Source organism: Leptonotus elevatus, chromosome 3, assembly GCF_054856555.1.
Source record: "Leptonotus elevatus isolate MCC_2025b chromosome 3, RoL_Lele_1.0, whole genome shotgun sequence".
In the NCBI taxonomy this organism is placed as follows: domain Eukaryota; kingdom Metazoa; phylum Chordata; class Actinopteri; order Syngnathiformes; family Syngnathidae; genus Leptonotus; species Leptonotus elevatus.
The window spans coordinates 28,222,476-28,294,564 of record NC_141241.1 but is presented as its reverse complement, the minus strand read 5'-3'; the positions used below and the strand labels follow the sequence as shown (position 1 = coordinate 28,294,564).

At 39.2% G+C, this 72,089-nt stretch overlaps 1 protein-coding gene across 4 annotated transcripts; it reads left to right on the top strand.

Annotated features, from left to right (window-relative positions):
- The first annotated feature begins 38,184 nt into the window (after positions 1-38,184).
- On the top strand, positions 38,185-71,105 carry bnc1 (basonuclin zinc finger protein 1). 4 transcript variants are annotated; one of them, XM_086071954.1, is made up of 6 exons: positions 38,185-38,457; positions 46,902-47,004; positions 51,821-52,056; positions 59,938-61,678; positions 61,760-61,988; positions 64,278-71,105. In XM_086071954.1, the coding sequence occupies exons 1-6, from the start codon at positions 38,443-38,445 to the stop codon at positions 65,065-65,067; spliced, it is 3,114 nt and encodes a 1,037-aa protein (XP_085928080.1). In that variant the 5' UTR covers positions 38,185-38,442; the 3' UTR covers positions 65,068-71,105. The 4 variants fall into 4 exon arrangements, with proteins under 4 accessions (XP_085928080.1, XP_085928081.1, XP_085928079.1 ...); XM_086071955.1 differs by having other exon boundaries at positions 51,906-52,056; positions 59,938-61,988; XM_086071953.1 differs by having other exon boundaries at positions 59,938-61,988.
- The last annotated feature ends 984 nt before the right edge of the window (positions 71,106-72,089 follow it).

Genomic DNA, 72,089 nt, shown 5'->3' with positions numbered 1-72,089 from the left:
GGATCAGTCGGCGTGGGATCATTGCTGCTTGTCACGGTCACCACCGGAGTTCTGTCTGTCATTTTGATTTTGTATATTTTCAGTTTGTCATTTAGTTAGCATTAACCAGTACCCTGGTTAGTGTTTTCTGTAAAATAAAGCACGCCAGTCTCGCTCGCACTCCTGCTGTGGTTCTCCTGCCTCCCTGCATTTTGGGTCTTCCACTTCACACGCCGACAGACACCACGCCGCCCCGTGACCACACCGTAACAGACGTAAGTCGAAATTTGGGTTACATTGGCCGCGTAGGAACGGAACTCAGCAGTAACTGGAGGACTCCCTGTACAATACTATAATCAAAACCGTACCCCAGTGAAAAGCTCAACAGCGCTCCCAAATTTGGCCACAAGAAGTTATCTTTAAAAGAACCTCCAAGAGATTTTATCCAATAATCTATTAGGTTGGTTTCCAGTGAAGGATGGACTCAGCCACCGCTACCCTTTCTCACTGACTCGGTTCATAACTTTCATGAATAGAATTGCTAAGCACAGCCGAGGTATATAGGAGTCCGGTTTGGTGGTGTCAGTTTTGCATCTCTGCTTTTTGCAGCCCCTCACTAACATGAACACTTATTTACGAGCCAATCTTAGCCATTGCTGCTACATTGCTAGCATGTCTTATTTTTATTGCAGTGTTGCAAAACACTCAATTTTATCAGGTTATCAGGTGTTCCCTCGTGGCTGCAGTGTTTGCCCGCATGCACAGCAAATGATTTGACATACTTCTTAGGTCATGCCTTTTGCCACAATGGGAATCTTTAAAATAATAATTAGCCATCCATCCATCCATCCATTTACTACTGCTTATCCAGGGTCGGGTCGCGGGCTTTAGGAGGGAAACCCAGACTTTCCTCATAGTCTCTCCAGTGTGTCCTGGGTCGTCCCCGGGGCCTCCCACCGGTGGGACATGCCCGTAACACCTCTCCAGAGAGGCGTCCAGGAGGCATCCGAACCAGATGCCCGAGTCACCTCAACTGGCTCCTCTCAACGTGGAGGAGTAGCGGCTCGACCCTAAGTCCCTCTCGGATGACCGAGCTTCTCACCCTAGCTCTAAGGGAAAGCCCGGACACCCTGCAGAGGAAACTTATTTTGGCCGCTTGTATCCAGGATCTTGTTCTTTCGGTCACGACTCACAGCTCGTGACCATAGGTGAGGGTAAGAACGTAGATTAACCGGTAAATCGAGAGCTTTGCCTTTTGGTTCAGCTCCTTCTTCACCACAACGGACCGATACAGAGTCCGCATCACTGCACACACTGCACGGATCCGCCTGTCGATCTCCTGCTCCATCCTGCCCTCACTTGTGAACAAGACCCCAAGATACTTGAACTCCTCCACTTGGGGCGGGATCTCATCCCCATCCCGGAGAGGGCACGCCACCCTTTTCCATGGTCTCAGATTTGGAGGTGCTGATCTTCATCCCAACCACTTCACACTCGACTGCGAACCGCTCCAGTGATAGTTGGAGATCACGGCTTGATGAAGCCAACAGCACCACATCATCTGCAAAAAGCAGATGTGCTATACTGAGGCCACCAAACCGGAACCCCTCAACGCTTCGGATGCGCCTAGAAATTCTGTCCATAAAATTTATGAACAGTCGATGACAGAGGGCAGCCTCACTGAGAACGAATCAGACTTACTGCCGGCAATGCGGACCACACTTTGACACCGGTCGTACAGGCCGAACAGCCTGTATTACGTATCTGGCCCGTATAATAATTAGCCTACAAGAAAATTAGAGGCATAACGTGGAGGATGTCAGGTCATACAGACAGTAGCCTATTAGCATATATGACTAAAAGTGTTTTGTTTTGGGGGGGTTTAAACATCAAAGTCCCACTTTATTTCATCAACTTGTCATTATATATCCACTATATGATCTATATGGACTGTTGTGGCAAATTGGACTATATTTATACTTTATTACTTGCTATGGTCCAACAAGCAACAACTTAAAATCTTTGTTTATATTATGTGTTAATTTTCCTTGGGTCCCCTCAAATACTGCTTTTGTATTTGTCATTTTTCTACTTTTACTTTGTTGTTTGTTCCTGTGTCTTTGTTGTAATGGTGAATATTGCTGATGTGACAATCTAATGCAATCAAACATAATTGAACGCTAAGTTCTATAACTAAATCTGCCTTTCACTCAAACACAAATTTAACTACAGAAAACAATGCACGCAAGCAAATGCCCCAAAAAATTCCAACTGAACTCAACCAAATGGACTGAAAATTCCCACAGGCCAAAGGGCAACACATGCCCACAACTATTGTAAACAAGGGCACTGCACGACAATATCCCTCCTAAAAACAGTAGTTAAATACTCACAAGAATCTTAAACATACGCATGCAATTTGGCAATGCAGATTGATGAGAAGAAAATACTCTTGATCATAACACAGACACACTCAATTATGCTGTGCTTTTTTATGACATCTGTTAGTTGTACCCATGAACGCCAATCGCTATAATAACTTCTACACCTGTTTTCTCGGTTTCTCTCTCTGATGGCTACCAGTTGGGATCTGCTGTACCAATTAGCACCTTGAATATGTGTAGCAAAACATGTCCTACCTTCCTGACACTTTCAGTGACCATGACTGTTAAAAATACATTTAGAAATCCTACATCTATGGCAGGAAAGGGTGGAAATCATCCGGAAAGACATTACCTGATGTGTTTTGTCACCTCTTCCAGCTCCCTGAACAAGCACTTGTATTGCTGCTTTTGCTCCAGGGCCTTGAAGTGTCGTAGCGCATCTGTTGTGGCTGCTCGATCCTTGCTAACTTCTCTTTATGACATGTGAAACTAGCCAGACTCGTTCTGGTTTACACATGAAACGCTCGGGCCACTCAACCCTGAGAGTAAACTGTCAGTCAGACAGCAGAGGACCTTGAAGCGCAGAGCCGCTTCATGAATACAACTGTGCTGCACGGACTAATACAGGAATCCCTCCTATACCGCCGTTCACCTACCGGAATTTATTATTCCTGCTATATTGCAGATTTTTCCGTTACCAATACACAAAATGTATGTCATTTTTCATTTCGGGAATGATTGCTATTGTATATCCAGGGGTGCATATATAAGTGGCACTCATATTAAATTGTGCATCAGATTCAAGTTTGTCACTGCGCATTTGCGGACCAATTTTGTTTCTTTTTTTCTTCTTTTTTTAGAAGACGTGCACTTGTACATACATACTTTATTTATCAAAGGTGGGCTGGCACCACCACTTTTATAAATGGGGGGGGGGGGGGGGGCGCTTCAGGGTATCCAAAGATTATGCCAAATAATTTGTTGCATAATAAATTAATTTCAATCGGAGTCTCTAAATGTTGAAATATATTTAAGTACATATTAGGCATGCAGAAGATTTTTGCTTAGAATGTTCGGTTTATTAACAATGTACCAAAACATTCAAAGTCTATGAAATAATTAACATCAGTGTTTAACATGAATGAAATTTTAACACATACACTTGTTTAGTTTAATTCGTTTAGTGAACAAGTCACATTTTGTCCCTTTATTTCGTTTTCCACGCACCCTATGAAAAAAAAAAGTTTCTCATACTACTACTTTATTTACAGCCACATAATGTTATTAATGTTATTAAATCCCCCAATTCTAGACTGAAAACGTTAGGGCCTATATATACACTAAGTGTTAAGTATTCTTCAAGCTGTTTTGTGTGTGATGTTTAAATATCTTACTTTCATATTTATGCATTTAATTTGGAAGGCAACTCCGTAGTTCTGTTTCCTGTTTCACCTCTCTGTTCGTCATTCAGCTCATGCATTTATATTTAGTTTGTGCAAAACAACGTTAACTTATTGATGTCTGTCCAAAACAATCTAACTGAACATACTGTAAACGTTATTTTAAACAGTCTCACTTCTCTCGGCTCTTAGTGAGGTGGATTTCAACATTTTGTGATAAATAGCGTCAGCTACTGTGCAGGAGGGGCATAAAATAACAATTAGTTGCCGTCTGATTGATAAAAATGCTGGCAGGCTGCATTGCAAGACGTGCGGCGCCACTGCGCCGGTGCCATGATATATAAATCATTTGGCACCTACGGGGTCCAATCACATTTGAGCAGGGGCACGTGCCACCCCAGCTTCCTCTGGCTCCGCCAGTGGCTGGCACCTTTTGCTGTCAAAAAGTTGACATAACAAATATTAGGCAGCGGAGCCAATGAATTGTGCTAACTACTTGGTAGTACACCGTGAAGGGGTTCCTAAATTATGTGACACAAAAAGCTGCTATTGTGGGTTTCATGAAGTATTTAGGCAAGGAGTTGGCAACATCTGGCCTGTGGGCCAAAATTGGCGCGCTGCCAATTATATCCGGCTCGTCAGATGTCATTAGTCTGGTTTACATGGAGCCATGTATTCCGATTAGAATGCATCCGAACAGCCAAACGGAATTGAAATGCTCTATATAAACACCTCAATCGGAATGAAAAGGCTGAATCCGAATTGAATTTCATTCGGAATCACAGGGTTGGTATATTCCTTTCGTCAATCCGAACGAGCGTCATGTATACACTTCATTCCGAATGGCGAGGTTGCGTCTGGCATGCGCATGCTCTGTCTTGACGTAAATACATCTTGTTGTCATCGTTTCCACCCACTAATATGGCGGCGTCTCCCCAGAGCTTGTCTGTGAGGGGAGAACTTGTCTTTAAGCACTTGAAACTTGTTTTTTTATCAAGATGTTGCTTCAATGAAAGTGTTAACACTATCACCAGGGCCGGCCCTAGGTGATTTGGTGCCCTAGGCAAAAGTGTAGATTGTAGCCCCCTTCAGACAACTACAAGTAATACAAATAAATAGCATAAGTTTAGTGCAATTTGTGCTGACATTATTAACTACAAAATGTATTCAAGCTATGTACAATACATTTGTGTAAGATACATATAAAAAGTAAGAAAAATAATGAGGTCAATGATGGACGCCAATTTTGTTAACAAGTGATGGGAAACTTAACGCTATTTTAATGTTTATTTTTATAGACAATTCTGATTGATTGACATACATGTGTCTACCCTAGGCCCGTTTTTCCTCCTCCTTTCGCCACTTTCTTAATGCAGTACCTGAGGGCTTGGACCTTTTCATTGTAAAGGTTTTTGATGTATAGACAACAACATAAGCGAGCCATCCATCTATCAATAGCGCAAACACTCTGAGATGATGCGTGACCCCTCCCCCTACCTTTTACTATAAACAGCAGCAGCAGGTCAGATTCAGGGTGCCAGGTCATGATCTCATATTTATTAGGACTAGAAGTCATAAAAAAATAATTATTATATAAAATATATATGCGGTATAATATAACATATATAAATAATGTAATGTAATAATGTAAAATAAATAAAATATATATGCTCTATAACATTTTGTAGAATCCTCGGTTGAAATAAAGGTGGTCTCTCTAACTGATGGTTCACAACTTTTATTAAACCTTCCTTTGTGTCAACACACTGTAAGAGCTACAATACAAATATACAAAAATTACCATTAATAACTCAAACGGTATGTTTTGGTATTCTTTTACCGTATTTAAGCCATATACTAGGGTGACCATATTCGCATTTCCAAAAAAGAGGACACTTGCTCCAGCCTTGAAATTGTGGTACCAGTCGCAGTTACACAGTGTACTTCACCTCCTATTAGTCACGTAATGCCAACCGGACATTTTCATGAATTTATAAAACCCACAGACGCCCCAACAGGACATAAGAAAATGGTCCCAGAGGAGGACACATTTGGTCACCCTACCATATACTATAAATGAATTGCCTTAAATTATTACCTTTTATAGCCTTGACAATCTCTTGAGTACAATTTATATTGTAAATAAACATTTTAACCCTGCCTGTTGCCTTTATAAATAACTTAAAACAAAAATAAATCATACAGAAATACAGAATCTTGAGCAATAGCATTACTAAATATTTACCAAGGAGCGTTAGCACACTCCAGTGGACGAAAACGTTAAAGTTTTACTATGCAGTAAATTACACAATGAACATGAAATATAGCAACATTAGCTAAACAATAAAACATTGCTTCAATACGAATAATCAACTAGATTATAATAGCATAACAAAACAACGCAATTCTGCAATGCAAAAATAATAGCAGGGTCATTTACATATTAAATTTTTAGAAAACCTGAGGGGGATATTTTTTTTGCAATTTGGTGCCCCCTCCACTAGATGGCGCCCTAGGCGACTGCCTAGTTTGCCTATGCCCTGGCACAACAACTGTGCTAAATGACGAATGAACTCCATAACATCTTTATAAATCACGTGATGGATGTACGTGCGTCCCGCGGCTGCCACGGGCTGATCTGATTAAATGGGGGAGCATATAAACAGCAGATCGGAATGGATCACATCACATGTAAACAGGTGACCAGAGATCTTCATTCGGAATGATTTCAATTGGAATGACTAAAAAGTCTCCATGTAAACCCTGCTAATGATGAAAAATAAAACCCCGAATCATTGAGATGTCAAAATAGTCACAGTATTAAAAGTTCCTTTCTATCGCCAGGGTCTTGTTTTACTGCAGAATAATAAGCCTTTCTGTTTATTTTAATTTTATTTTAAGCCTATGTTGCACTGCAAGCGACATCCTGTGTCATCCACACCAAGCTCCTGGTGGTGAAATTCACAATGGTACCGTAGTTTATGGGAAAACAAAAATAAAGGCAGCAGCCTGTGGTGGGTACCTTTACCACCACCATTCAGTGTTAGTATTGATTTAATTTACCTTAAATTAATTACCAAATTATGTAACATTTTCAGTTAACATTAAGTCATTAGTTTTATTTGGACACATATTTTCTAAGGGATGCGCATTTTAGTTGACATTTGTCTGAATATTTACTTCACTTTATTTTTTGGTTTGAGGGCGACAACCAGGCTATAGGGTTGGAAGAGTGTGGAGGACCTGGCACCAATCACCATTCAGAACTGTAATGACTGTTTTGGGGCATTTCTTTATGCTAATTTAGTTGAAATACACTTTAGCTTTCACTTGTCATTTGGTGCTGATATATTTATTTTTGCATTTTTATTCTTACTGAATTAAGTTGGTAATTTTGCTAAATTTGTAGTCATATGTCCCTCTTGTGTTCATTTAGGTTAGCCCACCCCTATTTATGCAGCCTGATTTGTTTGTCAGGAGGTCAGTCCAGTTTTAGTTTCGTTGCTGTTAAGTTGACCTCTTTTAAGTTGGGCCCAGGACTTTGTATATCAGTTGACGTTGAACTTTTGTTAAACCTTTTTCAGATTTCATTACATGGATTTTTTTGTGTCCAAAGTTGAAATACCTGTGTGCCTCCTTGCTCGTGTTTGGTCCACCACACAGGTCCATGGTTGCTTGTAAAACCAAGTGGTTGTTCTTCCCTTTTTACTGACTTGTGGCACAAATTAATTGTATTTTTTTTAATGGCAAAATAGACTAGGAAACAAGTACAAAACTAACAGTGACATGTTACAGCACACTGTGATTACATGCCTGTACAGGGTATGCCATTATTTTGATACTTAATCGGCGTAAACTTTTTTTTTTCAGGGAATCAGATGCCATTTATATATTTGCACTAATAATGTTTATACACGCTGCCTAATTGAATGAAGGACAACATTCAGTGCAGTGGAGTGTTGCTTTAATATCACTGATTAATAGAAATAAATCCTAGATTTTACGCTGCCCGTGAGTTCATTTTGATTCCTCAAACGTCACGTCATGCTGGAAGTTTGGTCACATTACTGTTTGTTTTGCTCCAGACTTTCTCTCGTCACAAGCACGTGAACTTCATGTTAAACTCCTGTCTTCTCTCATCGATCACCACTTATGGGCCTGTGGGGTGATGTGGCTCAGTGGTAGAGTGGCCGTCTTCCATCCGTGAGGTTGTGGGTTCAATCCTAACCATATTTAAGTGTCCTTGAGCAAGACACTGAACCTCGATTTGCTCTACATAGCAGCAGCCAACCACTGGCTTAAAGTACTGTTGCACAGGATACCAGTACCGTACCTTGATGTTTTGGCGTTAAAAACGGCTCGGTATCATTTTTTCTTAGTACCGGTAATCACCGGTAATTTAAAAAAATTATACGAGACAGCCCACCAACTCTGTTTTAAAGGCTACTCGTACACGCATGGCCGCCTGTCTACCGATATGTGGAAAAACGCCTTAAGTAAGCGACACGCCTCTTTCAGTGTGTGTGCAAGAGAGCGCAGGAAGATGGCTTGATGCACTAAAGCGCTCGCTGGACGTGCACTCCTCGTTGAGAAGCATGAAGCGCTAATTAAGCGTATTAAAGCTTATTAAGTGTAGCACTCGCTGGCCGTCCACTCCTCGTTGAGAAGTATGACGCGCTAATTAAGGCTTCACGGGAGCGCGCAAGCAGAGTAGAAGACACGCGACAGCATTGGCATTGGCTACGCATGTTTTCAATAAACACACGAAGAACACACGTGTGAGTTTTCCTTTTTCAGTTTTAGAAACGTTTTGTAACAAGAGCAAATGTTTTTCGCGGCTAAGCAGAAGAAAAAGCAGCATTCATTCCTGTAGTGGACTCAAGGTGCGTTAAATGAAAAGGCACACAGTAGGAAATCACGGTTATGCATAGAAAAAGCTCAGACGACTGACAGAGCACCAGACACAGGTTGTGACACATTTTTGACACTTCCCTTAAAAATAAATGGAGTGTGAATTATTTGGTCCCAGTTTGTAGTATTTGATTATGCATTCGACTAATTGGGAGCGGAATGTCTCTGCATGCACGCACACTCAAGCAACGTTACATTGAGTCATTGGAGTGCCACTGTATTGCCAATATTTAAAACGGATGACATAAAATACAGTCAAATACAATACTTCAAAAATATGGCATGCAATGTGAAAGCACTTACAGTATAAACATAAATGTATACAGTATGTACATACATTAACATGTATACATCACAATATTTTGAATTAATAATAAATAAAAAATAATTTGAAATTATTTTGTCAGTTTTAATTTAGCTGCTTTTGCTGATGTGTTAGAGTTTTGTCAAGGTACCGTTTCAGTACCTGTATCGAGGTATTTTATGCGGGTATAGTATCAAAATTTTTGTATCGTGACAACACTAGTGTGTAGTGTGAATTTCGTCAACGAAAACTAAACAAAAATAATTTCGTCAACACATATTTTTTACCGGACTAAAACTAGAGAAGACTAGACTAAAACCCTCATTAATAAACAATAACTGTGACTAAATCAGTATGCATTTTCGTCAACTAATGAAGACAAGATAAAAATGTACTTCACTTCATAAAAACTGGACTAAAATCTGTGGACATTTTAGTTAATGACGAGACATAAATCATTTGATTTTGTCAAATCTTGTCTCTGCTAATCTGTTATGTGACATACAGTGCCACACCCCCTTTCAAATCTGCAGCTAGAAAGTGCAGCATGCACAAACACATGGGACAGACAGGAGGTGGATTCACGGTGAACGGTTACAAAAAAAGTAAATTATAGCTACAATTTAACGTTAATCCAACAGCTATAACGTTCCAACAATGATGTTAATCCGACCACTAACTAATGCTGGCTAATTTACTAACTTGTAGCATGGAGCCAGAATTGTGTGTGATGTTGTTTATCATAAAAAAGGTGATGTGAAATAGTTTTTGATCTGGAATGTACAACATTATCTGCTGGCAAAAATAATAATAATACAGGGGTAAAATGATTGTCCTGACTAAAATTAGACTAAAACGTTGACAGTTTTTGTCGACTAAAATGATGTTTTCTTGGACTAAAATAAAGACTAAAATGCTCAATTTATAGTTGACTAAAAATTGACTAAATAAAAACAGGATGAGGTGGACTGACTATGATAAAAACTGACAAGCGTGATTGAAATTGGACTAAAACTGAGACTAAATTTAAAAATGGCGGATACAATTAACACTACTGGTGTGTGAATGGGTGGATGTGAGGCTATGTAAAGCGAGCTGGTGAACTCAGTAACAGGGTAGTTCTCACTCGGCACGCTGGCGTGACGACCATGACCTTTCCTTGCCGGGCCTGGGGTTCGGGGGTGCCGCCCGCCCCTCGGTGTTTCTCTTCTCTCCTAGACTAAATACAACTTTTAGATTGACACAAGACAATAAAGATAAAAAAATAGCAAGAAAAATACATACAATCTTTGCTATGGAGTTTTTTTTGTTCTGCAAATAAATAAACAAAATGAAAGAAACTGAATTGGGTAAAAAGGTGTCATAAACATTCACAATAGAATCCACACAGCCATGGTGATGCTGGATGAAGATCCATAACCGTAAGAAACACATTGGAAATAATAATATTAATAATAACAATAATGATTGGGCCTATTGATCGCCTGATATTTGCCTCTACAGTGACAACGCAATTTCCCTAGTTCATTAGTAAAGACAATAAAATTAGTTTAATGATTTTTTTATGCTTACCTTTGTGTCAGACCACTTTTTTCCCTGCACACACCAGTTGAGATCGTGTGGTATTTATAAGGGAAGTTGCGTGCAGGTGAGCGTATGGATGTGCGCTGATGGTTTTATAAATCTCTTTTTGTTTCTCCGTACATGAAGTTTGGGTTTTATTCATACATACTTTTATGTGCAGGTTCTCACGTACACTTTTTTAAATGAGGCCCCAGGTGTCTACTGTCAACTCAAATAGACCAAGATCCAAAAACTCAAATCCAATGTCCAGTTTCGAAGGACAATAAACAAGGCAGAATGGATTTAGAAAGCAGATCAGGTGGCAAGCACAGATCGGGAGAATAGGTTGGTCCAAATACAGGTTCAGGAATTTTTTGGGGGCAAGTACTCACTGCTAAGGCAGGTGACAACCTGGCACTGAGGTGATGGACAGAGCTGTTTATATTGAGGAGGTCACAGGTAAGAACAATGAGGCTACTAACAAGGTTTGTCATGCTCAGACACAAGAAATGGCTCACAGGGACTGTGTCTTCAAAATAAAAGGGTGAAAAATGAGCAGAACATGACAAAGAGTCAAATACTTTTTATTTTTAAACATGGTTTCTCCATATTACTGATGTTCACGTACAGTGAGCCCCCACTCATTCTGGACTCTCCCAAATTAATGAGGGCTCACTGTACATTATTGGTGTATAATTTCAACTGCGACTGAAATGCACAAACATCACTGCAAGAGGTCATTCTTCATTTTGCCCTCTTGTGCATGCTTGCATAATGACAACAACTGTCATACTTTGACACAGATGTATACATTTTTGTTTGTTCATGTATTTTCAATGATGTGCTTAAGTCACCGTTGATCATCCCAGAGCACTGAAGTAAAAATTCCTCTTTAACCCTGACATACTTATCTCCAACACAAACTGTACCACTTCATCAGGGCCCAATTGTTAAAATATAATCTGGATCAGAATTATTTGGATTTTGAAATCTCTGCTCTCTGCTCAAAATGTTTATATTTGCAGAAAAGAAGGCATATTTATGTGTGCTACATAATTGCTATTCTCTATTCTATGATGAGGTCAATGATGCACTGATAACAATGAAGGAATACCTCAGACTTTCTCTCAGGACAAGAGAGTGACTGGACATGCAGTAAGGAACAATTATTATTTTTTTATGTCTGTATACATGCTCAGGTTTCAACTAGAAGTAATTGAATAATTTGATCTTTATATCTTTTGAGAAGATTATTTTATTTCTACTTTAAGTAGTGTGAAATAGTCTAATTTCAACTCTATTGTTTGAAAATCACTTAAATATAGGATATCTGCTGCATGAAAAAAAATTATATTTATTTGACCAGTTAGAATTCAATATATATATATATATATATATATATATATATATATATATATATATATATATATATATATATATATATATATATATATATAACATTTCTTAATTTCAAAATTATCCCGATCCTGCTAAAAAGTTTTGAACAACAGAAAATGAGTGTTTCATCCAATTAAAACCAAAATTAAATTATGTGATCTAATGCGCTTTCAGAATCAGTTTTTGAACAAACTGGGCCCAGGGGTGTGTAGCAAGTTGAGACAGAAAGAGGAGGGGCTATTAAAAAAATGGAAGGTGGAATTGTTGCATTGCATCTCTCTAAATATATCCCTGTGGCCCTCACTGTTCTTGAGTGGAAGGTGGAGGGAGGGAGCCCTCCAATATCAGGAGGGGTGAGTGTGGTCTGCAGGGATGATTGGTTTGCAGGGGGCATAGCAGTGTCTATAATCCAGTTAGGGGTAAAAGGAAAAAGGGCAGCCAGTGGTTGGGTGGGGTGTTTAGCCTCCAGCATATCAGCAGGCGAGTTTACAAGTCGTTGAACCCCTCTTCTTCACCTCCCACTCCTTATGACCTGTTGGGAAGATTACAGAGGAGAGAATATCTGAGGTCAAGATAAACAACAGCCTGAGAGCTGTAACATATAGCCTTTTGGACTGCTATTTCAATATTTTACCACATCTTAAAAGGAATGATGGAATCTGTTTGATCCTGTTTGGTTAAGTCTACTTACATCGCCACTATGAACACAGTTAAGCTGTTTGGAGAGATACCTACAGGGGGCAGCGCTGTTGATAGCGGCATCTTGTTGAGGGCTTTTAAAATTGTTGTGAAATCGAGCTCCCTAAATGCACTGATGTACTTCAAAAGTGACATCAAAATACTTTGATTCAAGACATATATCTTTCAAAGTTTGTAATATTTGATGTAATTGCCTTTAGCATTCACGTAAACAACACAGATGTGACCAAAGCTGTGCAATGCTGCTCTTTGATCCCAGTTTCATTGCTTTGATCTGTCTCAGAGTAAAACATGTTTTTTTTTTCTTGAAGGGGGAGACAAGCCAACGCAGCAGTGAAATGGCCCTGGCAGCATTAGCAAAGCCAGTAACCAGTCCAACAAATTAACTAAACATATTACACGTCTTACATTTTTTTGCAGCATACCCCTTGAGCCACCAAAAAAAAAGAAGAAAAAAAACGGAACTGCTGCTCTTTTAATAACGTATTTATAGGTAGCCCTGCTACACCACTATCTAGACATTAAAGTCAGGGTTGAAGTGGGTTATTCTGTTGCATATGATTTGTTTACTTTATTTGTACAAAAACAAGCCTAGAGAAGAGCCCCCGAGCTAATAAATCTCACCTCCAGGAGACCACTGATAACAAGAGTTGGGTTTTTAAGACTGGCATATTGGCAAAAAAATTGCACTTAATAGGCTGTGAAGGCAATTACTGCTGGGAGAAGACAGGAGAAATGCTGGGGAGCAAGCGGTGCAGGATAAAATGCATATTGATGGTAAGGATCAAAAGGAGACTCTTTGAAGTGCTTCAGTGGAGTCAGCATATGACGGGAGAGTAGGAGACAGGTTCTTCTTGACCATATTGCTGTTAGGTGAGGTGAAAAGTGGTTGTGAATATGCTTCTTAAAAGGAAATCACTGCTGAAATCTGTGGACAGCAAAATCTCATCTCTCTCATCCATCCAATCCAATCCACTTTATTTCTATAACACATTTTATGAACAAGCGTTTCCAAAGTGCTGCACATTGACATCCACACAGTATCATACACAGAAAATCCAGGAAAACCAACTATAAAAATAAAAATAATAAAATACTAAAATACAATAAGTAAAATAAAAAAATACATTACAAATCATTAAAAAAAAAAAAAAAACTTTTTTTGGGCTCTTTTTTATTTCGTGTTTTTTTCTATAGCACATTTTATAAACAAGCGTTTCCAAAGTGCTGCACATTGATACCCTTGTTCAACCATCAGAACATTTTAATTTTCTTTATGTGACCAAATGCATTTGAGACATAACATCTATGATAAGTTATCTATCCACTTTTCACAGACCACACCGAATGGCAAATAATCATTTAATTCACACAAAATTATTAAATCAAATTTCCCACTACGGTAATATGACCTCATTTAAACAAGAAAATATCACAAGGAGCATCAATTAAGAACCAAACTTTGCCTGATGATGCCTCAGAAGAATAATTGTAAGATCAATTTGATCTTCAAAGTTGAGGCTGATTTCATCTATTGAGAGGGCAAACTTCCTAAACCTGTAAAAACAAATTAAAGTCAACATTTTTTTCCTAATGTACTATTTGCTATGGACATTTGAAAAATGCAAGGACCAAAACTTTAACCCTGGAACACTAAAATTGCTGTAAGTTTGTCAATTTTTGAGGTACGCCCATGTATTATATATTAAGCGTGGAAGGGAATTAAGCGTGGCATTCAAAAATATGAATATCCCAATTTAGAATTTGTTTGACAAATTACACCTTTTTGCCAAAGCCGGTCACAAATAATAAAATTAAACCCCAAAAATTCTCCCAAAACACTGATAAACATTCTATAGACATTGTTGTGACTCATTTGTTGTTCCCCCTTATTTTGAAATCATTGCAGTTCTGTTTCCTGTGTTTACCCCTGCCTTTATCTTTGTTTTCAGGGCTGAGTGTAGTCAAGTGTGCTGAGTTCCCCACACAGCTGTTTTCCATCATCAATCACCCTCAGTATTTAAGCTGTGGTCTGACTTCCACTTCTTTTCTGGCGTCTTTTGCCGCTTGTTTTTTCTGTTATTGAGGGCTCCACTTGCTGTATCTCCTTACCACTCTTGCCTCATTGAGGAAAAAGTATCGGTCAGATCCTTGGCTTACTTTGAAGGTGAAGCGTTTGGAGTCTGCTTTGGAGGAGATGAGGGCTTCTTCGATGAGAGACCAGTTCCTTTCCACCAATGGTGTGGTGTTGCCCGGTGCCTGCCCAGGATGATGATGCCGTCTCTATTGGGGCGTCTGGGTCATATTTTCGGGACTCAGGGATTGGGTGCGCTTCTGCGGCTTTGGACCAGTGGTTCGTTTGCCTCTGACCCACCCTCTCTGTCCTCTCAGCTTGGTTCGTATGGAGTGGACTTGGTGCATGCTGTTCTGCTTAGCGTTTTCTGGTGTTTACGGTTGGATTCGTCTGACCTCACCCAGCCGTCCCCTGATTGTGGCCTCTTCTTGGCCATCCCTACTCTCCTTTCTCGGTCTTGGCACTCTCTGGCGGAACTTCAGTCCTGCTGGGGTGACACGGGGATTTTCTCACGGCTCACGGCCGTGCTCTGGCCGCCATGCGGGGTGTTGCAGCTGCCGATCTGAACTGTATTCCTACAGTGGAGCCCGCTGTGGCATCCCTCATTGTGTCTCCTGAGGAGACCCTTAGACAGGCTGCGAGGTCGCCTCGCCCTCAATATCACATTACGGATGACCTGCTCACTAGGTCATATAACGCAGGGGCGCTTGCTGCGCGCCTAGGTAACTCTCTGTATCATCTTCTGCTTGCACTCTCAGCAGCTTTGCAGGACTCCGATGTGGAGAAATATTTTGTAGCATGGCATTGAGATATTTTGTCCTCTTATCCCCACTATGATAGTAAAAACCCAGAAAATGGTCCCAATGATGTGATATAAACGCACGCACACACACACACACGCACACACACACAAAACAATAGAGGTAAACTTGTCTTTTTTGCCACGTCAATCAGTAATCTAGGTCTCCGCAGTAAGAAAATGTAACTTTTTTTTTAGGTAAAATTTAACTGGCCATATAATAATCATAGTCAGTGATAAAAATGAACATAGCAAAAATATGTTAGCCGCAGTGTTGAGGTAATAAGGTGGGTGATGAAATGAGAAAAGCTTGTGGAGATAAATGTGACTATGAGATGTATCCAGATGCCCAGACCTTAAGGGGCTGAGGATCATAGAGCCACCCTCCAAGGGGACATGACTCACCTGGAAGAAGGGCCAAGCACTGCCAGATGTGGCGGAAGCTGCTTGGGTCCCCCTACGCCAGGCCTGTTTAACACTGTCTCAATTGTGCAGCAGCATATGCTTCCAGTCAAGGGTGAAAAATGCAGGCACCAGCACATGCCAGAAGTCTTTCAAGCATAGCCCAGCAGTCAGCCGCCAGCCCTCCACCCACTCCCATCCAAACAGAGCAGATCCTTCCAGTCAACCAGTCAGTGTATTGCAGACATGTCACCACACAGCAAGTCACGGCTAGTTGCACTGTAAAGAAGCTGGAGGGGACCAGGTCCAGACACTCAATACTGGAGATCATCACACACATGCACGCACGCACAGGCTGAAAACAAGCCACTACACCTCACCTCTCAACAATAGCAACAGATGAGTTTGTTAGGTATGAGGCAGAGAAGGTGGAGGTTTAATTTTATATTCTTGATTTTATCATAATCTATTCCATGACGAAAGTACAACGGCGTATTAGGACCACGTATATATATTTTTTCTAACCCTGACCCTAATATTCCAAGAAAAACGCTAAAATTTGCCACTTTATAATGTGGCAAATTTGTGAGAAAAAAACCAGAAACTTACGACAAATACACATAGCGTAGCTATAGTCTAATGTGAGGATTAATTTGTGGTTAATGCGACACTGTTTATGAAATGAAAAGGCAGGATGGAGACTGATTCATTCTTAATTTAAACTTTACTGACAACACTTCCTGATCCCCTATCAGTTGATTAACACTAACCAATCAGAAGCTAGCATACTTTAGGTAAATGCAAGTGAATGACGGGGAGCGGCAGATTCGACACATCAATTTAGCTACTTGTATAAGAGAATACCAAAATGTATGAATGTGTAAATAATAATTCTGGAAACATAAATTTAAAAATAAATATACATTTTGAACAAATTAACTTGCTTGATCGTCCAGGCGTGGACCTTCGCAAAGTGAGGCGTCTTTGTCGCTGGCTGTACCCAACGCTTCAAAGAGCGAATGCTTTAGGTTAATCTCTCACTCTAAAAACAGTTGGGTCAAAAGCAACCCAATTATGGATTTAAAAAAATGAACACTTTATGGGTCCATTTGAACCAACTTTGTGGGTTGTTTTGTACAAAATTACCCAATTTTTTGACCCAAGTAATGGCTCTAACCAATATTTATGAGTTGTTTTACACTAAAACATAGGTGTCAAACTCCGGTCCTCGAGGGACCGGTGTCCTGCAGGTTTTGGAGTTTGACACCTATGCACTAAAAACATTTTTTTTTCTTGACTCATAGTTGGGTCAAATAGACCCAAGTAGAGGATCGGTCCATTTTTGACCCATAGTTGGGTTATTTTTGACCCAACCAAGTGCTGCTAAAGCAATTACTATCTCCTTATTTGTAAACTCGACCGAAAAGTATTGGCACAAACATCCGAGTAGTACACTATGTGTATTTCTTGTAAGTTTTTTAGTTTTTTTCTCGCAAATTTCCCACTTTCTAAAGTCGCAAATTTCCCACTTTCTAAAGTCGCAAATTTCCCACTTTCTAAAGTCACAAATTTTCGGGCAAATTTTTATAAAGTTGCAAATTTTTTATTTATTTTTCTCTTGGAATATTGCCCCCACCCTCTAAATATATATATATTTATACGTGGCCCCACTTCGTCTTAGTAGAAAAGTAACTATATTGTAAAATTAAGGAAAATTAAAAAAAAAACTACTCAATACCCACTCTTCACACGCAAGGTACTGATTTTGCAATACTGAGGAATTGTCACTTGGCCCATTTGTGCGTGCGCCATTGTGTATACGTGAGTTTTGGAGGTGTTTGCAAAAGTGTGTAGGGACATGCAGCTGGTGAACACATATCCTTTTTATACAACAGATCTCATCCAAATCCTCCTCACCTGGAGCACACAGATTGCAACCTTCAGCCTGGGGAAGTCACAAGAGCCTGTGCAAGAATGTTCATGTTGCACAATGACCTCATTATGGTGAGAGATGGCTTGTCTGAGCGGGCTCTGTGGCACAGTCACACCTGTTCGACCTTCGCCAAAGGGCTGACAAACCAGAGATAAATCAGTCAGCGTTTAATACAGATAGATGTAATCAAACACATGACATAAACAGTATTGATATGGCACGGGCACACATTCATGTCTATCATAAAAGGAAAAGAAACTGAAAAATGAAAAGTTCTAGCGCTCAGACATGAGTGTGCTGCCCGGGTGTGGAACTGCTGTTCTGTCACTCACTAAATCTTGGGCGAATGATACAGCCAGTGTACGAGCAGGGAAGGGACTTTTGTTACAGACTCAAGGCCGACTCCACTAAAGGTCAGCGTGGCTTTTAACCCTAACCGGTATAAATGGAGCAATCCGGGAGAATGTAATCAACAAAGCACGCACAGATAGGGCAATTTATTACTAACTGCGCTGCCAGTTTTTTTGCATGTATTTAAAGGGACAGTAACGTAAAAAATATACTTTTTGGAGCTTGTAGCCATGTTAAAATAATAATTCCTCACCAAAAACATCACCTAAGTGGTGTGTTCTTCCATTTACCACTCTATGAGAAATTCTAGGTAATTCTGCTCTCCAAGCACCAGCCCCTCCCAACCCGAGAAAACGAGTGGGTACTCACTCTATGACATCATTAGGTGCGGACCCAACCCCCACCTATGCGGACTAAACACACGGCCACTTTCTCTGAGACTTCCATGCTCGCAGGATAGTGATAAAAGTAGCCTTTATAAGTAAATGTTTTGTCCAAATGAATTGAAGGCAATCAATTATCCCTCACATTTGCAATGCCAAAGTACAATGACAATTGGCCATCTAAAATTCCCAGAAAGGTTGTGGCTGACACATGTAAACTACAAGTAAAATTTCTGCACCTGATTTCCTAATTTTTAAAGCTAACTGAATAAATGGTGTTGTGGTTAGCACGCTCACCCTGTAAGCAGAAGGGTCCGGGTCACTCTGTTTTTTTTTCTCTCTTTCCCCGCCCCTCCTCCTCCACTAAGATTTCTTGCGGCAAAGGAGACGTTTTGTTTCAAATATTTATTGAACACTTGACCATCCATCCAATTTCCACATTTAAAGCAGACACGGTTGTACTGCAAGGGCTGGCTGGCCTTGCGTCCCACCACTCAGAGGAGTGCTCGAACACAGCTCTCCAGAGTTTGTGGGCGGTACAAGCAGCAGACGGCTTGAGATGAGAGGGGTGTGGCACACAGGGCTAGGCGGAGTTATACTAAACCGGGCGTTTTACTTCCATGTTGAAAAAATAGCCAGCAAAATACTTAATATTTCCTTAGAAATTACATCGCCATGGTATCAAAGATTTAATCATTATATGCCTATAGTTAACTGTGGAAGGGCTTCAAATACCGAGATACATCCCCTTTAAATGAGGTAATATGCATATATTTGGCACAGAAATTGCCCACCTCTATGCAAAACACATACATATATATATATATATATATATATATATAAAAAAGTATCGGTCAGATCCTTGGCTTACTTTGAAGGTGAAGCGTTTGGAGTCTGCTTTGGAGGAGATGAGGGCTTCTTCGATGAGAGACCAGTTCCTTTCCACCAATGGTGTGGTGTTGCCCGGTGCCTGCCCAGGATGATGATGCCGTCTCTATTGGGGCGTCTGGGTCATATTTTCGGGACTCAGGGATTGGGTGCGCTTCTGCGGCTTTGGACCAGTGGTTCGTTTGCCTCTGACCCACCCTCTCTGTCCTCTCAGCTTGGTTCGTATGGAGTGGACTTGGTGCATGCTGTTCTGCTTAGCGTTTTCTGGTGTTTACGGTTGGATTCGTCTGACCTCACCCAGCCGTCCCCTGATTGTGGCCTCTTCTTGGCCATCCCTACTCTCCTTTCTCGGTCTTGGCACTCTCTGGCGGAACTTATATATATATATATATATATATATATATATATACGTATTATATATATATATATATATATATATAAATATATATATATATATATATATATACGTATTATATATATATATATATATATATATATATACGTATTATATATATATATATATACGTATTTTTTTTAAAGTCTTTTTTCAATCGAGGTAGAGGTGGGGATCGAGTCTGCGCTTCGACCCCGTCTCCACAGAGCGCTACCAGCGAGCTAAAGTTCTGGGCCGCCGACACAGCTCAGGATCTTACTGTATTTGAACGCTCAGGAAATAAGGTACATGATACCTTGATCTATAGTTTTCTTAAATTTTTTTTTTTTTTAATCCATTCATCCATTTTTCAAACCACTTATATATAACAATAACACTCCACCTTAAACCCCTAGCGTTCAACTTGGGAGCAATCACACTAACAATACAGTGCACTCAGTCTCTCATTTGTCGCGTAAGGACATTTTCATGAATTTATAAAGAAAGAACAAAAACTGACCACCGGACAGGGTGTAAAAAAAAATGGACATGTCTGGGCAAAAGAGGATTTTTGGTGACCCTAGCCTACATGCATGTTTTGGGAATGTAGGAGGTCATGTGAACTCAGGAATATGGCCAGCGGGTAGTCTGCCTGTGAGTGTCTGGACTTGAGTTTTGGCCGTCTGTAGTGAATAAGTATTTTTATTTTTATTTTGTATTTGTGTGTTTGACTGTTTTCCCTGTTCAACAAATGGCTGGAAGTGCATTGTCATTGTCTAGCGGCTCGCCTGTATTCAAGTTTTGTTGAACTATAATGTGGATGAGTCAAAATTTGCACAACCAATATTTGTATCACAACATTAGCAGTAAATTCTTGTAACAAATATTGCCCGTCACCCTCAAATTTTTCCTTTTATGTGCCTTTTTAAACACTTCCCCCTGGGGAATGTGTGTGCGTGTCTTAACTCTGTGTTTTCAGTTCAAAATGACTTTTTGAGTTTCCCTCCAGCAGGGACTGGACTTTGGTTTATAACCCCCAGGAAACGCATACCACAGCTCAGACAGACCTGAATTCCTGTCTGATAAGCAGTCCCCAGACCACCTTTAATGGTCTGGCCTAGCCACAGGAATTAGCCATGTGTTTTTTTGGGGGAAACAATGCCCCATGGAAGGTGTATGGTACAACAGTGCCCTCCAACGGTCACTATCGATTATCCTCAAGAATCCTGCCGCTCCTAATTAATCTGAAGTCTACATAATTCAGGACATACACGGACTCTATGCACTTGACTGACATCAAATAACTCCTGTTGTTTCTCTTTGTACACAACCTGTATGTCTATCTCAAATGAATGATGTGTGTAATTTCTATAGCCACCTAAGTTTAGCTAATTAGTAAGCTTAGCGGATTCAATAACTTTATGATCACGGTAATGTTTGAAATGTGTTCAGAATGATAAATGAAGCATCTGGCTTGTCAATTCTGATCCAAAATGATCAAATACTATCCCAAAAGCTTGGTCTCAGTCGACCAAGTCTGCTTCATGCGCACGGAAGGGCCATGACTCCGCCCCCCTCTCCCGTGGCTACAGCTCTGCCCTCCTGGGACTACAGCCCGGCCTCCCTGCTGACACAGCTTTTAAAAGCTAGCGCGCGAAGTAACTTCTCTCTCTTTTCCTGATGCTCTTTTCCTGCAACTCTTTTCCTCACGCCCTTTTCCTGAACTCTCTTCCCCCTGAACTGCTCAAGGACTCTCTCGTTCCTGCAACTCCTCCACACTCTCTCCATCTCACGTCTGGCCCCCATGAACTTTTCCTGATCATCACGAGAAACGTGGTCGCTGAGGGTGACCACACGGCTTCTTCCTTTTGAGTCACAACGCGCGTCCCCAAAACGTGCATCAAGCAAGGACTCGCAAACACACTGCGCATCCCCAAAATGTGCGTGTCTGTTCCAGCCGTGAGTCCGAGACGCCCCCGCAGCGCTCACACAAGGACCTGCAGACCTCCAGGCCACGCGTGCATCACCGACCAGCAGCCAAGAGACTCCCGGGCAGCATTCCAGCTGGACGTGCGCCAGCCAAGGATCGGCCGTGCCTCCACGCCGCGAGTGCACCTGACCAGCAGCCGGAGACCTGCTGCAGCATTCCAGCATTCAACCGAGGATCGACGCTCGAGTCTCTCTCTCTCTCCCGTCCGACTGAAACAAGTCCGTGAGTTGCGCCGCATTGCAATCTGATCATATACTACTGGTGCAACGCTTTTATTCAAACCGAATTGACAGGTCAAACGCTTCCATCTTTATCCCCCCATCTACCTTTTTCATCTGCCTTCTTTAATCTTAGTTAGTTAGGTTGCAAGTTTTCTTTTTATCTTTGATTCACATTTTTATTCCGTTTCATTAATAGGTTAGGTTGTGACTGATATATGTGTGTTTACTAAATAAATTTGTTGTCTAGAAATTCCATTTCTGCCGAATTATTTGTGTTTACTGAGTGGATTAGTAATTCTCTTATGAAAGCAAAGAACTCCATGCTTAACTAAAGTAGCAACTTCAGATACCGTCTAAATTTCTCATTAGCCATTACGGCAACCCAAATAATCGCTACACTATATAAAAAGTGTCCTACAAGTTCTCTCTTTTTTGTTTGAGAAAAGTATTTTAAGGCTCAAACGTTTTCTGGTTTGCTTCTGCTTTGGGTTAAAAGAAGGCAATTTTGTGAGTTAGGGGGACCAACAGTACAATAAATATGATCCTGTAGTGAACACCTACAATTGTTAGAGATGTGTTAGTGTTTGTTTGCACCAGAGGTGAAAAAGTGGAAAGCCCAATGGTGGTTAATCGGTGTGTTTAGGTCTGAGGTCATGAGATTGCCAACAGGGACCCTCTGCTCAGTGCTGATCAGCAGCTGGACACACAGCTACCATTGAGTTTCCGCTCTATCTAATTACAAAAAAAACTATGAAAACACGTACAGACTTTGTCATCGTCAAGTCCATTCCAACTTTGCTCTGCTTTTTTTCTTCTCTCTTTTGAACTCATGCTGTGCTCAAATCACAATGAGAGGTCACCAGACTTCCACATGTGGTAAACTCTCACTAATTCACACCACTTCTTATCACTGGCTTACAAGATGCACATGATGATTTAAACATTTTTTCTGTCAAAATGTTTTCCTTCTACCTTAATGTTTTAGTATTTTGTACAAAGATAAATTAATATCGTTCTCTCTGCATTGTAAGACAAAATTAAGTTGGATGGACTCAAAATTTCAAGGTCGAGTCGAGTCAAATTTATTTATTTAGAACTTTACTACGAAAATAGTCTCAAAGAGCTTTACGGACCCACGGTTGACAAATATTAATGACATCCCCTGATACAAATCTGCCCTAAGAGGGCAAGGAAAAACCCCATATAGGGAAAAAGAAGAAACCTTGAGAAGGGACCAGAGATGGAAGGAATCTCAACCTCAAGGATGACCAGCTATGGATGACAAGTGGGCAACATTTACCACATAATGTAATGTGGTGCTACGCTAACTAGAACAGTGTGAAAGTCCATAATAAAAATAAAAAATACGATTATTAATAAGACGACGATGCGCGGCAGTAAGATGCCTTCGGAATAAGTGGGACCTTCTCAAAAACCTGAGAGAACGGAGTTACCTAACCTCGTTAGTTTAAATGCCGTTATTCACAACACTGGATTTAACATACGGTGCCGAAATTTTTTGGGGTAGAAGTTTGGCTGTTACAAATGCCTCCCAATAATCAGAGATCGAGGTGAAACATACAAGCAGGGCTTATTTGTTAAACATTTCCAGAGGTGGCATCTTTTTTAAAAGAGGAAGTCAACCCAAAAATGGTCTTTACGATAATATTTTCTATGCAGCCCGACAAGTTTAAACACGGTATTCTGATTAATATTGCGTTTGTAGAATATCAGTTAAGCAGCAAAATTCTACTACCTGAGCCCTGAGCAACTTTGATGTCAGTTTCAGGCAACAGCGAGTTGGAAAAAAACGACCACTTCTGAGACAGATAAAAACAGGTAGATTTTAAAACTGTTGGATACCTGAGATTTTGGTATTAATCAATACTAATATCACCGATACTGATAGTAAGTACTTGAAGGTTCACAAAATGTTGTTACGAGGTGAGCGTGGGGTTGAGGACCCAAATGCAGGAAGTAGGGATGAGAGGATGTTAAACCAAACAGGAATTTCTTTCCAAATGAAAAACCAAAAGGTAAATAAATAAGGGACTTCGAAGGAAAACTACCAAACTAGCAAAAGACCAACAAGCAGATACAATGTAACAAACAAACACACTAAACTCACCAAGGAAAAGGGCAGGACAAATGACAGAGACTGAGATGCAAACGATCCAACAAAGACTGAACAGAACCAAGGATCTAAATACAAGCAAACCAACGAGACAGTGAGAAACACCTGGACATGACACAAGGGGCTGAAGGAGCTGATTGGTAGACACAGGGAACAGGTAGACAAGCATAGGTGTTAACAACAGACTTGATGAACAGGACAAGACTTGAACCACAATACAAAAAATTAAATTAATCCAAACAGCGCGGAATTACGACAATATTATTGTATTTTAAATTATTCGTCCTATTAGCTAACATATTTTATGCAAATTAAACTTTCTTTATGTCATATAATATACTCGATTGAAACATTGGACTGTTATAGACACATGAAATATAGTAATCTTCATATTCCTAGTCCCTGTCTCTCTTCCACACACAAACGTCAGGCACTGACGTTCCTCTTGTTTAAACACGTTCTCCTGGCTAGCTTGTTTTGATTCATTTCATCATGGTTGTACTGATTAGCTTATTTACCATTGTTTTAGTTTCCTTTCCGCTGGCCTTACACTGCCGGGCAGAGAGCACGTAAGCGGAAAAATTGTCCACTCTGCTGGCAGTTAGTGTACTTGCATTTAACTTCAAGATTTTCTCAAACATATGTTGTGCTACAATAATACCCAGCTGGTAGTTGGAAAAGCTCAACGTAAAATGTCATATTCACTCTAATTTGCGCTATTTGAAAATAACTGTATTGTGAAGACCATAGGGGTGGGTGGTGGTGGTGGTGGTGGGGTTTATGCACACCACTATGAGTGATTGATGCTAGGTTCGACTGGCAAAGAGAGTGCGTGTGTGAGCATGTGTGTGATTTTGCGTTGACCCGTCGCCAGAGCCCAGGCCTAAGGGGGCACATGAAATGCATGGGGGGCCCAATTATTATGGATGCCCTACTAACTTGCCCCATATATTTGGATAAATTCACGTAGCATTGCCGTGCATCCATCCATTGAATGGCGCCCGCTGACAAGTATTATCATAGACAACATTTACAGTACACTACATACACATACAATAGACGGCAACGCCGTCGTGAGTACGTTGATACCACAGCCATATTGGATGAGGCAAAGTGAAGTTATTTGTAAAGATGCCTCGTTCACTTTCTCCTTGGAGATGTATCATCAAGCCACAACTCATTGGATTAATAAGGAGCCATTACCTTTGATTGTATTACCCCATTCTAACTCGATCTTACCAATTATTTGCCGGTATTCAATGGAGAATAAAATTGCCATGTCCAATATGGCAGATGTGCTGACATATTGCTTCGAACGGGCCACCTCTAACGGTGTCTGCAGCAGAATTAAAAAGAAAAAAGGAAAGCAAAATCCAACCTCATTTTAGATGCGCAAACGATATGTGACTCCTGTGGTTTCTTTTTTCAAGTGACTTTTTCATGGGGTACCGCAAGATATACGTCACCACACTTAATTAATATTCATGAGTCTAGCAAGGGGGTCAAACTCGGCCGGCTAGTCATGCTAGATGCATGTAAACAGTCAGCTAGCGAGATGTCTACTGCGCTAAATCTACTAATTCTGTCAGAGAATGATATCCCTGGTGCCAAATTCACTGGTATAGACGTCGAAGAACATACTAATGTTTAGTTGAAGAGATGGCTTGAGTGTAGAGGGCTTAAAAAGACGTGAAAAAGATCCAGAGTTTTTTTGGCAACTGACACTGACATTCTCCAGTTTCAACAATCTTCCTTTACCACAATATGCCCTGTTTGTCATATGTGGGTGTCTTGCATCTTTGATAGTTCCATAACAGCTGTGTTTACTCGGCTTGTTGTTTTTCCCCCGGAGATAAACGAAAACAAAACAAGCACTACTAGCATAGGCTGTCAACAAGCTGGTTTCATTTTTGACCTTCTTCCGATTCAAGCTGCTGAAGTCACGTAACCTTGCGGTCTAAAAATAGCATTCGTGCGGTACCACATTGCTGGCACTAATGTAGTTTGTCCCTCCTCACTTGCCGTATGCTGGTCGTGTGCGCCAGCGTCCTCAGAACTCCTTATTAACAACTACGTACATGTTATACAGTCATGTCTTTTCACATTACACGTGACAATACCAAATAAAAAAACTTAGCGTCACTTCACTTTGAAAAATGTACATGACTCTCGCACGCCAACATTCACGTATTCGTCGTGGATAAACCAGCATACCTAACATTACAGGAACGCTGTGATGGTTGTTGCAGATAAGACTGGCCATCAATCAAACAAAATCACACCACTGTTTTTAATGTCGTACTGATAAACAACTTAACATTAGTATTAGTATAAGTATATATATATATATATATATGTGTGTGTGTGTGTGTGTGTATGTATATATATATATATATATATTAGTGCTATCAAAGTTAAAGCTGATTAATTAATCACAAAAAATTATCGCATTAATCATGAATTAACGCAGATTAATCACACTATTATTTTTTACCATAGATTATCCTTTAGCGTGACAGCGGATGGCTACGTAAAAAAAAAAAAAAATCAGTTTTTTTTTTCTTTCTTTTCTTTCTTTACTTTTTTCTTTTAACGTAGCGGATGGCTACGTTTAAGGTAGCACAGGTTGTGTTTGAGCAATAAACATCATTACATGCATTAAAGTAAAGCATTTAATAAATGTTTGCGTATCATATTTAGAATATTTGTTCATGTCAAAATATTGGGTTGATTTTAAATTATGCAAGAAATTAACTGATTAGAAAAAGATGAGGATGAGCGTGTGCAGTGGATCAAAAAATGTTGAAGACTTCCTCATAACATTAAATGTTAAAAGAATTAACACAACGTTGCTCTTCAAATTTGGCGGGGATTTTTTTTTGATAAAGTGATTAATTGTGATTAATCACAATTCTAAAATTAAGATTAATCTGATTACAAATGTAATCGTTTGACAGCTCTAATATATATTATAATATATAAATATATATTATATTATTATATTATATTATATATATTATTATATAACTACATAAAAAACGTTTTCACCACCACGCACGCACTGTGGACCTATGAGTGCTATGACTTCCTCAAAAAAAAAAACAAGTCTGGACCTTGCGCCATCGGCAAGAGGTTGTATTACGAATGTGTACATTTTACGGTCCCCACACGCTTAACGCACTTGCAAGGAACCAGTCGGGCTGTGCAGAGCGGTGAAAAATTACCAAACACAATGATATGACGTCAAACGCTACACATGTTGGGGCAACGCCTCCGTTCAACATTGTTGCTATAGCAACCTGTCAGATAGGTCAATAATGTGTCCCAGTCTGAACAGGCCCAGATCGGATTTGGACACTTGCTCACAATTTGGACAGTCAGCCCTAAAAATCGGAACGCAATCAGACCTGCCTGCAGTCTGAACACAGCCTTAATCATTTAATAAATTATTTTGATTAGTAGATCATCTTATTTCATGAAACAATTTCATTAATTCAAGAAAAGTGCATCAAATTGCAACAATGTAACTTCACATTTGCAAATACCACCATAACTCTTTGGAAGTGCATACAACAAACACAAATATTTATACAAAACAACCCAAAGTTGGGTCAAATTGACCCAAGTTAGTGGCTCGGTCCGAGTTTTGACCCAACTGTTTTTAGAGTGCAGTGTCTCACAGGCCAAAAAGTCCCTATAGAACTTTTTCTTCAGCTTGACGGCATCCCTTATCGCTGGTGTCCACCAGCAGGTTCGGGGATTGCCGCCTAGACAGGCCTCGACCTCCTTACGGCCACAGCTCTGATCGGCCACCTTAACAATGGACATGGTCCACTCTGTGACTCATTATCACCCTACCAGCTTCCGCCCCCAACATTACACATTTAGCAACACATTTTATTTATTTTAACAAATATGTTTTTGATTCATTATAATTGATTTATAAATAATCACATTTTAAAAATGAGGGAAATTATAGTGTATTGTATTGTATTGTATCTCTATTATTGTAAAATTTATGTATTGTGAGTTAAGTTAAAAATAAATAGTGATAGCTTCTAGGTCAAAATAAAAACGATCATTTTTTGAGGAGCTACAGGTTGGGTGTTGCATCATGGCCTAGTATCTTGCCACCTACTAGGTTTTCATTTGTTGTTAGGAATGGCCCTTGGCTGGTAGTGAATTTGTCTGTGTCCCCGTCTCCCTGCTGAGAGATTCCAGAGGCTCCTCTCTTGGCCTCTCAGGGCTCCTGGGTCACCCGTTTGTCATTATGATCTTTGACCCTTGTGCCGGGAAGAATGTCAGAGCTGTTTACCTTCACTGAGACTGATGGTGTCCAGGTGGCTCTTTTTCTCTCCTTTCTTTATATTTTTCCAATGTTTTCCAACGACTTTTAAGAACATTACCTCTCTTTGGTGTAGAAACGTAACCTGAATATTGTACGAATACCGCTGTTCGCATATTTGCATATCTATTGGAATGTGTGCTTCCTACATCACTTTTCTTGCCAATCCATTCAAACCTTTGGTTTCACAAAACATTATGTCTTTGTTGACTTCATTTGAAATTAAGTGAGGAACGGATATGACCCTTGTCTGGACCTGCTAAAGACAGCACACCAAAAATCTGACCGGCTTATCATTGTGGCTAGACAGAGAAGGTATTCAGTAATTTGTAATGGGCCTCCACCCCTTTACCGCACTACTGTGCCATCTACCACTCTTGAAAATTTCCAGTGTCTCCTCTGGTCTTCATTTATTGGAAATTCATGGAAAGGTCCCTCTGCTGCCGTGTTTCAGATCCCACCACCCTCTTTGAAAGGGCACATTAAACAAGTGTAATACAAACAGTATAAGCCTAAAGAGAGCGAGGGCCAGGTGTTGGATACGGAGGGCATGAGTGTCTAATGCAGCCATTAAGAGCGGAGAGGGAGTGGATTATCATAAAAGCATCTCCCATCCCTCTAATGTAGAGGTAATGTCTGATCAATACCAGACTCTTGGGATGGTATAGAGTCCTGGATGGACAAATGAAGGATCAGAAGAAAGGGAATTTCTTTATTGATAAGTCTGACGGCCAAAAGTGCTATTGCCATCATGGACTAGATGTGATGGCTGAAAAGAGGAGAAAATACAAGAAAATAAAAAGCGTGGGTATTGACATGCTAATGTTCTATTTCACCAACATCAATTTGTTTTAACTAGGGCTGTCAAAATTAGTGTGTTAATTTTGAGTTTAAGTTCCTTTAATGCCACTATTTTTTGAACGCACGATTAATGACCGCCCCTTACTTGGAAAGCCTGTACTGAGGGGATTCCAGTCACAACGCAGCAGACACGTCCACGTCAAAATTTAGCAGTAATAAATTGAATAATAATGCATATATTTGTGGAAACTGAGGCCTAGTTGTATTTTGTAATTTTTAAAAATGTGCAGAATATCACATGTTACTTCATGTTAAATATTAGATGGCTTTTAATATGAAAAGAAAAATGCTTTGACCTGTCACCAATTTCTGAAAAATGCAATTATGCCATCTAGTGGCAGAGAAATTACCTCAACACAAATCAATCTCACACTCGTTTTTTTACAGTAGAGTACATCTTAATTTACATCTTAAGCGTATGAAAACATATGTTATTGTACATTTTATTGTACATTCAGAACAGATATAAAATTTGCAATTAATCGTGAGTTAACTATTCAAGTCGACTTCAACTATTCTAGTTAACTACTGTATTCTATATCAACTATTCTATACTTACTATATACTAGTCAACTATTGAAGTCATGCGATTAATTACACAAGTACATATTAAATTGTAAATATAGTTCAGCGTTGTTGTAAAACATTATTATATTTAGTGTATATGACTCGCCTTGCTTGCATAAAATAAGGAACTGTGCCACAGAGTTACTTGCTGCGTCGATGTCGGCCAATCAGATGACAGTGACGACATGGCCCTGCTCTGCCCCAGACGACCGGCGCTGTAGAACCACTGCTGAGATGGTTCTATAAGGCGGTTCCATTGTAACTCCTCGGCCCCGAAAAAGTTACAATAGAACGTCAATATCTGGGGCCAACCAAAGCGGACTCTGGTTCAGTGGAAAAGCGGCCCCGCGTTACCAGCCAAATCGGTTAGTAAATATTTTTGACCATTAATTAATTTAGAGCCCTGAATATATTACATAATTATATTTTTACAGCGACCACCTGGTGAAAAGTCCACCTCTCGCAACTGCCCAGCATCACCTCTACGACACCAAAGCAAGAAAAACTTGCGTACGCCAGCCAAGGAATTGCTGTGAAGCACTGCACATTCCCACGTTCATTTCACTCTTCATACATCTAAACGTGAGAGGGAAAGGTGCGTACGCCATGATTTTGTGCATAAGCATCCTTCGTACATGAGGGCCCAGGCCCGCAAATAGCTTTATTTTGTGACCATTAAAACAGTCTTTGTGACCGTTTATGACTTTGAGCGACCAATGATGACAAATCAACATTCACTACGTTCGCACACTTTCGCCACTCAGTGAGATATAGGCTTGAGTACGCTGAACAGGAAATACACAAATTCAGCTATTTTAACTCATCACTCCCAGCCATTTTTACTGAAGCCTTTACCTTTGCTCCCGGCTGTTATACTGGATTTTGCAAGGCCCACAGAATATTGTGTTCTATTGCTATGAAAACATAACCCTAACCTACCAAAAGAAAGATTAGAGTCTCTTCTTTCATCAAGAAAACAAAAGTATATTTGTATCTGTTTCCATTTTGCAGCAATTAGCATTAGAATATAACAAAGTTTAATCATTATTCACAAATCTGTTGAAAACACTGGCAAAAAAGAGTTTGTTGCAACATGGCCCTGGTTGATCTTTTATACTTGCCACCTGCTGGCTGTTTTTTTGTAATAACTACCATTGCTTTAAGCGACCTCTTCAGGTCAGAAGCTGCATCAAAGCCTTGTAGCATAAATAAATAAATGTATAAATATGTTTTTTGGGAGTGCAGGACAAAGTATTACAAATTTATTTATACGTTTTTAGGTTTGAATGAGTTAGAACTGACATTATTGGACTTAAAGATAAAAATCAATGTCAAGAACAGAGTATGCATAATCATTACTATTTTTTTATTTAATTTTTTGTACTCTTCACATGCAGGGGAGCAGAGGCAGCCTTTCCGGCCTTCTTCTGGACTGCAAGTTGCCGATCTCTGGTAACAGTGCAGTTCTCCATACCTTTTGTCTTTGAAATGCTTGAAAGTGGATCTTTCACCCTGAAACCTCAGCCAGCCAAGCTTCCGATTCACAACACCAATGACGCAATAATGACACAGTTCACACACACAGAAGTGTTTGGGCAGATTTCCAGATCCAATGTAAGAGGGTTAAAAATATGTGGCATTTTTTTTTTAATTGTTTTTGATGTAGATTTGATTTGATATAGGGTACCTCCATTTTCAGGGTTTGAAAGGTATGTGAACATTTGAAATGTTTCTGAATAAAACATATATTTTTTAAATGCTTTTTGAAAAGCCTTTGTCATTAATTACTGCCTGAAGTCAAACCATAGAAATAATCAAATTGTGATTTCCTCCATGGAGATGTTTTGCAAGGCCTTCTATGCAGCTACCGTCACTTGCTGCTTGTTTGTGGGTTTTTGCGTCTTGCTGGATTAATTCTCTAACAAAACCATCTGTAGTTGTCAGCATTGCAGCAGCACTTTATTTTTTTGTTGGCAACTGAACAAAATTCTCAAAGGAATCGGTTCAACTAGTTAGTTACAAGTACTAATCAGAGCTTTAGTTATTAAAAAAAAAACAAAGATCAGTGCTGCAGTATTATTTCTTTCATATCTTCACCACTTCCTCTTTAATGCAAAATTGTATTATGTTCCAGTTTTCATCACATGTTGTTATTTTACTCAGAAATGACTTTCTATTGCCTTCTAATCATGCATACAGCCAGCTATACACACACAAGTAAAGGTTTAGGGCTGATGGCCTGAATGTCAGAAAGTGAAACACAGTAGAGTGCGAGGTTGTTTAGCACTAAAAAATGAGTTTAAATTGAGTCAGGAATTCATTTCACTTAGCTGTGTGTGAGCATACCATTAAGATTGCTCTTATCTATTCTATCTGTGGTCACACTTTACCACATAAATAGAGACAAAATATGTCCATATTAAGCACAAATAACCTTCGCTCCTCTGTTAACATTTGAAGAGCACTCAGTAGCTATTTCTACTTTCACTAATGCTGTTGTATATAAAAGCAATCTCCATGAAAGCCCTGCACCTCCCACACCAACGTACAATCTCATACTACGCGTGGAAAGTGCTCTCCTCCGTTCTTTTTTCTTCTTTAAACACAAGCATAAATGCACTGTTGCATGACTGTATTGCTCTATCCACACAATCTAGAGTAAACCAACTGGTTCTATAATGGGTTTTTTTAAGTACCGTACTTAAAAAAAAAGCTTGACATTAAAGATGAATTTATCCTTAAATTAAATTAAAGCAGCCATTTTTATTTCCTGCTCTCATTGTCATTTACAGTGAGCCAGTGACTGTTTTGTTATGAAATAATGGTGTGGAAAAGGAGATAAACCTTGCACCATTTGGTGCAGCTTGGTACAGCAGACAGTATGCAAGGAATAAGGAGGTAACAGCTTCACATTTGTTAAAAACTGTCATCATCGTGAAGAAGAACAGCACTTAAAGGATACATGTGATGTCTACATGTGGTGCTTAAGTGGAAGTGTTGTTGAATACAGTTTGTTAATGAAATCAATGCAAAACACGCATACATTCTGATATTAACTGCTCGTTTAAAATTCATACAGGAAAACAAACCTTACAAATTGGAAACTATGTCCATCCATCCATTTTCTGTACCGCTTGTCCTCACAAGGGTCACAGGGGTTGCTGGAGCCTATCCCAGCTGACTTCGGGCAGTAGGCGGGGTACACCCTGAACTGGTTGCCAGCCAATTGCAAAACTATGTGAAAACCATATTCTTCTTATAAAGATGAAGCATTTATGTGAGATATTTGGTGTGAATCAATTTCAGGTGCTCCCTGTAAATGATCGTTATTTTAGTTGACGAAAACTAACGAAAAACTAAGATTAAAATTCAAAAAACTATTTTGTTAACGAAATAAAATAAAAACTAAAATGCTTTAAAAAAAAAAACCTAACTAACTGAAACTACATTTTATGTTTACAAAACTAAACTACTAAAAAAACTAATTAGACCTACTATAAAAATGTCCTTCGTTTTAGTCTTTGGTAATTAATTTAATACATGAGCCTTTGGGGCTAATTTAAATGTAATTTTAAGTATATTTTTCAATCTTAACTGGAATAAAGACGTTTGAAAGTGTGTCATACAGAAGTGACATCGTCTAGCAGCAGCCAATAGAAACACACCTTCAGATGAGGTCACTCCTAGGCAACAATATGCAAAGTGCGCATCTCGACTGCACAGTGCATTATGGGCAGCGGTGTGGTGCATTGTGGGTAGGCTAAACTACTATACGGTCATTGAAAATGAATTGGATCCAATGAAATGAGCTCTGATTTCTAACATTTCAACCGCTGGAAAGTTTCTGTTTTTTATTTAATGTATTTTAAACATGTATAGCATGTGGTTTACTGATCTCGGGGGTTGACTTGCAAGCTTTAAGGTGTACAGTTACGCAAAGACTGTCACCACTCTAATCTCCGCCATTCAAATGACAGTTAGTTGGTAGCCTCGCTTTTTTGTCCCAACGTAATGCGCACTTCGCTCTTTTTGTGTGCTTGACTTTTAGCTACAATGGATCGGCTGCTTTTTCATTTAACTGAGTTGAAATGCAACACTAGGTGAGAAATTTGTTACTTTTTCATTTTACCATGGTTTTTATTAAATATTGCGCACAAGTAATACACATTGGAAAAACAAAAAAAACAAAAACTAATACTAAAACTAACCAAAACTAAACTAAAACTAAGCATTTTTTTAAAATGAATTAAAATTAATAAAAACTAACAGAACCACCCTGAAAACGAATAAAAACTAACTAAATTTGAAGAAAAAAAACTCAAAACAAAATAAAAACTAACTTAATTTCCAAAACTATAATAACCCTGGTACCAAACAATATACTTTAAATAACATTCATAAAAATGAACTAATTGGGAGAAAAACATAACTTGCCATGCTGTAGCTTCCGTTGAAAATAAAATAATGTTCACCTTAATGTGTAAAATAATTCTTCATGTTTTCCCATCTGTTGACCATTCCCTCTTCCCTGCAGGAAGGTGAATGACAGACATGTAAGTCGGCAGCGTGACCTGTTGTGCTGCACATGGAGTTTATTTGCTGTGGTTTTAGCTTCACTCCCATGCTTTGTCCTGGGGGCACTAATATGTCTGTGGTGCTCCAACCCAGGGAGCAGCAATCCGACAAGCAACGCAGACCTAATCCCGGCCAGGTCTCAGGCTGTGTTTGGTATGCATCCCTTAGGTATGGAATAAATACAACACTGGTTAGCTCTGCTTGTTTGGACAACCATGAGAGACTCGAGGGCTTTCCAACCTTGTGCTACATGCTTTGACGAGATGTCTCCTATCACAACATTTTTGACATTTTCTTGAATAAAAATAGCTTTGATGGCAAGTGAGAAGTTATTCAATGCAGAAAGCACATTTGCTATTAGCAATTAGTTAAGGTACAGTAAATTATGTATTTCCGATTGGCAAGTTCAGGGAAGGGGTATCAGCACCCACGGATTGGCATATTTGAAGATTTTACATATATTTTGTCGGGGTACAAGTTTTCTTGTCTCATATACGAACGATTTGTCCAAACAACCAAAATGTTTTGTGTGAACGCAATGAATGGTATCACTTCATGAGCTGATTCTTTCCTTTCTCCGCTTAGTTCAGGTCGGCCGCCCGCGTGTGCTGCACTAGAAGCTCCCCCGCTTGCGGGGTGGCAACAGGGCACTCAATACGGCAAGCTTTGCGGGTCTCGCTGCACAGCGGCTGTAATGGTCGTCAAAAAATGTTGACAAGTCACCAACATGCTAACCTCAAGTGTGTTAAATAAGAATTTAATGTTTTTTCATATATAAGTAAATTGCATTGTTTTAATACACTGCTACCTGTGGTATGTTATAATTAGGTTATTCAAACAAAAATAAAAACTGTTTTTTATATATATTATATATATATATATATATATATATATATATACATATACAAAAATTCCCTTCCACATGCCACATGCAACAGGCAACTGCCCACAATCGTTGTTTAGGCCCCTCTAAATAGCGGGTGGTTTAAACCAGGGACTGGTTGAGTAGGTGACAGTTAATTTACAAAAACATATCAATGCTATTTACACGTACATCCTTACAACCATATTTACACAATTGTTGGCAGTTACAGTGCAATACAGGTTTTTGTTCTTTCAGGTGCTACCTAATGTCTTTAGTTAAATCTTACAAGACAGTCTCCCAGGTAAACCTCCCCTCCCATGTCTGCTGCTTGGGAGAGTCCAATCAAAGTAACAGGCACAACTGGCCTGCACTCACATGGGCACGCCTCCATGCAATTGCTCCACAATCACCTCAGAGAAAGGAGAAACTCATCAGAAATCAGGAAACATAACATCAATGTGAAAACTAAATAAGGACCCAATCTTTAGCAGCTAACACAAAGACTACTTAAGGAAAAAAATGTTTTTTTTTTAGTGGGGACTTAAATGTATGGATGAGAACAAAGCACCCTGCGCCCCCCAACCGCGCACTCCAGCTAATCGGCAGGAGGGCGTCTCGGCTATCTGAAATGCTTCAGATACTGAGACAGACACTACACAATCGAAGCCTCGCACCCGTTGACGGGATCGCACAACCGAGGGGCACAAAGGCAGAAGCGCAAGTACTGGGACACAGCCCACACGTCGCAAACCGGAAATGGAAACAAAGTTGATGGGTGAAAACCCAGAAGTTGGAAGTCCCGCCTCCTCCGTGGCATATAGTCCATTGCTCTTGTTCAGTGTTGACATGCACATCAAATAAAAGCAACACACGTGTAACATTTTATTCTCATTTTATAAAGGCTGTAAAGGCCGGTCAGAGATTGTTGACATCCAGGATGTGGCCCGCAGGCCTTGAGTGTAACAACTGTGCACTAGTGAATGGCTAAAATTCTCCCCCACACCACGTCCTTGTTTAATGTGAGGCTCAAAAGTCAGGTGAGGGTCCTTTTTGACACTAAGGTTAGTGACTGAAGAGGAAGGGTGAATGTTATGGCCAGAGAAGGTGCCGCTGTTGACGGGGGATGACCGGGAGGGCCTGTGTGGAATGCCAATGAGAATGCTTTAATGTTTTTTAGATGTCACTTGAATGCATTTAATATCTGTTCCAACACTTGTTTTCACCTAAAATGTGGTGTTCTATTAACGCCATTTAGTTGTTTATCAGATCCAGATGTCAATAGAAAAATCTCTCGTCTCATATTCTTCTTTTGATGTCAAACATACATACCATCAATCTACAGCAAACATAAACAAATTGGCCACACTGTTTCAATACTTTTGAAGAGAAGTGTTCCTGCATCAATTTTTGGCATGCTTTCCCCCCCAGTGGTGTTAGTTAGTTGGTGTTAGTAATAATGTTAACTTTATACTAGGTGTGTCAGGCGATTACATTTTTTTGTCGCAATTAATCGCATGACTTCAATAGTTACCTCATAATTAATCTCAAGTTTTATAGCTGTTCTAAACATACAATAAAATGTATAATAAAATATTTAAGTCTTCATACTCTTGTTAACATAAAAATGAAAAAAAAAAACTAATATGGCTGCATCTTTTAGTCATTGATACAGTAATTTCATAGTAATTCATAAAATTGAGTTAAAATTAAAAAGATGTACTGTACTGTAAAAAAACGAGTGTGATATTGATTTGTGCTGCGGTAATTTTTCTGCCATTAGATGTCATAATTGCATTTGTATGACATTGGTGACTGCTTAGTGCATTTTTCTTTTTATATTAAGAGCTATCTAATCTTTAACATGAAGTAAATTGTGAAATTCTGCACATTTAAAAATTGTAAAATACAACTTGACCCCAGTCTCCACAAATATATGCATTATTATTAAGTTTATTACTGCAAAATTTTGCCGTGGACGACACTGCTGCATTGCGACTGGAATTCCCCCAGTACAGGCTTTCCGAGTAAGGGGCAGCCATTGGTCGCGCGTTAAAAAAACTTTAAATTAACTCAAAATTAACATTTTGACACCCCTACTTTATACAGTACATTTTTTATGTAAAACTTTTCATTAATAGTTTGTGATACCAATATCAAACATTATACTTCATCTTTATTCCCATATGTCCAAAATATTTTGTGTGTACAGTATTATAGTGTTTCATAGTCAAATAAGATTAGAACTGTGTGCTACCGAAAAATGTTGAGGTTCACTAGTCCTTGCTCATGTCCCCTCTTCTTCCCAAGAAACATCCAGCACAGACATTGACACATTCCTGACGGCACAAGGCATAACTTGTTATGGAGGCTGTTCACAGGGCTGTGTTAAGGTGAATCCACTTGGAGAGGAGCGCCGTTGATTTAGGGCATTACTCAGAGAAAGAGAGAGGGCGAAAGAGTATGAGTCTCCCCTGACTGCATTAGAAGAGCCTCAAGCCTTTGTGGTTTCTTTTGATCAAATCTCTGTGAAAGATGAGTGTCATGCCCTCTTCCAGCCAGCTGTGAGGGGACTGCCCTGTGACTCGAAGGGGGTAGACGTGTGTGTGTGTGTGTCTGTGTGTAGGTGTGTGTGTGTATGTACACCTATCTATGCGTGTCTGTGTAGTGTGTTCAAGCAAGGGAGGAGGTGAGAATGCCGAGTGGGAGGATCTCATTCCAATCCCATGTGCCCAGTTTCACGCACACACACACGCACACATCTTGACTAGTTTAGGAGCCAGTCCACAGCAAAATAAAGAAGAAAGTGGAGGTGTATTTAAGTGTGTGGGGAGAGTGAGAGAGAGCGAGAGAGAGCGAGAGAGAGAGAGAGCGAGAGAGAAAGAGAGAAGCAGAGTACATGTGTACTTATTTAGAGGGAGAAAGTGCTGGGTGTGATGGCGCTTTTGCATTAGTATTTGTGCGAACAGAAGAGTTGGGAGCAGTTGTTTTGTAGGATTGATAGGGAATGGCAAACTCTGTGGTACCCTTGGAAACTTTGGACTGAATGACAATGGCTGAGGTAAGGAGACAATTTCACTAATTCAACTACTTCCCACACTGCAGGGATGCAAGTTTAACAAAGGTCAACGCAAATGAAATTGTGTAGATCCATGAGACAGGCACAATTACTTCGCTTTTTTTTGGGGTACTTTCGCCACAGTCAGTGACTTTTTCTACAGCAGTGTTTATATTGTATTAGACATTAAATTATGCAATACGTGACATATACAAACTGCTTTTCCTGCAAGTTTTTTTTGTTTATACTTCAAAAAATTAGTTTTGTTTGAATTGAATATGTCAGACATGAACAACTTACCTACTACACATCAAATTATGATGTTATATGTAACAAAATATCATTTTATAGAAGCAATTTACCACATGGAAATTTAAATAGTGGGATTTTGATCTGACTTAAAATCACACAAAAAAATATTCTTCTTAACTACTAAATCCATTAACTTTCATTTAAAAGGTTCCTGCATTTTTCTCGTAAAATGTTTCTACTAGTACTAGTGTTCTTTGTTAGTTATAATACTTCTACAATAGCATTTATTTTGTTACTTGTAGATTGTGACACTGTCATGATAGAACATATCTAAACACATCCATCAGTCCATTATCTGTACCGCTTTTCCTCACTCCGGTCACTGGTGTGCTGGGGCCTATCCAAGCTGACTTTGGTCAAGAGGTGGGGTAAAGCTTCAACCGTTTGCCAGCCAATTGAAGGGAACATATAAACAAACAACCACTCACACTTAGCACTTAACAGACAATTTAGACTCTTCAATTCACCTGCCATGCATGTTTTAAGAATGTGGGAGGAAACCGGTGTACCCGGAGGAAAGCCACACAAACACGGGGAGAACACACAAAGCCACACAATACAGGAAGGCCGCAGCCCGATTTTGAACCCATGACCTCGGATCTGTGAGGCGGATGTGCTAACCAGTAGTTCACTGCCCCACCTCATTTAATATATGATATAATAGTATTAAGTCACCTAGTAAAATGTTATTTTATACACACTTAAATGCACTTCTCTTATATGTTATAGCATCATGTTCTGAAGCACAAAGTTATCCAGATACAGCTACTTTGTCACCAAAAATCTTATCTAGGACAGGAGTATCAGACGAGTTCAGCCTCCAGGCAGCTGGTCTTGGGTATAGCCTGCTGGAATGCAATTTAATGACAGCGTAATGTTTTGTTGATGTGGTAGTGGTGGTGTGTTGGTGGCAGAAAAACATTGTGCATCAACTATTGTATGTGTGTGTGAGTGATAGACTTATTACCAGGCCGATATTTGGTATTTTGGCGCATAATGGCATCAGCCTAAAACCCAAAAAACAAACAAACAATCCGATAAGCAATAAGACTAGGTTACTTTGAGATATTAAGTTCTTTGCTGGCACCTCACACTAGTGACCTGCTGTAGAGTAGCTGCGTTGAGGATCTTTTTTTATTTATTTATTTAAACAAAGTGAATAATACTGAGTGATAAGTGAGAGATTAAAGTTCCACTTATATCTACATTTTGAAAACTGTAGAAAACTCTAGTAAGTATTCATTTGTCAAATGACATTCTCTCAGTTTAGGAGAATAAAAAAAAAAAAAAATTCTATTTCATTTATGGATTGGATTGGAGTGAAGAAACCTTTTACATGTGCTTACCACAAACAAATATTGGCTCCAAATTGTATTATTATATTTAATTATTATTTTTAATCCAAATAATATGGCTCCAAATGGCTCCAAATATGATGATGATGATGATGATGATTATTATTATTGAAATAATAATAATAAATAATAATAATAATAATATTTGTTTGTGGTTAAAGAGAATATCAGCGTCAACATTTTGAATAATATAAACTATTATTATTATTATTATATGTATTTATTATTTTTAATAATAACAATGATAATAATAATAATAATATATTATTATTATATCATTATTATTATTATTATTATCAGTTTCGGTATTGGCCCAGAAGAAAACATATCGGTCTATAACTGTTGTGTATAAGCAACACTGAGCATTTGGAGTAGAAAAACACCGTAGTCATTTTATGTTACTAATATATATGTTTGCTATAGTTTGTAAGCTGTCATACCGTCTTGCAAAGTTAAGAAGACAAAAAGATGAATTAATATCAATGATATAATATTAAATGTAACTTTTAAAGTAAAATGCAGATTTTCTTCTATTTTTAAAATTTAAAATGCTACAATAAACTAACAATGCTAAGGTTTGGCTGATCCTCATGTGGTGGGTAGTAGATATATCAACATTAGACTATCAATTTGAAATTGTAATCCATGCGTTACTGCACTTTGTGTTCATTTATTGTTTGTACCAGTCACTGTTTAGGCTGCCAACTCACTCAGCCTCATTAGGCTTACAATTGTCCATCCGTGGATAGGGGTGGAGCAATGCGTGCGTAGCTGCACCAGACTTTTACCCCTTTATTGTTTCCTACAGCTATGATGTCACATACACACACGCTCACCCCTTTCACTGCCACCAAAAGGCTTGTGAGGATTTGTCGGCCAGATGTGACAAAATTGTCAAGAGGCAGAGATCGGATCAGAGGATAGCTGGGGGCCAAACTCTCACATGCAGTGTACCAACATCCCCCCAACCGCAAAAACCCATCCCACCAGCAACAAACCCCCCACTCCCAACCCAAATTCACCCTCAGTCCAACCATCCATATTTGAGGTTAAATAGCTCCAAACAGGGACCCATCCTTGCCCCTAAGCTTCATATAGCATTTGGCTATTTTGAGTTTTTTGTTGTTGTTTCTTTCCCCCATTCCTTCAGTCTCTCTCTCTCTCGTTGATATTTGGGTAAAGAGATGGCATATGTTCTGTCTCGTGCTGTTTCATGTTTGTTTTGTTCTGTATTAGCTTGCCCATGATTGAGTTGCTGGATGAAAGTGAGTTTTTGCTTTTGTTACAAATTGCACTTACCTACGTTCTTCTGCCGGTTTCAACAAAAAACGAAACAAAAAACACTGTATTGTTTTTAAATAAAATGTTATTGTTATTTTTTCCCCCTTTAAAAAAAAAGGGAAAAAAAGTGGTTTTGTGGCGGTCTATATTGAAGGATTCACTCCAAGCAAGTTGACGATTGTCCAAAAATCTTGATATTTTATGTGAAGCTTGAAAAAAGTAATCATGTTTTTACAGTGCTTTTTTATTCAGTGAGGTGGAAATAAATCCCAACCTATTGTTAAATTATTCAGTCATTTTTGTAAAACAACTGTATCATAACCTCACTTTAACTATCACTTGTCCTCATTCCGGTTACGGGTGAGGTGGAGCCTTTTGATTTGAGTGCAGGCGCTATATAAATACAAGCCTTATAAGTTATCTTTATTATCATCACTTTTTATTGTGCATTTGTAAGATTACTAAATTACTGTCACGTACATAGAGTAACTCGAGCAAAACCTTGATTTATTCAGAAGATCAATTTAGATGAGAATTTTAAACAAAAATGGCTGTATATTCATGCCAAGTTTAAGTTTAGCACAAAACGTGGTCTAACTGTACCCATGAGTAGATATCCAATACCCATATCCACCGACCTCAAAATCTGTCTAACCAAATTACACCACTTGCGCCACAAATTAGACTTGGTTCCAACACGCGTACAATTTAGTCTATTTTCAGCCACCAAATTGCCAGGTGTATTGGGGACATTTTCTTTTGCTCCCGGTGCACCTGACAATTTGCCACAATGCCTAGCGTGGTGCTGCGCGGTCTTCCAAATTCTCAAACAGGCAAAATGAGGCTTGCGTCGGCATAAAAATCAATATGCGCCAGTTTTTACACTCGAGCGCATGTACGCTGCCAACAATTTCAGAGCCCAAAGCGTCTCCCATGGCTGAGAGCAAATACGTATTTGCTCTTTCGCTTACTTGATTGCCTTGTTGTTTTTTTTATTATTAAAAATTTTACGTACCACTAATGGTCAAATTTTGAGTTTTTGGCGTTCCGTGCAAAGTGCAGTTCTCTTTTTGTTCTTGTTTCTTGTAGCTCTTGGATCAGAATTTTTTTTTTGTACCTCCAAATTCTTTCAATGACTATAAAAATTATAGATGGATAATAATGTACTGTTTTAATAATTATTAAAAGTCAGTTAGTTTGGTTATTGCTGACAACATTCCCACTTATGTTGTTTCTAACATTTATTATTATTATTATTATTTCAGGTACTTTTTATTCTCCATACTTTTTGCCATGTAAAAACTCCCACATAATAGATCCGATTTACACCGTTCAAATTTCAACTTACTTCAAAGATTCACGCCTTCCTGGGAATATATTGTCTGAGTCCACATTACTTATAGTTTTCGCACGATTTAATGTTAAATATCAACTTTTCCCCAAACATTTCCAATGAACTTTGACATTTTTGACTTGATTAATAAAATCTACACTCTAATGTCAAGTAGATATGAAACAAAACATTACACACTAATAGGTGGGACTGTAATTTAATACTTATTTACTTTTGTCTATTCATAATTTATTAACAGCAGTGTTAACAGTGAATTTAGTCATGTTTATAACTGGATAATAAACAGTTCAACATATTTTTAAAAACTTTGTGAATAAACTCAGTGCTTAAAACGCACATATTTTCCCATGTATAAAACAGGGGTCAGCAATGTGGTGCCCGTGAGCAATAGGTACCCCCCTACTGACCACATACGTAACCCACAGGCCTGTTCCAAAAATGTGCTCAACAGTGATGGGACATTGTGATTTTCTTGGAATCTTGTAGAAGTGGTCATTCAACACTGTAAACACTGGCAGAGATTTATAGAAATAAAGTGTTGCATATTGTTATTTGGTTCCGAATTATTGTGAGAAATCATTGACACGATGAATGTCTTAACTGTCCATACACAATTTGAGCAAATACAGTATGTTATTTCAGAACAATTGGTAGCCTTCCGCATTAATTGATATTCATTAAATAGCACTGTTTCAAAAAGGTTGGTCATCTGCCATAAAGGCAGTCAGTCGATCATTGACTAAAGATTTTAAATCAGCCTGACATTTTGATTTGGTTTACTTATCCAGTGATCTGATTAACTTCACCATAAATGGCTTCTCGGTTAATGCATTAGAATCCCGTCAAGAGAGATAAAATATATTTAAATGCATTTAGTCTTTTTTTTAAACTACATTTAGGCATATATTGAAAAATTATGAAATTGTATTTAAAGACTATTTATTTTGTGGCAGCGATTCTAGCATTAGAGGTTTAGGGGTGCTACAAAGATGTTTAAGGAATGCTACAAAGCGGGGTCCAAAAATGACAGTGATAGGCATAAAAGCCTGAAGTCTGACTACTGCATTGTTTCCTAGTTTGGAAAAAAAAACTTCAGCTAACTCCTACCTTGCAAGTAGCAACATGACTATGAAAAAATAATAATCTGATTAGTAATGCAAATAATGTGTTGGTGTTGAGTGGTAGAAGGTAATAAATGTTTCACATATCCTGTAGAAAATAAGATACAATTACAATTTCACTCGACTAGACAGAGAATCACACTAGGACTGGATTCAAGGACAATGCTCTACTCATCCATGCTTGCAAGCAAAAGCAGAGGTGTGAACGTCTCGGAACTCGTACAAATCGGACTTCAACCAAAAATCGGAGTAAAAAATGCCTCGGAGTTTGAACTCATTTTCGAAGGTCGAACACCCAAGCAAAGCAAGCTAAGCCGAACGTACCTTGAACAGGTAGCTGAGTGAACCCGAGTAATGCCGAATGCTCACGTTGCGGTAGTTGAGACAATGCGCTGCTCATTTCCAGTCAGAGTGTTAATACTCTCAAAGGTGCTCCATACATTTGCAAGTGCATTTTGATTTTTCCACGACAATTTTCTTCGCCATGGGCGCAAAGAAAGACAACAGTGCCAATGGCAGCAAAGAAAAATGTACAGTGCTACGAACCACAGTGGATTTAGGAAGATTATCGCGCCGTTGTAACTACCGTGACTACCTCTGTAAATACTGGCACGAAGACCCCCCTTAGCTGTTCAACAACGTGCCTGACGTTAAACAACGCACGCAAGGGCCGCTTAGTAGTCTAACAATATGGCCAATGTAAAATACACAAACTCAGCACTGAACTAAAGCAAGCATTAACATAGCATTTTTCATCCACTGATGCCATCACACCAAAACAAAAAGGTACGGTATTTTTTATTGTTTAAATACTGTACAGGGTGTAAATGTAAAAAACAAAAATATAAATTAAAATGGGAATTTTCTGTTTTTGGAGCTTGGTAACGGACTAACTGCATTTACATTATTTCCTATGGGATTTTTTTTTTCGGAGGTTGAACAATTCGGACTTTGATCACTTCACAGGAACGAATTATGTTCAAACTCCGAGATACCACTGTGTATATATATATATATATCCATTTACTTAACCCTCTCAAGGGACGCAGGGGGCACTGGAGCCTATCCCAGCTGGCTTTGGGCAGTAGGCGGGGTACAACCTGAACTGGTTGCTATCTATCTATCTATCTATCTATCTATCTATCTATCTATCTATCTATCTATCTATCTATCTATCTATCTATCTATCTATCTATCTATCTATCTATCTATCTATCTATCTATCTATCTATCTATCTATCTATATGCCGCAAATTACTGTATTACCATCCATCAGTTTTTTTCTATACTGCTTTGTCCTCATGAGGGGCGTGGATGAAAAGGAGTCTAGTTTCTCAAATGTGATGCATACAGTAAATGCTAGCAGATTAATAAGCCCCCAAAAGGTATGAGAAGCATTCTATGGAGACAAAGACCATGTTACCATACACGCTCACCCTTTTCACTGCCACCAAAGATGACACTAATTGTTTTCTCATTTCATATATTGAAATGTATTCTTTATTTGGTTTACAGGCAAGATAAATAAAAAATTCAACATGGACGAAAACAAATTCCATACATAAAACAATCGAAAGGGTGTAGGCAGAAGCAAAAGCTTTTCATTTCTGTTCCTACCCCTCTAGCACTTCAAAATACAAGAAATAATCATTAATTCAACAATTGTACATTTTATAAAGCACCAAATCAAAACATGAGTCGCCACAAGGCGCTCCACAGCAAGGTCCAACCTTGCCTTACCTTTGATAACTTTAAAATAAGAAAGCATCAAGAAGTTTAAACATTACAGCAACATTAGCTCTCTATTGCTAAGTGTCCTATCATAAGTGCCCTATCATAATCGTTTTTAGTGACATTGTGACAGGGCATGCTGTATAAAGACTCATGTTGTTGACAGTATTATTTTCTTTGCCAAAAAATGCCATTTGTTAAGATTAGTCAATCTACCTGGCATGTACTAGGAGTGCTAAATACTAATATATCAGTTTCACATACAGTAACTCTTGTTAAGAGTGTTTATACTCTCCCCAACATACATAGTGTGCCCGAGGAGATAAATCCTAATAATGAAAAAAATCCTTTTAGGAGGACACGGTCATGGTGAAAAAAGGCATGAAATTCTGTTTAGGGATGAGTTGTTGTGTATCATCAGTAATACGGTGAATAAGTATGTGAGGAAATGTGAATATTTTCATTTATTGTGGTTCTACTGTAAATAGGGTTAGGGGCGACTGTGCTCCTAGTAAAAAAATAAAATAATAAAAAGTTAGTCTGGAGCCCTTGTGCCATTTGACCTCCTTCTCTTTTTCATCTTCTTCCCAAGAACTCTAGAAATCAATAACAGAAAAACACTTGAGGCTAGATGCTCACTGAACACTTTGGGCTTCTTTTTCATGCCCAGCGCAAATCTTGTGCGAGACACAGTCTAAATCTGCGCAAAGGTGGCTAGAATGAGTTTTGGTATGTTTGGCACGACGTTTGGCTCAGTTAAAAACGGGTGTTTTGCGTCATGGTGGGCATGAACACAGCCTACTTGATTTCACCGTCAATCGAAGCGGCTCCTCTAAACGCGGTGCCCAAGAGGTGCACAGTCCTTGACATGACGGTAGAAGAAACTGATGAGACGAGAAGACCTCCACCTTGTCCTGCGGATGATGTGAAGTTGGGGACTCGGAGACTGCTTTAATTAATTTGTGTTTTTGTGTGAATTTGTGCCATTAAATTGTCATAAGCGTCATTCACTCAGTATACGCCAGTTTTACGCTGTAGTTCTAGTGTGGTCTGTGTATGTGTGTGTGTGTGTGTGTGTGTGTGTGTTGAACATTCTGGGGCACCTGTTAGAAATGTATAGAATACAGCCGTAGGTATATGTGCACCCACAATAGTTTTGGATTAGCCTAATTGGACATTGTAAGCTCTTAGAAGATGAGATGAGATAATTGCAGAGTGTTTATACTGTTCTGTTTTTACTATGCACATGACAAATAAAAATCTTGAATCTTAACATTTGTCCATTTTTTGCAGGCTATCTGTTGCACTTTGTTGAATTGCAACTGTGACAACTTTAAGCCTGGGAAGCTGAAACGTCGACAGTGTGAAAGCTGCAAGCATGGCTGGGTTGCACATGGTAAGAGCTGAATTGCTTTCTCCAATACAAGGGAAATTCATACAATTTACATCTCTGGAATAGGATGAGAGGCGATTCTTAATTGTTTGGGTGTACTTGATCCTGAAAACAAATTATGAAAAGTTTTATGTCGGGGAGATTTGCAAAGCTGTTAGAAAATTAAGGGAAATTCAGAGAATGCATAGTTTTTCAGTTTTTTTTTTTTTTTGGGAGATGGTTTGAGGTGTTTTGTCTGCAATATTGGGCCCTGCTGTCAGTTGAATTACATTTTGATTATAGTGGAACCTCAAGTTATGAACTTAATTGGTTTATGACCTGTTTATAACCTAATTTGAAGTACCGGTGATGTGTTCTATTGAAAGGAATGGAAATACAATTAATCCCAGTCATGCTTCTTTAAACCAAATAAATGTAATGCAATAGAGAAATAAATGAAAACACACTATTATAAACATATAATATACTTAAAATAAACACGATTAACTATTATTGCTCATTTAGGGAAAAAAAGTGACGAGGACTACAACTCCTCCTCCACTGAAAAAGTATTTTTCCATAACTTGGGAACAAGTGTTTTTTATTATTATTAGTATTATTTTATTATTATTATTATTATTATTGTCTCTTTTCTAATTAATGAGTTGATTTTGGCAAACTAATGGTGGGAAACTTGTCTTTTTGTTTTTGTCTATCATTTTTATAATTTTCCCTTTTCCTAGGAGCCATTGAGACTGTTGAGAGCTTTATTTAGTTACGTTACAAAAGTCCATCTACTTCCGCATTCATTCATAAAACGCGACTGCTTCTCGCATCTGTTCCTGGGTGAATGTATGCCGGTGGAACTTCCACCTCATGACAACAGCTGTAGATGGCTATCTTCACCCGACTACACAAAATTAGGGTTAGGGTTTTGGCAAAATGATTTTCTAACTTCTTTGATGAAAATGAAATCATTTATTCACTTCTTTCACCACGTCATTCACAAATGCTATTACATTTGATTGGATGTGGAGGTGGAACTTTTGACTAGATAAGCAAACAACTTCCCACCTTATGTGCGAATTGATCCAAGTAGTTTTCAGTTAACAGCCCTTTGTATTATGGTTGTCAGTCAATTGTGACATCTAATGTGAACGCAAAGCGCCCGTGATGCGATTCGCATGTGCAAAGAGCACACGTCGAGTGACGTACACCTAAAACAACGTCACGTTGCAGTGTTCACGGAAATAACCCGACCCGCAACGTTTCACCTCCAACCAAGCTGCCGAGGCAAGTAAGTTTTATCACTGTCATATACAAATTTAGCTGCAGATTGGTGGACTTGTTTCGCGGACGTGTTATGAGTTGGATTCATGTGTTGTCTGCATACATTATGCAAATTCAGCTGTGCGTACGCCAGCGCTCCTGGTTGGTGGACTGTTTTCACGCTCCCTCCTGGTTGGCTGCTATCCTCGGCTTCCTCGTGTGTCAGTTTTGAATGTGCTATTTACAAAAACAGCAACAAAAATCCGTCTTACTTATTTTTTCATCTTGTGTCGCCTGAGTAGCGATGTTGGAAGAGGTAATCTACTGTTACTCGAAACAGCTTTGTATATATTCACAGACGTGTCAGTAGTCTCCCTTCCAAGCACTCTTTCCCACCTGCGCAGAGCGCATATCAGGCTTTTGATGACGTATGAATCGGATGCATGCGGATGAGCGTTCACAGTGCAGACGCATCGCATACATATCCAATTTATAGCCACATACGAAAGAGGCCAAAATTGGGTGTGAAAAAATCGGAATTGTACCGTTCACACTGCATGAAAAAATCAGATACTTGTCAAAAAATCGGAATTGAGCTGCAGTGTAAACGCAGCCATAGACAGGACTAGAGGACACCCAACCAGTACGATGAGCAAAAGCAAACAAACGATCCAACAAGGACTAAACAGAAACAAGGAACTAAATACAAGCAAGTTAACGAGACAATGGGAAACACCTGGACACGACACAAGTGGCTAAGGCATCTGATTGGTAGACACTGACAAACAGTTGGACACAAAACCATAACGAGAAAAGATATGAATCCCAAGAAACAAGACATAACATGAAGCAAAACCAAATACAAAACTAAGCAAACAGATCATGACATGCTGCGTTGTGATTGGAATTCCCTCAGTACAGGCTTTCCAAGTAAGGGGTGGTCATTAATAACGCGTTAAAAAAATTTGTGACATTAACTCTTTGACTGCCATAAACGTTATAAAACGTTTAGCATAAACCTAGGGAAGGGCGCCGAGGACGTTAAAAGACGTCCCCTATGTTTTTTTTTTTTTTTTTTTCTTTTCAAAAACGGGTGCAGGAAAGCCTTGGGCAGCTGTGCTGAAAGTATCAGGCAGATCTGATTAGTAAAAGACTCGTTTTGGCCCCTAGAGGGCAGCGATGACTCTCTTTGCACAAGGTTGGATGGGCCGCCCACCGTGGGCGTCAGTAGAAGACGTGAGGCGGAGCTAGAGTGTTGAGGAGACAATGGCTGGTTCAAGCCATTGTGGCTTGACCAAGCAACCGGTTGCAAGCAACTCACGCTTGAGCATTTTTTTCAAAGACGGAAAGCATCAATCAATACTAAAAAGCGCATTGATGTCGATTGTTCCGGGTACTTCTACACAATCGGACATTCGATCGGGCGATGGAGAGTTGGCATCGACCAATGCAGATTGATGATGATGATGATGATGACTCCGAGCTTGACGCCAAAGTTGGAAGCCTTGGCGCGACTGTTACTATCACGTAGTAAGCCTCACCGGCTAAGCGCGGCTAGCGCTGCTAAGGCCGGAAAACGCGCACAATAGCCGGCCGGGTACTTCTACACAATCGGACATTCGATCGGGCGATGGAGAGTTGGCATCGACCAATGCAGATTGATGATGATGATGATGATGACTCCGAGCTTGACGCCAAAGTTGGAAGCTTTGACGCAACTGCTATGATTACGTAGTAAGCCTCACCGGCTAAGCGCGGCTACCGCTGCTAACGCCGGAGCTGCACAAGCGGACATTCGATCGGACAATGAAGAGTACCCCGAGTCCAATGCATATTCATCGGAGGAGCGGGTACAGTCTGATCACGGAGAAGACACTGTTTCTGGACTACGATGCCACCATGAATGGAGTGGATAAAATGGATCAGAACATCTCCTACCACCCGGTATAGCAACTGAAGGACACGGGGAAGCGAGACGTAACGAAACCGTAGCATGATCCTGATATTAGACTTGATGACACACTGCAGTATATACTTGCTATTCCCCGGAAAAAAACGGCCTGCAAGAAAGTGGCGCACGCGAAGAGGCAATCTGTTGTGCAAATGCTGTTGCGTCTCCTTGCACGCAGGAGAGTGTTACAAAAAGAAAAACTGTCGTTGAAACATCCACATATTTGTAAATAGCACCACAGTTGCACACATTTGTAAATAGTTTGCCAAATTGTTGTCAAATTGTTACACTGTTGAATGTAAATAAACGTATTTTGCTATCAAAAAACACTTTTTCATTCTTGGTGGTAGTGTTTTATAGAAGTAAAGCACTATTTAGGTGTTTGTGGCATCATTCATGGACAAAAAGAAGTGTCAAATTCACTAGAATGCATGAAATAATATCGTTTCACTAAAAGCTTGATTTCTCCGTATTTTGGTCCAAAACAGGCGAAATTGGGTCAAACTAACCATTTTCTATTGTTGATTACTAAAGAACGGAATAAGGTAGAAACAAACTCTTTTTTTCTGATGAAAGATGAAAGTCCAATCTTTCATTTGGTAGTACGTGTGTTTCCATAGTCCAAACAGAACATTTTCTGTGGACCTTGAAAGATCAGTCAAAATGCTTAAATCGGCTGGCACTGACGGCATCCCTTTTCTGAAAACGTCTGGCAGTCAAAGAGTTAAAGTAACTTTAAATTAACTCAAAATTACGCACCCATTTTGACACAACCAGTTTGTATATTGAAAGTAGTACATAAATAGAGGTAATTTTTCTACGACAACTATGTGTAACCTGAATTGTTTGTAAAAAGTTTGTAACCTGTGGTTCCACCAGTAACAATTGCTCTAAGACTGCAAGGGAAGCTCAGCTTCCCCTAAATGCCCCTCCCCCTAAAAAAAATAAAGTGAGGAAATATGCGCTGCTGTGTGTACAATTTATGCGCTATAATATCTTCATCTTTTGTTCAGAATCAGCTACTTTTTGCAAATAACTGACACAACTTCATTCTAATTCATCCCTGCAGGGTCACGGCACTTTTATTTATTTATTCACACAGTCGGACGCTGCTTTGTACACTGGGTTGTTCCACTGCGCAAAATCAGACGGTCATTGGATAAACGCTGGGCTTTTTCACACCCATCGGACGCTTAGCCTCTCTGGGGGTTTATGGAACAGACATTCGGCTACTGCGTGATGATTGTATGATCTGTCTGAAGCGTAGGGAAAAAAAGGGGCTTCCCCTCATTTAAATGACGAGCAGCCGCCACTGTCCATCGTTTGAATTTGAATATCCTAAAAAGGCTTTGCCTTCTCCTTGAAGACATTATTTTTTACCTTTTAGCATATGTGTTAAATCATATACACATTGCTGCTGACACTGAACAAAGATTTTGGGGACTTTTGTATACAATTCATATATCTGTCAGATATATTTTGGCTGTACAAACATAAAACTACTATCATTGTATTCAAATGTTTATTTAAGAGCAACACTCAATTTTGTGGTGCTTTACTATGAATGTAACATTAAGGGAATGTGATTTTTTTTCTTCCTCCTCCCAAATTATGTTCTAGCTCTAAGTAAATTGAAGGTGCACCACATGTATCAGAACGGCCAGGTGGAGATTGTGCATTCCAACGTGGTGTTTGACATCTGCAGCCTGATGCTGTATGGGACCCAAGCTATTCCAATACGCCTGAAGATCCTCTTGGACCGCCTTCTCTCTGTTCTCAAGCAGGAAGAGGTTATCAAGATCCTGAATGCGCTTGACTGGACACTACAGGACTACATACGAGGATATGCACTGCAGGTAAACACGAGCGGGTGGCTTGGGGCGCATCACAAGTATGTGAACATGTTTTAACGCTTAAACCTCAATTTTTTTCTTCTCACAAGTAGTGCAAATAAAAAAAAGCAGCTGATTGGTTTACACGTCAATAGAGATTGTAAGTAAGGTCTGAACAGTGACAGTTCTACGAGAGGTTTGCTGAAGGGGTCTGGCTGTGGCAAGGGGCCTTTTTTTTGCCAGGGATTAAGAAAAAAAAAGACAAAGATTCAAAATCTTACGTGATTTATTTTAATTCATATACAACTATTTTACCATTGTAGCCAAAAGCAAAGCGCCAAACAGAAAACATAATGGAAAAACTGCGGTATTTGCGTTTGGTGATTTTTAGCAAACCGAGCAACCATTGATGACATTCTGCAAGGACACATTAAAAAATAGCATGTACAAACTCAATTCCAATGAAGTTGGGAGGTTGTGTTAAGCAAGTAAAAAAAAAAGAAAGAAAAACAAAGAAGCTAATCACATTGAACATATATTTAATTGAATACACTAAAACTAAACTGCATTGTTTTTAGCAAATAATCTATAACTTTGAATTTTATGACTGCAACACGTTCCAAAAAAGCTAGGACAGGTGGCAAAAAAAGCTGAGCATGTTGAAATGCTCATCAAACACTTGTTTGGAACATCTCACAGGTGAACAGGCTAATTGGGAACAGGTGAGTGTCATGATTGGGTATAAAACGAGCTTCTCTGAATTGCTCAGTCATTCACAAGCAAAGATGGGGAAAGGTTCACCTCTTTGTGTTTAAGAACAATGCTACTCAACGTACAATTGCAAGGAATTTAGGGATTTCATCATGTACGTTCCACAAGAACATCAAAAGGTTCAGAGAATCTGGAGAAATCACTGCATTTAAGTGGCATGGCCGAAAATCAACAGTGAATGCACGTGACCTTCGATCCCTCGGGCAGGTGATGAAATGATAGATGGAATGATGGATGGAAAATTTTAACTTGCTGTACACACTGTAAACATTTGAGATTAGTATTTATTTATGAATCTGGAACATGAGCCCTTTTTTTAATCATTTATGGTTGTGTTGAAAATAATAGCAGGTGCTTAAAAATGGAACAGAAAAAACTAAAAACTTTTTATTTCCATTTGACTGCAATAGAAATACTGCACATTATTTTCCAAATCAAAACAATATTTTAAAGGGGATGTATCTTCGTATTTTAAGCCATTCCACAGTTAACTGTTGGCATGTAATGATTAAATCTTACCTTTAAAAAAAAATAATAATATTTTAATAGGAAATATTAGGTATTTTGCTGCCTATTTTTCTAATGCGGAAGTAAAATGCCCGGTTCTGTATAACCCTGCCTCTCCCCATGTGGTTGCTGCGCCCCTCTCGTCCTAAGCTGGTGAGCACCACCCACAAACTTTGGAGAGCTGCGTTCGAGCACTCCTTTGAGTTACCAGCAGCCCTTGCAGTACAACCGCGTCTTTTTTAAACGTGCAAATTGGACCGATGTAAAATTCTTCAATAAACATTTGAAACAAAACGGCTCCTTGTCGCAAGAAATCGTAGTAGAGGAGAAGAGAAAAAAAAAATCCCTGAATGGGACGTGAACCAGGGACCTACTGCTTACAGGGTGAGCGCGCTACTACACCATTCATTCAGTTAGGTTCAACAGTGCAAAAAATGTACTTGTAGTTTACACAAGTGTCAGCCACCCTTTCTGGGAATTTAAGACGGTCAATTGTCATTGCACTTTGGCATTGCAAATGTGAAGGATAATTGATTGCTTTGAAATCATTTGGACAGAATGTTCCTTTTTTATTTTTTATACATGTGGAACATTTTCATATCACTGTAACCTATATTAGTTTCTCCACTTCAAAGCGGAAAGTATATTGACGTTTCTATTAGGAATGGGCGCAGACATCGTTTTCTATGGATTTGGGTCAGTTCAACCAAGCACAAATTCATGTGAAATTATCAATATGATTTTGATCGCTTCACACACTTTGAAACCGCTCCAGTGACAGTTGAAGATTGCAGCTTGATGAAGCCAAAAGAACCACATCATCTGCAAAAAACAGAGGTGTGATACTGAGGTCACCAAACTGGGCACCTCAATACCTTGGCTGTGCACAGACATTTTGTCCATAAAAATTATGAACAGAATCTGTGACAAATTGTAGCCTTTGAGTCGTCCAGCACTCAAGAAACAAATCCGACTTACTGTCAGCAATGCACACAAAAACTGTTGTACACGGGCCATATCCAGCCACAGTCCATATTAGGGTGTCAGGTACCCCTGACAAGAGACCCAGAGAGCAAGGTTGTATGCTTTCACCAAGTCAACAAAGCATCCTGAAGTGTTTCTCCATAATCTCGTTGAACTCCTGTTTTTTGCCTCAATGACCACCAAAATTGTGTTTGCTTGGAGCCAGATTAATAATTTTGATTCACTCGAGGAGGGAGTTCTTCACATTATCAATCTGGGACTTCACTCGGCAGATCTGTTCGGGAAAGGAGGGACTTGCTGTCCAATACTTTGAGATGATTAGACCATGCGACATTTTTGCACATTTGTTTTGACCAATTAAAGCAACGGATGAAAATCTCATCTACCGTCGCGTTTTAGGGAGGGGGGGGGTGTTGCACGAACATCTTTACCAGATAAAAATGAACGAAGTGCCTCTCGCTGTTCAAATTCAACAAGGAAAGGGTGAGTAATTCTGCGAGAACATAATTAATTGTAGCGACCATTCGTCTGTTATGTTTCTTTCCCCCCCTGCCATCGAGGCTTATTGGTTTCGTCCCGCCTAAACAACGCCTGATTGGTCCGAACTAAAAAAGGTCGGCTGCAAACGTATCAGCGGGTGGGGTACAAGATGTATTCTCCGGAGTTTGTGAACTCACAAATACCGCGAGAAATCAGCTTGCTGGCAAGGTTACCCCTCAGCAGTCTAAAGAGGACTCCTTCAGGTTCACCAACAAATTTGGGGAATTTGGGTGAAGTCATGCTCATCCTTATCGATTAGGGCTGGGCGATATGGCGAATTTTTTTTGTTTCAATTTATTTATTTTTGTCATTCTGGACGATTACGATTTTAATCAATTTTAATCAAAAGTAAAATAAATAAATGAATAAATAAAACATTTAAAGGTGGAGTCCAGAGTTTTGATCGTTTCTGTTTGTAAACAAACAATTCAAAACTCCTCCAATGGCTCATCCCATACTCGCTCAACGTTCACGTGTCCCGCCGCCCCCCGCTCTGCGATTGACAGGCAGAGGTAAACATTGACTTTCTGCCCAGAAACGTCTAACTGTTGGCAAAGAACAACAAAATGGCAAAATACAGGCTGGGTGGTGGTGGTTGAGGACAAAATCACCACCAGACATCAACAGAAGTCCAGAGTTGTAGATTGAGAAAGGAGTGCATGTGTATACTGTACATCTTGTGTTTATCTAGTGTTTATTTCTGAGTGAAAATGTTGGACTCCAGCTTTAAACAAGGTTTGATTTATTCAAAAAAAATAATTCAGACAATAACGTACACTGATTTTAAATCAGTTTAATGTAAATTTAACATACACAGCTTGTAAACAGGTATTGTAAACCACACATCCAATATTCTTAACTTGTGCAAAAATACAACTCAGTGAGTTGAACTCAAAATAACATTTGTACAGTATATGACAGAACCCCAAGAATAACAGCTTATAATAATCAGCACTAGTTTTGATTGTAATTAAACTCTTAAATTCCTTGCAAGAAAAACTAGCCTGTCGACTGACTATGGCGAAAGACAAGCTCTGGTGCATGTCACAAAATTTCCCCCAGTACTAAATACCCTTTCTGATGGGGCACTTGTCGCTGGTATTGACAGGTATTTTCATATATTTTTTACCGACTTACTGAGTCTAGGAAAATGTGCCTCATTTAATTTCCACCACTGAAGGGGGTCTGAATCCCCATCAATTTCAGGTGAACGTAAATATGCTGACAGTTCACTCAAGCTGCAGAAGGTTTTCTTCTGCTTTTCTTGGGGTTCAACAACGTCTTCAACATAACTCTGACTCGCTGATTTGTCCTCCTCAGCAGTAGAGCCAGCTAGAATGCCTTTGTATTGCATGGAGCAGTCAGCAACAACTCTTTCTTTAAGGCTTTCGAGCTCTCTTCAAGCAATATATGTTGTACGGAATCTGGGATCTGGCAGTGAGGCAATGTCAATCAAATCTTATGTAGCCGGATCACTGTATTTGCTGTTGAGATAGTCCAACACACCTGTTTTCATTGTTAACTCAGTGCCATCTTAAGCAGCCTTGAGCAGACTGTTATTAAAACAGGTCTAGGGTTGGTTTTATGCGAGAGATACTCACATGTTTCTCCAGATAATGCATCAGTGAAGTCATGCAAAGGCTTTATGGCCCTATTTACAGACTGCCTTCTCCTGCTCAAGAACATCTTTTGACGTGATCCCCATTGGGTAGGAGATTCAGAGATGAGCGGATGCTCGGGGAGACCAAGTTCTCCTTGCAATGCTGTCAAGTCCCTCCGCTTCTTCCAGCTGAAAGAGAAGGTGCCAACGACCTTTTTGCAGACTTGCACGCTCAACCCGATTATCCTTACAGGCATACCCTGTAAACAAATTATTAACACACTTTTTAGAATGTAAAAGTGAAATAAATCAACTATTTTAATAATAAATAAATGTATGTGTGCATGCGCTATTGCAGTAATTAAAGTGGAAGTCAACCTCAAACATTCCTTGACAATAATATGTTATATGTAACCTCACTAGTCTAAACATGACAATCTGATTAATATTACATTTGTAGAGTAAGAGTTATGAAGAAAAATCCAGCCATTTTTCCATCTCAGGGGCAACCATTAGATGATATCAATGTTGCTCAGATCTCAGGTAACAAAAAATCACAGCTCGGCTTCAGAAAACAGGTGAGCTGTGATTGGTCGTTGCCTTAGACCTGAGCGACATTGATGTCATCTTCATTCGAAAGCAAGTGGCAAAATGGCCGCCCCTGAGATGTATAAAAGTGGCTGGATTTTGCTGCTTAACTCATTCCATAAACACAATATTAACCAGAATACCATATTTAGACCACTGGGGCTGCATAAAACATATTATTGTCCCAAAAATTGGGGGGGGGGGGGGGGGGTTGACTTCCCCTTTAATGACTCAGTAATGGAATGGCCCAACTTTAAAACTGCAGAAAGCTAATACAAATGTAAATAAATCAATATATATAATTTGAATATATTATAATAGTAAGTAACATTATGTTTGATTCATGAATCACTTTTGTTTAACCTTCTGAACACATTACTATAAATATTTTTTTTTTTTTTTGCATAAATACCACGTTTTGCACACCAGATTTATTCTCACATTGCATCCAAGTTTATAGCGGTCTGGACTACACGCAATGTCAGATGCTCTCATTTAATTAAAACATCACATATTCAAGTTGGGCTGCATATTTATTTCAGTTAGCTCCTCCAATTGCAAACATCGAGCTGGAATCTTTGACAGGCTGCCAGTGAATGCTTTGTGATGAAATATTAATCATGGTTTCAGCATGAAGTTGCTCCACACTTTCAAAGACAGTCAAACCTACATGTGATCACCACTGGGCCAAGGGAGAGGTATTGATCAAGCTAGTCTTGCTTGTTCAGTAAAAAGCCCCTTCTGCTCATTCCTTCCTTCTTTGTGAGTGTCAAAATATGTGTGTGGTGTGTTTTTCTTGTATATACAAAGTATGTATGTGAGTATTCTAGTGTGATTTTAGGAAAAGATTGAAATGTGATTTTCTAACAAATGTTGCAATTTTGATTCAATTCAGGATTATTATTTTTTTCAAATAAAGCTTGGTGCAATATTTGCCACGTACAGTATAATTGCTGGCATACATGTATAAATATGCAAGAGTATGCATAATAGTGTATATAAAAAAATCCCTTTTTTTTTTAGACCAAAAATGTTTTAAATTTTGTACCAATGCACATGTTCTATGTAGAAAAATGCAAGATTATATACATATATTTACCCCCCCCCCCCATATTTCTTGTCTGTTAACAGTATAACTGAGGGCTTTGTGATATGGCCTGAAATTCATATCATGGTATAAAGTGAATTCATTAGCATAGGTGTCAAACTCCGGCCGCAGTCCTGCATGTTTTAGAGGTTTCCCTCCTCTAACACAGTTTAATCAAATAATCAGGTTGGTTATCAGGTTTCTGCAGAGCTGGCTGATGAATCAGGTGTGTTTGAGAAGGGAAACCTAGTCTAAAACATGCAGGACCGCGTCCCTTGAGGACTTGAGTTTAACATGCTTCACAGTAATCAAGATAATTGAATGGTAAATAATCCCTGTTAAAATAATCAAAAGTATCATATTTCTTGTTCTCTTTTATCATTCAAATTTAAAATGTTCATGTCTGCTTTTGTCTTTTATATAATTACAAATCAAAGTGTGGCTATTTTGAAGAATTGGGAATATAAAAAAAACATGTTATCAGTTATAGGCGGCACGGTGACTGCATGGTTAGCACGTCCGCCTCCCAGTCCAGAGGACGTGAGATCGAGTCCGGGCTTCGGCCTTCCTGGGTGGAGTTTGCATGTTCTCCCCGTGCTTGCGTGGGCTTTCTCCGGGTACTCCGGTTTCCTCCCACATTCCAAAGACATGCATGGCAGGTTAATTGAACACTCCAAATTGTCCATAGGTGTAATTGTGAGTGTGGATGATTGTTCTTCTCTGTGTGCCCTGTGATTGGCTGGCAACCAGTTCAGGGTGTACCCCGCCTACTGCCCGAAGCCAGCTGGAATAGGCTCCAGCGACCCCAGCGACCCCTGTGAAGACTAAGCGGTTAAGAAAATGGATGGATGGATTAACAGTTATTTCACCTTTTTGTGAAGTACATAACTCCACATATGTACATTTGTAGTTTTGATGCGTTTAGTGAGAATTTACAATGTAAATAGTCATGAAAATAAAGCAAAAGCATTAAATGAGGTGTGTGCAAACCTTTGGCCTGTACTGTATCTTATATTTTGAAGTTATCCATCAGAAGCAATCGTGACGACAGACTTGACCTATCCTTTAGTGCACAATAGCTCACAGACAGACTTTGAACTAAAGTGCAATACATAGAGTCCTCAAGTTTAGGCGGAGTTCCGTTCCTACGCTGGCGATGTAACCCAAATTAAGTCGGATTTTACCGTTAAAGTCAATATTTGCATTAAATACTTAAAGTAACAGATATTGAATGCTGACGGACAGCAGAGCGGTGCTAATTCAAACTTAAACACGGAAATGTGGCGCGCTTGATGGCGAGCCGACCTGCTCGATGGACGTCCGTTGCTGGAGGTAACACAACTTTAAAATGTTGTGATTACTGTGGCAAATTAACGAAAAAGAAGGTGCCACGGACGAGGCATGGGCGCCGTAACTTGGAAACAACGCAACTCGAGGACTCCCTGTATTCAATTTCCAGTGCTCATGTGCACTGGTGCATGGCTTACGTGCACACCCCTGTTCACAAATCCGGAGTCAATACAGAATTGATAAATCTACATGATTTGTATGAAGGGAAATAAACACAGCAGTATGATATTTCTTATGGTTTTTGGTTGTGCCAAAACTTGACTGGATATCTTCATTCTGTAGTTCTGTCTAGGGCAGGGTTTGCCATCAAGCCTGTAATATAAATATGAATGAGTATTGCAAAAGACAACACTAATGTTGAAATGTTCTCCATCTTTCTTCATTTCCCTCTTTCATTCTATTACATCGATTTATATACCCTTCCCACTTCCCTTCCTTGTACTACTTTTCTATCCCATTTTCCCTGTTTTGTCTGTAGGATGTAGCAGGCAAAGTACTGGATCGTTGGGCCATGATGACATTTGAGGAAGAGATTGCAACCCTGCAGCAGTTTCTGCGCTTTGGTGAGACCAAATCCATCGTGGAGCTCATGGCTCTACAAGACAAGGAGGGGCAAGCAGTATTAGTTCCCAGCACTCGCACCATCTCAGATATTCGTACTTTCATTGAGCGAAACACCCCATGCCCCACTGCCAACTTGTCTGCAACAAAATCGGAGAAGCAGAAAGGCAACAGCATGCACCACTTTGAGAACCTCACTAAAAGCATGTCCTTCATGCTGCCTTTCCAGCTGTTAAACCCTATTCCAGCTCCATTTCTTGGCTCCCCAGCTGGTTCATGCCAGCAGCTTCACCAACAACACCAGGAGTCAAGCCAAGGGTCAGTAGAGCACCATAATCAGAGGCAATGTGATCAAGAGCAGGACAATCCAGTAAATGAGAACCCCAACCATATTTTTTATTCAGCAGACAGCAGCCATATAGGTTCCAACTCTGTCACATTCATTGAAGTTCAAGACCAATCCGGAGACAAACCGTTGGAATGTCTGTCCCCAACAACAAAGACTGAGGTGGAAGATTTTTCAACTAGTGACTACTCTGATAGCCCACCCACACCCTCCATAATCTCTTATGCCATTCAAATGTCACCTCTTGGTAAAATGCACAATGGGAGCATTGGATTGGGCCTTTCAATAGGAAGTGGGGCAGGAGGATCTCTGAAGAAGGGCCGTGTATTTTGCAGTGCCTGTGAGAAGACGTTCTATGACAAAGGCACACTGAAAATCCATTATAATGCGGTGCACCTGAAGATTAAACACAAATGTACAATTGAAGGATGCAATATGGTATTCAGTTCACTGCGCAGTCGTAACCGCCACAGTGCCAATCCTAACCCACGACTTCACATGCCCATGAATCGCAACAACAGAGACAAAGACATACGGGACAATTCATCTGCTGAAGATTACTCTCCTGGAGAGAAAATATCTGAATATGTCACATCTATTCCAATCTGCTCTACAGAGAGTCACAAATCCGTTCCCAGCTACATGGTGAACCAAGTGGATTGCGGCCCAAAGATGCACGGCAGCTCTTTCCCCAGTGTCGGCCAGAGTGGCATTCTCTTTCCAAATTTAAAGACAGTACAGCCAGTCCTGCCTTTCTACCGCAGCCTTGTTACACCGGCAGAGCTTGCCAACACCCCTGGAACACTACCCTCACTCCCCCTAGTGTCATCCTCAGTGTCTGTAAAACCTACCACAGGTCCTAACATCTGCAATGCTGACCCCATACCAAAAAAGAAATCTCGAAAGTCAAGTATGCCAATAAAGATAGAAAAGGAGACGTTAGAGCCAGATGAGCAGATTGATAAAGGGAGTAACTTTGAAGAGGACATTCCTTTCCTGAACAGAAACAAAGAAGAATGTGGTGGTCACAGAGCAGATGGGGAAATTATTTTCATGGGAGCTGGGATTGACCATGAAGAGAAAGGCATGTATTTTGATGAGGATCGAGAGAGGAAAGATAGCAAGTCTTTATTGGACCAAACCATTAGGATGTTAAAGGAAGAACACGAGGATGACACCATACAGCAAGTAGAACCAATAACCACCATTAGCCCATCCTCTTCTTTAAGAAACAAGTCGATCAAGAGCCTTCATGACAACCAGTTGGCCAGTCAGGAACTCAGCTTTAATGAGGAAAGTGATGACAAAGAAGGTAAAAATACACTATTTGAAGATAATCACATTTTAAAGCTAAAGCACAGGCTGACTAATGGGAATGTACTTCAACTGTCAGACCACAAGAAGGAAGCATCTGAGGCCTGCGTAGACTTTCACGATAACACAAGTGCATCGGACCTTGACCCCACTGCTCAACAGTTTTGCCACTGTGAAATCTGTGGTAAGACTTTTAAGAACCCCGACAGTGTCAGGATGCACTACCAAAATGTGCACCTTAAGGAGATGCACATGTGCACAGTGAATGGCTGCAGTGCAACATTTCCCTCACGCAGAAGCCGAGACCGGTGAGATAAAGAGCAGCTTGCATCTCAACACATTTAAAATGTATTCCCTTTAAATTGCTTTTACACTATGTAGGTTATCCTATGTCCCTAAATTGTTGCTACAGTTTATCACTACACTCACAGTCACTCGCTATGATAGGAGATTGCATCCATGTAATGGGCAACAAAGTGAGGGGCAGTTTAGTTGAAGTGAAAGAAAAAGGAAAATGAATCATTTTTAGAGTTTGGAGTAGAAATTCTCTCGTTTGCACTTGGGAATTTTTTATGTACCTAGCTTGCACATGGTGCATATGGTGATTCTCCTGTCCATACTTCTGACAAACCACAATGTATAACCTGAAAATTTGTGTGCAACCACCAAAGAGACATGGCCCGGTGGAGTCCAATTACTGGATCATGGAGTTTTCATAAGAAGTGAATTTCATATAGATCCATTTGGAAAATAATGCATGTACCACTTCAAATGTGAAATGTACTTGTTTAGTTAGGCCATGTACACACGTAGCAGGGTATTTTTTTAAACGGATATTCCCCGTCTCTGGGTGTAGAAAAAAATTGTGTCCACACCACCACGTTTGTAGAAAAGAAAACATCCACATCAAACCGCATTAATGCGTTTTTAAGTAAGTTCATAACAATTCCAGACCTTAAGGTGGCAACAGTTCCCCAAATCCTATCCAATCAGAGTACGCGACACCACTTCCACAAATTAAGCCTACAATGAGATGCATGCTAAGCCTCTAGGTGCCAGTAGTTAGCCAAATACTGCTCATCTTTTTACGTCACTTCACCATACATCACACAAGCACGGACTGTCAGCCGCTGATCTGTATATATGCGGATCAGTGCTGTCAGCGCACACAAGACTATTTTTTTAATTAATTAAAAAAATACTTGTAAACAGTCAATGAGTTCATAATAAACGGAGCATAGAGGAAAACAAAGAGGATGAATACAAAATCTTAAAAAGCTGCACTTCTTTTTTGTTTTTTTACTTTTTTCCCCACTCACTCACCACACACACACATATAAAAACATGGTGTCTCCCTGGTGGGGAAGCAAATCCACGCCTTTTTTTTTTCTTCTACTTTTTTTTAACAACTTGGGGTGTGTAGAGGACAACATAAAACTTTGTTTACTGATGGACACACATGACTGCGGAGCCGGAGAAATACGCAATTCTTCACTTTGGCTGGAGTTTTTAGAAAACTTTGTTTGTAATGAAAAAAATCCCCGCAGGCACGTGGATGACAAGGCAAGCCGCAGAAAAATATCTCCGTTTGCAAAAAACCCGGCTATGTGTATACATGGCCTTAGTTAATTTAATTTAACCCTATAAAGCCTGAACCATTAAATATATGAGAGAAATTTTAGATTATTTTTTAAATATTAAGAGTATTTATTGGACCTTTTGAACAAACAAACAAAACAATAATGAAAATCAACTTCCACATGACTTTTGTGTCATATTCGATACATCCGGTCACAATGCTTTAAATTCATACAGTTATAACTGTCAAAAATGTAATAATAAACAGACATATCAAACATATTAGTATATCCCAAAATCAGAAAGAACATTTCCCACTATTAATAAGTATAGGTCTCTCTCCTTTCTCAATTGGGGCAATCTTGTAAGGTTGCTGGAAAAGCCATTAGCTGGGTGCTACTGCCCTCTAATGGATTATCGATGCAATGCAAGTGTCAGATCATCAAGTGAATGATCAAATACTGGCGGTCAAATAATAACACACCAGATGCAATCAATTAATAACCAATTATTAAAAATCTATAATTCATGGCGCCATTATGATAACTGTAGTTGTTTGTGATCGAAGCTTAACAACTCCAAGCCCCTATATGGTCAGCTTTGATTAAGATTCCATTTGTGGAATATGAATTTAGAAGACGGAAAAACATCCATCCATTTTAATCCTACTTGACTTGCCTTGTACAGCCACTAGCTGTCGACTGAAAATTCCTTCACATTGCGTAACGTAAGGGCTCAGGCAGATGTGGCAAATCCCGGACCAGAAAGTAAAAACCCTGCCAGAGTTTGGTTTTGGCGATGGGTGCTCGCCTCAACCGGCAAGTAAATGAGCGGTTGAATCAAAGCACCTGTGGCTGCGTGGGATTTGCTACCTCTGGGTAACGACAGTCACGGCTCACCTGTTTCTGGGTTTGGTCATGTGACGTTTGCAGGCTAGGCACTGTACTAAAGGTTTGTGTAAATTATGAATGGACTGTGAAATCCTGTTAAATTTAAAATGCTGGTATTTTTTTATGCAGGCATAGCGCAAATTTCAACCTTCACCACAAGCTGATGACCAAAGAGCATGAAAACAAAGCAAAACTCCTCTACACTCCCTCAACCCACTGTAAGGAGAGAGACTCTCTTGCCAGGGACTGCAGCCAGGATCTGTCAGACAGAAGTCTGTCTCTTCAAGACTCAACCTGCCAGAACTCTGTGATCTTCAGAGGACACAATCGCATGGGTTTGGTGTATCCGATGAGCAAAATTCATATACCTATAGAAAGCAATAAAACATCTCACAAAACAGGGATCCAGCGATTAAATGGGGGAAGTGGTGAAGATGGGATAGTACTGGACCTAAGCACCTCTTCCTGTGCTCCAACTCACTGCAGTAGCAGTGGTCGATCCTGCTGGGACTCAGATGGAGTTGAACATGAGGAAGGAGATGGGGCAGATTTGGATGTTGAAGCGGTCTACATGGAGGACAGTGATGAGAGCTGTGACAACGTCAGTACACCTTGGAGAGGGACCTTGTTGCACGGTGGAGGTGATATCTCGATTTGTGGCGGGGAAGCGCAGAATGGACTTCAAGGAGGGGAAAGTGAGCCGCCAATAACCTGCCACTTGTGCCAAAAGGTCTACAGCAACAAGGGGACATTCAGGGCCCACTACAAGACTGTCCATCTCAAATTGCTTCACAAATGTAAAGTTCCTGGGTGTGACACTACATTTTCTTCAGTACGCAGCAGAAACAGGCATAGCCAGAACCCAAACCTCCACAGAAACCTGGTTGTTACCACAGGCGTGTCTATGGACCAGGGATAGAGATTTTGGCAGATTTCATTCTGACCGGTCATCCTTATTTTGTTCATTTTTAGAGCAACTGAAAAGCTCATCAAATTAAGACTTTTATCTCATTCACTGCCAGCCGAGTTGAAATTGATTTTTGACGTCTATGGCCATCATTGTCAGTGAAAGTCAGTACACCTTATCAAAATGTTTGTAAGAAAGAAAACTGTTGAAAGTACAATCATCTCTGTATAAAAAAATTAACAATACATGTGCCAGTGTAAGTCTTGTGCAATGAAATCCTGCTGGACTCTGTGTCCAAATTTCAATACACATAGTATCAATTTCCGCATATTTTTTTCCTTTTCATCTGAGAAAATGGGACGCTATTAAAGGCGACCTGGTGGGCTTCTGTTCTGTATCCCCCATTCGTCGTCGTTTCTCTATGTCTCTTCAATGGTTTGTCTGTTCCATTTTGTTGCACCTAGTGGTACAATGACAATTAAGCTAGTCTGATTATGATTTTGCATATATATATATATATACATACAGTGCTGCTCAAAATTGCAATTTGGACTTTCCAATTGTTTCAACCTGATTTTGTTGTTCAATCTGAACCATTACAATTTATATGAAATAACAGGTGTAGGTTTAGCATTTCAATGCATTTTTTTTAATCAATTAAAAATAGTTTTTGGTGGTCAATTCATGTAGGTGCAAAAGTAAGTGAACCCTGAGCTGCATTGCTTAAAATAAGCAGTCAAATAGGATCAGGTAGGACAAATTGGTAGCTAAACTAACCATTGAAATGGACCAATGAAATGAGAGAGGTTTAGCAAAGAAATTGTGCTTCACTGTTTGAAACAGAGACAAAACCACGTCACTTTAGTCTTACCCAGGTGAACCCATGCTGAGAGGAAGAGAAATCTCAGGGAACCTCAAGAAGTGGGTAGTGCATATCTGTCTTGGGAAAGCTATGAAGTCATCTAAAAAAAAAAATTGCTTCATCATTCCACTGTGAAGCAGATCATCTGCAACTAGAGAACACTGAAAATTACTACAATCCAGCCTAGAAGTGGATGACCTTTTAAAATATCAGCAAAACCCACAAGACAAATGATCATTCAGGTGAAAGCCAACCTGTGCATCACATCGAGGGATTTGCAGACCTCTTTTGCTGCATCTGGGGCACATGTGGATGCTTCAACAATCAGAAGAAAAGTAAATTGACAAGGCTTTCACGGAAGGCAGGTAGAAGCTGCCCATCCCTGGACAACACTGAAGCTTTTTGGAAGTCCCTTCTGTGGACAGATGAATCCAAAATTGAACTGTTTGGTCACAACTAAAACAGTCATGTTTGGTGAAAAGTCAACACTGCTTATCAGCAAAGGAACCTTCACCCTAGAGTGAAGCATGGGGGTGAGAATGTTAAATTCTGGGCTGGCTTTTCATCCTCAGGACCTGGACAACTCCACAGGGAATCATGAATTCAGAGGAATATTGTGAAATCCTGGAACATAACCTGACGTCATCCTTTGTGAAGTTACTGCCTGCTAGAAGATGGATCATGCAACATGACAATAATCCAAAGCATTCCAGCAATACAGCCAAGGAATGGCTGAAGAACAACAAGATTCATGTTCTGGATGTGCCCAGTCAAAACCCTGACTTAAATTCTTTCAAAATACTGTGGCGGGACCTAAAGCGGGCAGTTTATGCTAGACGCCCATCCAACCTCTCTCAACTGGCTGCAGTTTGCAAGGAAGAGTGGCAAAAATCTCCCAGAATAGATGTGAAAGACTGATAAGTCACTAATGAAAGTGTTTGGATGAAGTTCTCATTGCAAAAGGAGGTGCAATGTCTGATTAAGTGAGAGGTTCACATACTTTTGCACCCATGAGTTTTTCTTAAATCAACAACTTTTGCTCAATAATGAATGACAATATTATCATTCTTTTTGTTCAAGTCCATTATTTTCAATGTCAGCATTGTATTTTGGGGTATGACTAAAGATTTAATAAGGTTATTTTAATATTTTATACACAAAATCTGACCATGCCTGCAGGGCTCACAAACTTTTGAGCAGCACTGTATATATAATTAGGGGTGCAACAATACACAAAATTCCTGGTTCAATTTGTTCTATGATAATTTTTCAAAACCATTTTTTAAATATATAAAAATAAAAAAATAATTATTTTATTGCAAAATTTTGTTACATTTTTATTTAAGTTTTGAGCTTTACATTGCACTCTGTGCTCTATATTGTGCATGTTAAAAGACACAAGACAATGTTACATAATTTCTTCTTTGCACAAAGTTCTGTTCAAGCAGGGCATACACACTCTTCATCCTCAGTTCACTCACTCACTGGACAATGTTTGGTCACACTCCAGGAGTGCTAACAGCTGATTTTGAACCTCTACAAATTGTGCGGCCTTGCCCACTGAGGTTCAGGAATGCAGACAAACAAGGTGAAAAAGGTGGAAAAGTTGAGAAAAGCCTATAGCCAAAATGCCAACCCACTTTTACTACAATTTGTCTGAATTTCTATATTTTTAACAGTATGTCAAGAACATTTCTGTATTATTGGCGTTTCAAGGTTCAGACTAGCCAACTGTTCTTTACAATGTTTTAATGAAGTTTTGTAATTGTATCCAATAGTTTATCAATCTAAAATATTTTACCATTCCCTCCAACATCGATCAATAGCAAGTGTAGATTACATCGAATGACATTACACCTATCAAGGCAGATTTACCAAATACTGTTAAATCAGCGACATTTAGGCAGCTAACACGTGTATACGTAATCGTGTTTGTGCTCTCATTTGAAACCAATTGACATCCCTACTTAGAAGATTGACGCTTATTTCACTATTGACACGGCAATGTGCTTGTATGCACGTGCATTGCATTGACACGACTTACTGGCCAATGATGCATACCGTCAAATGAACTCACCAGTGTTTACACGACGGACATATATATGATGGACCAACAATTGGCCACTCATGAATGAATCCACAGGGCAGCCATCTTACATTGTCACTGTAACTGACAACTGCAAGATGGCTGCCAGTGGCTTCACTTCTCACTACGGCGAGTAAGCGACATTGTGAGTCATCATATATAGGTCAATGCTCACAATGCTACTTGCTGTAGTATGATGTGAAGCCACCGTGGGCCATCTTACATTGCCACTTGCTGAGCGCATCTAACTTAAATACATTAATTTATCTTCAGCGTTTTCATATTATTTTGTTTCTCCGCGTTGAAAATGTACAAATAATTTTGGAGAAGCGCTGCACGCACATTTAGTCGGTAAGAATGCAATTATAACATTTATCCAAGTGTTACTCAAAGAGTATCTGTATCATGTTAGAACCATCAGCTATAAAATGGAAGCAAAGGCCATCAGGAAAGAAATTGTCTGCGAAATGTAAACCTAATCTCTGTAAATCACATTAATGAAAATGCAAACAGGGAACGTCGTTCTTTGAGAGGCTCTTATTGCTCCATACAAGGATCCTGCCGTAAATCACACATAAGAGTAGCAACGTAAGATGGCTGCCGTCTGGCCTCAGCTGTGAAAGGCACATTGTGAGTCCGTCACATATACGTCAGGTGCGCACATGCTACCCTGAGACTGTGTCATATGGACACGCATGCACAAATTACATAAACTTAAGTCATTATACAAGATCATTATACAAATGCATGCAAATTAGTCAGTGGTTTAAAAATCCAAATTAAAAAAAGATTGATTGATGTCTCTTAAAGAATATATCACATTTTACGACGGCGTATTAAGGCCACGAAAATATATATTTTTTAGAGGGTGAGGGCAATATTCTGAGTAAAAAACTCACACATTTGCCCCTTTATAAAGCAAGTGGCAAATTTGCAAGTTTATGAAGTGGCAGATTTGTGAGAGAAAAACTCAGAAACTTACGAGAAATACATGTAGCACACTACTCAGATATTTGTGCCAATACTTTTCAAATAAGAAGATAGTACCGGTAATTGCTTTAGCAGAGCCAAGGCAAGGCAAGTTTATTTGTATAGCACATTTCATACACAAGGCAACTCAATGTGCTTTACACAAGGAAAAACAACACCTATAAGCATAGACAAACACAGCAGTTAACAGAACAAAAAAGAGAAAACAAACAAAAGTAGATTACAAAATTTACTAAAAGAACATACATTAACCATGTTGAAACATTAGACAACAAACTTTAAAAACATTTAGCGTAAGGAAGTTTTAAATAATAATAATAATAATAATAATAGAAGAGATTAACCATATGATTTTAAGCATTCATTCTTTGAACCATTGGGTACTGCCAGCGACAAAGGCGCCTCGCTTTGCGTAGGTCCACACCCTGAGGATCAAGCATTACAAATTAATTTGTTAAAATGTATATTTACTTGTACATCTTTGTTTTCAGAATTATTATTTACGCATTCATACATTTTCGTATTTTTTGTACAAGTAGCTAAGTTGATGTGTCAAATCTGCTGCTCGCCGTTATTCGCTTGCATTTACCAAAAGTATGCTAGCTTTTGATTGGTTAGTGTTTAGTCAGCTGATAGGGGATCAGGAAGTGTTATCGCTTATGACGAATAAAGTTTAAATTAAGAACGTATCCATACTGCCTTTTCATTTTATAATCAGTGTCCCATTAACCACCAACAAATCCTCACATTAGACTATAGCTACGGTACGTGTATTTGTCGCAAGTTTTTAATTTTTTTTCTCGCAAATTTGCCACTTTTTACTTTATAAAGTGGCAAATTTGTGAGTTTTTTCTCAGAATATTAGCCCCCCTATAATATAATATATTTATACGTGGCCCAAATACGCCGTCGTAACATTTTGACCTTTTTTTTGTACAGGATTTGTAGTTTTGCGTCATTTAGGGCTTAATAATGATCCATTAGAAAAGCAGCATTCCCAGAAAGCTTTGCTGCAATTATAATTAACACTTGTGACTGTGTTAATTGACCATGTGTTATTTTGTACAGGCAGTGTGTAATATAGTTAGTTTTGCAGGGTTGTTGTTTCTCGCTTTGTATTAAGTTATTGCTACTTATACTTCAATTATTGTGACTTCTGCTGACACCCTAAGTAGCAATGCAGTCAGTACTATATATACGTGTACTTGTAGTGAAGAGGACAGGCACAACTACCAAAGCCAGCTTTCGTTTCACATTTTCAGTGTGTTCTTTGCACACCCAATCCACTCCATTGTATTGAACGATTCGATACATGCACATGAATTGTTGCACCCCTAATATGTATACAGTACATATATTTCTTGGTGTTTTTGTGTTCAATTAGTCAGATCTTTACTACAAAGGTGCACATAATATAATAACCAAAAACAATTGTGAAGAAACTTGTACGTGTCATGTGGTTAATTTTGACAATAATTGTCACCGCCCCCAAACAAAATCAAAGATTTGTATTTGTTAGCTGACCAGTAACTTATCTTGTTTTTTGATATGTGTACGAGTAGTTCTTTTTCTATACAGTTCTGTTATACACTACAAATGTCAACCAAAAATAATTAAAAAAAATATTGGTTTATGGGATTATCACATGAGACCTGATTTAACAGAGGAATTTACCATAATTTCCAGACTATAAAGTGCACCTGAATAAAAACCACAATAGCTAAATTTAGCCATAAAGCCAAATATGCATTTGGCTGCTTGGCTTTATTAGCCGTGGTCTGTCATTGGTCAGATGTGATGAGAGGATTGGTAAATCTATTAGCGGCATTAAGCTCTTAAGTAATAATCGATAAATTATTTGAGTCACATTTAAAGCCACATTGTTGAAAGAGTGGGGAAAAAAGTAGCGTTTTATAGTCATGAAGTGACGTTATTCCTTGTGTTGACCTGGCTGTTCTTCAATTGGCCTGGCTGACTGGACAAAAAAATTTGCAGCTACTTCATGTGTGTTGGCTTGCAATACATGTACTGTGAATGAGTCAAACACTGAAAGCTAAAATATGAATCAAGATGATGCTAATGTGTTTACAAATAAACATACAGACATGCAAAGCCATTCATAAATCGTTTATTATACTGTGAATACATAAATGGTTTCGCTAACTAAAACATGCTGGTAAAAATGGTAGTTAGAGTAATTTAATGGTTTACAATTTGTATATTTTATTTTTTTAATGAATAAGAAAATGGTTGTGTTGATAAAGTATATTGTACTTTCTCTAAGTTTTTTCTTCTTCTTCTGCTTCCAAGCATTGGGTGATCTGCATTGTTACTTGTATTCTCTGTCTATTCTTTTTTTCTCTTCTTCTTTTTTACAGGTAGTTGTAATGAAAATAATAAATATTTTTTACATAATTTTAGTGTATCCATCCCAAATAAATAAAAAGCCATATACTCGAATGGCTATTCCAATTTTCCATCCATTAAAACATTTTAAGACCCTGTAAAGGCATTTTCATTATGTTTTTCTAAAAGTAAACACATTAAATATGTTTGAAGATAAATGCAATAATATGCAAAGACAGAAAACAATATATACAGCACTGCATAAAAACTTTGGTGTGGTTGTCAAATGAGAACGGTGCTCAAAAATGGTGTTCACTTTTAGTTGTTTGGTGCACCCGACCCCCACCCCAAACCTTATAACAGGCCAGTTAAGAAACAATGATGGAATCCCAGCGATCCCAGCTGAGATGTTGCAGCGGTCAATGAGGACCTCTCAACAGCAGATTTCAAGAATGCATTTGTACAAGGATGCCATCTACAGGACGTAGCCTAGTAATTAAAAAAAAAAGTAAAAGAAAGAGAGAGAGAAAATTCCATTATTGTTTCTTAAATGGCATGTTTTAAGGTTTCAATTACTATGAAATAAATATAATATAAAATATTTTTCTTATATCACTGGTGGTTTTATTGGAATGTTTAAAAAGGTTTCTGGTGTGTGCGCATGTGTGTGTGTTTAGAACGTTTTTACACAGGAGGCACAACAAATGCAATTTTGTTGACAATTCCAAGCATATGTCACAAGTCAAAATA

Excerpts from the sequence above, each read along its gene's own strand:
- bnc1 (XM_086071953.1), top strand. Across the intron at positions 47,005-51,820 it reads GCATGGCTGGGTTGCACATG|CTCTAAGTAAATTGAAGGTG; the intron begins GTAAGAGCTGAA and ends ATTATGTTCTAG. Across the intron at positions 61,989-64,277 it reads TCACGCAGAAGCCGAGACCG|GCATAGCGCAAATTTCAACC; the intron begins GTGAGATAAAGA and ends TTTTTTATGCAG.